Genomic DNA, 72,089 nt, shown 5'->3' with positions numbered 1-72,089 from the left:
AAGCTTGATGATGAGGTATGTTGTGGTTGAAATACTTACCTTTTGGAAGACTGCTCAAACCAGGTTTAAAAAAAATAAAACAAACAAAACAAATAAACAAAGCACATATCTTGCACTGCTTCAAAAACCTAAAAGAAACAGCAAAGCAAGTCAGTCAGCTTACTTCTATGATATCAGAATGTCCAGCTAGAAAGCAACACTCGTTGTGAAATCGGTTTTGCCAACTGTTGTGCAAATTTAACAGGCTAGGGGTAGAAATTGGAGGTAATGACAAAAAATGGCCCGCAGTTGTTCTGCTGTGGTGGCCACAGACCATTTCTCTTTCAGTCTTTCTGGAAGATGGTTTTTTTTGTTGGTCACATTTGCATTTTACGGTGAGGCGGTGTCAATCACCCACTGAATTTGTTCAGGTAGTGCTACTCATCCAAGATGGCACATCAATGTGTGCTTTTGAACATCAAAATTGGCACATTCACCATTGGCGCCCTGTGCTCTTCACAAATGATGTAGGCAGCATAACCTGTGATATACACAAATTGCTCATCATTGCACATCAGTGGCCTGCAAAGCTCATTTTGCTGGGCTCTGGCAGTGGTCTTCCTGTGCCACCTGGTGCAAGGAAGGAGATGGCGATCCCGCTGCTGGGTTGTAAACCGTTCTATGACCTCAACGTCCCCTGTTGTACTGCCATGTCCCCTGGCATCTCCTCCATACTAGGGACACAGCACACATTTATGAGCCATCTTGGATGAATACCACTAGCTGAGCAATAGACACTGCCTCACGGTACCTCCAGGGATATGAAACAGGATGCACATGACCAAAACAAATGTGGATGCCACAGAAGAATAACTATTTGGGCCGTTTTTTTGGTTATTACCTCTAATTTCTATCCATTGCTTGTTAAATTTGCACAACGGAAGGCAAAAGAAATTCACAATGAGTGTTGCATCCTAACTGGACAGGCTGATATCATAGATTGACATGATCATGATTCACCTGGAGTTGTATTGCTTTCTTTTAGCCATCCCATTTACGTGTATATTTCTGGAACAGAGTAGTTGCTGGGGAAAAATCTTTAATTTATGGGAGTAAAAAGAAAATAAATGGGTATAAAGATGTCTACTATAAGTGTATGACCTCAACTATTGTGACCTAACTAACCATGTTGTTTTTTTCTGCTTTTTTGGCATAGACCTCTGACATCCTCAGGCACCGCAAAGACGCTGCTCTTCGAGGACTTCCAGTATTTCTCCGTGAGGAACCTAAGGAACTCTTCAGAGAATGCCTTGTAAGTAGTCATTAACATCAAACAGGAACTACATTTTTTTCAAAGAAATCATATAACGGCTCACAATGCCTTTTATTTCTCATATACACATATACTGTGTCGTGCTGGTTATGGAGTAGGAGGGAGGAGGCTAGCTGGAAGCCAGGAAGAGGAGATGGGTAGTGACTTGGCCACCACTACCGACTCACCACCGGGAGGCTGTTGTGGTTCAGGGTTGAAACAGCCAGTGAACGGTGGATGCCACCTGATGACATCAAGTCCTCCTGGCCAAGGCTACATTCACTTAGGGTGAATGAAGGAGAAGCATCCTCGGATGTATGTTTAATCTGTACACTATACGCATGCACACTCAGACTTAAAGTATGCCGAGTCCGACGTATATGTAGGACAGTAATAGACTACAACAGAGAATAAAAATGGCGTATTAGTGTAAGAGGAGGTAATGAATAGAAGAGGGGGAGGGGCGAATTGCATGGGGGGGGTTCCCCTCTGTTCATCTTTATTGCACCTGTGGCGCCTCCCTCAGTGATGAGGGAGCTGTCATTGATAAGCTGTTTTGTCATGAGTAGATGGTACAGGAGAGGGCAGAACACATTACAAAGTCAATGTGAGTGTAAAATCCTTTTTTGCGCTCCTTTTTTCCTCAGGAGACCGATGCAGATGATGTGGCTCTCCAGGGCGTGGCTGTGGGCATTCTTTATGTTCGCGAAGACTGTGGTCCAGGGACATCTACGCGAGTGCAAAACATTGCAGTCATCCTCGAAGAGAGAGTGGTTTTACAAGATACTCCAACTGCTCTGGCATACCTTTTTGGCCTCCTTTATGCCCTGAATATCTCCTACCCGAAGGCTCTGAAGTATACTCTCGATACTTTGCCAAATGTCTTCATGGAAATTGGTCCGAAATGCACACATCGTGTACGATCTCTGAAAACAAACTTGCACTGTAAGACTTCATAAGAGTGAATATGAGGTTGTATTTTAAAATGCGTACTGGTTACATCAAGTTCCCCTTGATGGCCCATGTTCCTATGGTGTTGGAGTACGGCTATGTTTCAGAGAAAAATGCGGATGGCATTTTATTTTGGCGTATTTTTTTTTATTTCTAGCTCAGTTTTTACCCCCTTACTTGGCCTATACTGCCATACAAAAGCAAAGTGCAGTAACTACATATTTTGTCAATTGAGTTTAGACTGAAAATGGTCTTCATAACACCACCTTTATCTTGTAACAAAGCCATATGATCCAAATGTGTTCCGTTTTAGAGATATTGCCATGTCAAACTTGCTGTAACTGCAATATCCAAACTAATGCCATAGCATTTTTCTCAGTTTCAATGTAAGCGTAGTTACTGCACTTTGCCATTGTACGGCAGTATAGTTGCCCATCATTGTCTTTATTTTACATTGATATGTTTTACTTACCAGACATGTTAAACCTTATGGCATTTAGGTTGTGCAGGCCCATGTTCTGAATCAGCCAGTGTGCATTAAGGCGGTGTAGGGTCAATCAGCATCTTTACCATTAGAAGGGCCATGTCTAAACATTGACATGGATGTAGCTTGTTTCAAAGCAAGATAAGAGTGACAGGACGCCCCAATTACAAGTGCACTTGTTATTGTACTGCTTGGCCTGTGAAACCAAATTCAAGTACTGAAGGGCCATATTTTGATTGAAGACATTAAACCCCATGTAGCCTTTTCATGCTTAAAAGACAGAAAATGGGTATAACTCAGGGGGCATGCTCTTAAATTGTACAAATACTTGATTTTGTTAAAAAATACTTATTGAAATAAAGTTTTTACAAAGTGTGAAGTTTGTTGTACATTATTGAAGTTTTGTAATTGTGTAGAACAGTGACAAAAGGAATGTATACTTTATTGATAAATTGTGATGACCTCAATTGCCTTTTTGTAGTAATGTGAATTGTCACTGTTCTGCAAAAAGAAAAATCCTTGTTAGTAGAATAAGGAATTTAAAATTGACTTAATTAAGAATTCTTAATAAAGATTACAGTGTTATCATAGTTAAGATTATGATGGGAACATTGTTGGCAAAACATACAATTCTGAATGCAGACGGTTGCCTGTAAATTTCAAATATTCGCAACTATTCTTTTTTTACAGTGACTGAAAAAGAAAAGAATCAACGTGTTGCAGTGGTCCAGTCAGAGTCCAGACCTCACCCTGATCAGCCTGACTGAGATGCTGTGTTTAGGCGTTAAGAGTACTGTGCAAAAATAAAAGTCCACCAATCTCAATAAACTGTAGCATCATTGTAGAGTAAACTATTATGTCAAGTTATTGTTACTAATGGTGGTTCTACAAGCTGTTTCACATTGGGTGTACTTAGTTTTTCACACATTGCTTCTGCATCTTGCCTTGGGTTTTTGTTAAATTCAAAGAGATGACAGTGTCAGCTGTGATGCAGTAATGGCATGAGTTTAGTATTTAAACCCTTATCAATTAAAGAAACCTTCCCTAATTTCCTTTTCCAAAATCTTCCAATTTCAATCTTTCATTATTTTGAGAACATTTGCCTGCTTTAATAGAAGGAAAAATCTTTTGTCAGCAGAGAGCCTGACATGCATTGTGCTATGATTAACTTGTGGGGTCTCATCTGGCTTGTCTGTCTAGAGGCCAATCGGTGCTGCGAGCAATTTCCGTCCTAACCCTGTAGGTCTTGAACAGGTCTTTGGGTCCAGAATCCATTCAAAGTGTTGATAATCGGGAATTAAAAAACTATTTCAGTTTGACAGAATAATTCAACTGGTACATCTCCTCTGCTGATAAGATGCAGTACGGAAATTGCTTTACATAAACAAAGCTGGATGTAGTTTTTGGCCCTGTAATGGAATGAAAGCTAATGAGACAAGCATGGATGGATAAAATGGGAAAGTGAAAATGTTTTGTTGCTCTGTGTCAGTGTCACTCGACCAATCATGCTACTAAATTGATTCAATCCACGCAGTGCCACATCTAATGTGTCTTTCATAAAAGATACAATACAAGCCCATTAGTTCTGTCTCATTTTGACAAAAGTACTTAACATACACAAATTCATATTAACACTGATAATCTTCAGCTTTCTTATAAAAAGCCTCTCAGCACACAGATGTTACTGGCTATTATGAAATACCTGGGACATCCTGTAAGAAACTATTACGCAAATTCAATAAGCTTTGTGGTGATCCCAATTATATTTAAGGCAGCAGTATGCAGAAAATAAATATGTATGGAACTTCTGACTCTGCAGTGTTACTCGTGGCAGCTATGGCTTTAAAAAGACACAAAATTATCCACGAAACGGAGAGGGAAAACTTCTCATAGGGGGTTCCGTGTAATCTGTTTTACAGCATTAAAAAAGCCAGGTTGACTTATAGAATAGAATAGAAAAATACTTTATTCATTACCCCGTGGGGGAAATTCATATTAGTCAAGTAGATCAAAATATTTCAATATTAACAATGATTGTATGTTAGAACAACAACGATAATAATAATAAATTACTAAATAAATAAATGAATTCAAGAAAAACGTGTCAGCAATGGCTGTGGGGACAAAGGACCTGCTGAACCTCTCAGTCCTGCAGTGCAGAGAGATGAGCCTCTCACTGCAGCTGCTCCTCTGTCCTGCCAGGATGCTGTGGAGAGGATGTTTATTGTTCTTCAAAACAGAATATATAATTCTGTAATATATAATTATACTTGATAGAGGATTTTCCTTCACTTGCCAAATGGACCAAAAGACAGAAGTGCAGGCAGAAAGCTGCTCTCGAGCATTAAAATGTCTGGTAACCTTTTCATTCTGTACAGGAAGTCATAATAATATATGTGAGCATGTGGATTTATGGATATTTTACCCATTTGTCCCAATAACAAATGTGTTTACTTGATGTTATTTATACACTGCAAAAGACATGTCATAAATGTCTTTTACATTTAAAACAGCACCTCGCTGTAAATGATACAGTTAAATACACGTCGCCTACATGTAAATTAACAGTTAACAAATAACGATAGATTACTGTAATTTGTCCGCATAAAATTGTATTTTGTCAGAATCAGACTACAAACACTGTCGCAATGACACTTTGAGTGCAGTGGCTTGCTGCACAGAGATAAATCCTTGTTGTTACACAGATTGGTACACTGGAATTTGATTTATCTATCACCATACTAACTTGAAGAAGGGAAAGGATTACAACCGATGCAACTGCACAAGGGTCAATGAAATGAATGATGTTATTGAAATTGGAAATCTTTCCTTGCTCCTCACAGAAAGTGGCGGTGTTAAAATGAGTGATAGTTTTTGATGCCTTACTCCAAAAACAGTCATTTTTTTCTCCCCCTTTTTTTTTGAGGATTTATAAGACACATGATATAAAAGAAGCAGATCTAATAGATCGTTTAATGACGTGTCTGTAGATACCTAATACCTACTTTTATCCCACTGTCATATCCTACTTGTAATCCAATATGCATTTACACAGTATTGAAATACATTGCTGTACATACATTGTGCATTTTGTTGCAAATTTTATACATAGTGAGTTTTTATTCAGTAAAGAGCAAGACAAAAAATAAACAAACAAATAAAGAAATTAATAGAAAAGCATCACCCACCACTGGTTAACAGTCAATGCAAACCAATTGTCAGTCAGTATCATTTCCAAAGGTCTGTATAAACAACTTTTATTCCTTCTAATGACATACAATTATTTTAAGTAAGCTCCATTTTTCTTTAATCATGACATATCTGACTCAATGAGCTCCTGGACACAGGGAAGGCATCCCCTCCCCATTGCGCTCTGGGCTTTTGCAGCTGTTAGAGAACAACTGTGATGCTTTGTCTCGAAAACAGCTGTCATCTCTAGTCAGTGAAACTGTCGTCTTCATGCTGGGATCAAGTTGGGCAAAAATGAGACATTTTGTTGAGTTATTATTGTGTGTCAAGTGTGCCAGAGACATTAAACTGTGTTTTGCTCCTTGACTAAAACACAGAAATGTGAATGGATTTACAAGGCCATGTGTACGTATAGTTCTCTTTCATAAATTTCAATCATCATGAAACCATTTTTAGCCATGAAGGGATGCAGACACCCCCTAATTAAACATTTGCATATCCCAACATTGTTTGCACCACAACTAAACAGACTTGACAATGAAGCAACAGTGGAGGAAAAAAATGCTAATTATAAGTGAATATTAAATTGAAACACCCATCAGAAAAGAACAGAAATAAAAAACTGCTCATGTTAAACTAATAAATAAAGTGATCAGCTCTCTAAGTTCAGAGATAACTTATCTCACCAGGGACATGGGATGTACAAATGAACACATAGACTGAACAGGAAACAGATAATCAGTAGGGAGCATCAGAGTATATCATAAAAGAGAATTGAAAAAAATAACTGACAAAAAAGAATCACTTCCATACTGATCATGCTCAGTGAAATTCTTGTTTTATTCTGTCACTGCTTTTTCTGTTTCCAACTCAGATCACGGTAAAATTTCTCAAAGAAAATATGTGAGGTATGCACATTCTATTTATTTCTCTTTAATGGAGAAAAATGTGTCAGAATGCTTTTTCTAAGTATGCATTGTGTATGTATTTGATCTCTGGTCGTATGAAATGGAGTAGTATGCATCTTTTCTTGTTACATGTCATCGGACAGTGCCCTGTTCTTTTACCCTCAACCTAAACGCTTTGAGTGTTATTTTAATTAAGTAAAATTGCAAAAGCTTGAAATCTAGAGAACTATTGAAGCAAATTGAAGCGTAATGTCATGAGATTATTTTCAAAATAAAACACCAGCCAAAACATTAAAATGACTCACACGTGAAGTTTAAAACATCAAACAAGTCATTGTAATGCAATGCTCTGCTGAGAAACCATTGGTCTTGGTTTTCATTTGGCAGCCCTATCACTGTCATATTCTGCCATTGTACCAATAAATAAAAAGAAACTGTGTGTTCTCAGTTAAATTAACATTGCAAAGCGATTGATGCAATTTTGCACACTCATGTAGTGTAGGAGAAAAAGGCAAAGATATCTTTCATATTTCAGTGAGGATTTTGATTAACAAAGTCAATAAAGTTAGTTCCAAACATTTAAAAATCAGAAGTAATAAATCCCTGTTTCAGGTTACATAAACATTTCCTTTGGCTGACACATCTCTTGTAACGATGCTTCTGAGAGAAAGTCAAAAGGGAGTATATACAGCCAATGAAATATAACAATATTTTAAGAAATACTTTTCCGGTCGATGCGTTTTCTGGATGTAGGAGTTCATTTTATTCCTGCATCACCTCATTATGACAGCTGATATCCGTTGCATTAACTTTTATGATGATGCAACCTGTTGACGGCACTGCCTCTAATCATGACGGCTGGAGTTTAAGCGTGCACATTTATCACAGTTTCAGATGATGTAGAGCTCTGGTGTGAGTTCCCACCAAAAACCGGGAGCACAGCTGCTCTGACAGCCATGATTGATGGTGAAAGCGGCGCAGGGGTTTGCAAAGGGAGCCTACACTTTGTTTTTGCCTGTGCCTTGGCCCAAGCCAGCATGAGTTAGGTCATTTAAAAATGTTGAATCGGTAACATGCAAACTTAACCAGAAGCCATAATGAAATGAGCTGCTGACAATGCGATAAGTGCATCCTCGCTGTATCTGAGAGTGAATCGGATTGACTTATTAGCTCCCCTCACAGGGGAACAAAAGCAGTGAACCATAACCAAGTCAAGTCCATTCATTTGACTGTAGTCAGCAAGCATGAAGGCTTTTAAGGTGATGGTGCACTTCAGGGTTTGATGCACTGGCAATAAACTATCCCTTTGTGAGTTTAACTAACTAATCTGTCTGTTAATCATTCTGTCACAAAATCAGTCATTAGCATGCTAAATCCGTGTCACTGGTTTTAAGATGCCTGGCTCATTATTCACTTCACTCTCAATGGATGGATACAAGGATCAGCATAAGGGCCTGGATTTACACTCCAGCAAATACACTACAAACTCCAAACCAGTGATTGCACAGTGTTGTTCTGCCAGCAGGGGAAAACGCTTGTAACCAGGTCATTTGTGAGTTCTTCAAATTACAAATGAGGCAGAAGGAAAAATAACACAGCCACCATCAGTAATGTTAGGACAGGCATGAAATATGAATCACAACAAAGTAAAGATCGTGGGTAGTGCAGTGAGAATGTTCTCTATAAGGTTAAAGTAGAAACTTTATCAAACTTTTTCAGAATTGGATTTCATGTCTGCAAAGCTGGGGGAAAACAGTTTCCATCTTTCAAAAGTCCCAAAAATCCTTGCCCCTGTGTAAATTGATACAGGTATACATTTTTCTTTCGTTCATTAACTGATAACAAATTCTGCAAAGGTTTTGCACACCAAAAAGTTTACAAGACATGTAAAATGGATCAAAAACAAAGAAATTCTGTGTGCTATCACAGCACATTCTTTACCTTTTATGTTTCATTTCATGCCATTTCACCTAACCCCAACTATTCTGGGGTTCACTAGACCATAGCAAACTTTATTAGTTTAATGGAGAGTTAGTCATATATAGTACATAGGAGAACTTGAAGTGAGGGTACAAGAATGTGAAGCTTCTCATGTTGGGCTCAACCAGAACATCTTTTGGCCTGAGCTGATTGAGAAACACCTGGATGATGCCTGAAAAAAATGGGAGAAGAAGTTGGGAAGAGTGGATGAATGGATATTAGGAGGGATGAGTAGGGTAGTGACGAGGAAGGATGGATGAGGAGACAGTGCTCATTGGGTGAACCAAACCAAGTACTGGGATGCTTGTCCAATGATTAGAAGGGTGGCTGAGGCCCTGTCTGGCCTTGACACAAAAAACCTTTTATTTATGCATGATGACATGGCATCATGTTGGTGGTTTCAGCTTTTACCTGCTCCAGGAGGAACAAGAAGTCTAAAGGCAGCCACACACTGTACGATTGACAAGCATCGAAAGAAACTGGCTATAACGTCATGATTAATGTGTGCAGATTGCACAAGGATGACAACTGCTGAAACATGGTAGGCTGCAACTTTGAAAAGACGGATAAAGCGGCACATTAAAGCAGTGTTTATGAACGGATGGATTGAAAAAAGACAGCCTTATTTACAACGCTGTGCACAGGTACTGTATGTACGATAGTATGTAGACTTGCTTATTTGACTGAATTCCACAAGATATGACTTGCTTGTTTAGCTTCCATCTACACTGTTCAGGTTTGATTGAGTTATTACACAGTGACAACAACATGTTATCCCGTGTTGCTGTTGATCGGTTGGGAGACGTAGGTCCCTGTAGCAGTCAGTCCTAACATATAATCCTAAATATCTGACGCTGTCATAAAGATGCTGAGCTGCCATAAATGTGTCCCTATCATCTTTGGTCACAGGACTGTGACAACAGCAGTGGTTGGAAATCTCTGTCCAATGTAGGACAGCCATTGTCAATTCTTCACATTACTCATCTTTTATCTGGGACAGCCAAATATCACTCGGCACATACTGAGCTTGAAATAAGAGGTGATAAACTGGATAGAATGCATGTGAGCTTTAGAGATTTTTAATAGCATGGAAGGGCTACCGATGTTATTGTTAAGCTCTAAACTATAGAGCAAATTAACCAAGATATGTATGTATATAAACAATCTTTTTAACCTCGAAAAGATCTCTGTGAGGTTAAATGTATTCAAGATTACTTGAATTGGATCAACATCAAAAGTCAAACACTACGTTGGGCCATGCTAAACCTTCGATAAAAAACATCCTAATCTCTCTCTAACTTTTTGCCTCACAAAAGGCAAACAAACATTAACAATCTTCACAAGCTCTTTGGCAGACATAAAAATCTCCCACATGCTCACCGTACAGGTAAATAAAACAAACGGAAAGAGTGGCATCGTGATTTATTAATCCTCTCCCAACCATAAAAATGCTTTTAACTAACCTGCCAGAAAAGCAACACACAATCAAAAGGGTAATAACTCAACGAGATACTCTCAATCAAGTCGCAAGAATAATGTGCTACTTTTGGTTTTTACACATTGCTTCGAAGAGCTTCCACAAAAATCTAAAATGAGCATTACTAGCTGGAAGCCCTTCAGGGAGGAAAACAACAACAGGTGAAAGAAGCTGATGAAACATCACATCTTCAAAGCTCTATTTTTATACCCAGTCATGTTTCCTTCACACACTCTTCATTTTCAGTTGGATATACTCAAAAATTATGTTAATGACTTCTACGTGCAGATGTTTTAGGTCTGTTCTAAAATTTATTTTATGTAAAAACGAGAGCATAAAATTCGGAATTCAAAGTCTCATCCTGATTTTTCGGGTTCATAGTTCATTTATATCACATTGTTGGCTGTGCAATCTATGCAGCTGACTGCACTTTCTTCCAGTTCATATTAAAACCAATGCTGAATTTTAATCTTTGAGTCTACGAGCACAAGAAAATGAGGGCGAGGCTTGTGAAGTCAATTAGGCAGACAATAATGGATCTTCAAGTCACAAGGGGAACGCATTTCCCTCTATTTAAGTGATCAAAATAATTACGGCAAATTCACAACATACGAATGAGAAGATCAGCATGTAAAAATCCATTCAGCTTTTTAATGTCTTCAATCAGTCACCTGAGGTAGCAGTGACACGTTTTGGTTGCTCTCCAACTCATAAAGGAAACTGCTCCTGCTCAAAAGTAATATTTCAGACCAATTACTGAGATTTCAAAGCAATGTTTATTGTAACAGCCTGACTTCACCAACAAAAGTTTTTCCTTGTGCTTTGAAAATAATTGTCTCTGTCACTCATGGTACCTCAGATATGTCTCACAACCATAAAGGTTTCATGTGCATGATCTCTCCTCCTTCCCCTCTTTGTGTATTCACCCTTGCACTGGCTTTACAGACACAGTGTGAAGTACTGGAGGCTTCACAGCAGCTAGTGAGGGCTGAGAGATTGCATGGCTGGGCAGGGCCTTAGAGTCTGGGCACTGGATCAGTCAGTGGATTTGGGGGCCGGTGGCTGGTGGCTAAAGCTGTCCCCCTGGGTGCCCTGAGAGAGCAACTTGCTTCATACTGGAACCAAGCTTTGTGTGTGTGTGTGGGTGGGTGAGTGTGAGTGTGTGTGTCAGTCTGTCTGGAATCAGAATTTGTCTAGCCCCTGGTGGACTCCCCAATGGCTTAGATGGAAAGCATGAAAAACTGTTGACTACGATGGCCCACAAATCTTTCATAGTCAATACAGCATTGACTGTGTATAAGTTTAATTCACTTACAATATATAGTTTTTGGGTAGTTAAAAGAGTAATGACTACTCTCCTCCACAGTGCATGTGGTTTTTAGATATTTCTCTATGCCCTCATTTCACATGAGTTCTGATAGTGCAAGCAGAAAAACAAGTTTATCTTTGACTGCAATGTCAGAATTTTTACTAACAAAACCCACAATCTCTCTTGCCATCTAGACAGTGAATCTGTTTCTGCTTGTGACTGACATTTCTTCTCAGTTAGACAGGTGTTTGCCATCTTCCCTGTCAAAATTCTAATCATTTTCCATCTATCCATCCATCCATTTTATCTATACCCAGTTAATCCACTTTAGGGTGGTGGAAGGGCTGGAGTCTATTCCAGCTGCCATTGGGTGAGAGGCAGGGTACACCTTGGACAGGCCACCAGTTTATTACAGGGCTAACACACACACATTTCTATGCGTATTATTATACTGAACAGTACAACAGTTAAAGATGAAAAATGCTTTTGTTATACAATATAAGTTCTTCTTGCTGTAAGGTGACAGTGCTAACCACAACACCACCATGCAGTCCCAATACCAGTACAAATGTTAAAGATAATGATTTGGCCAATATCAGATATCAATAGGTTTTTTCATTTATTTTCCCTTGAATGCCAATGAAGCATGCTTTATAAAACAAAATTAAATGCAAATAAATCTTGTCAGTTTCACACCAGATACTTTACACATAGTGCCGTTACTTGATTGTTACTATTTGCTGGAAGGCCGATTGCACTCCATGACCTGTATATCAGCCGATACCAATGTCAGGTCAAACTAGAAGTGCAACTTTAACTATACCACATTGTAGTCTAAATGTGTTCATTATTTTTTGCTTTTAGTAATTGTGGTGTTGGCAAAAAGGAAAAAAAACAAAACATAACCAGCTTATTGGGGCCATGGCTTATTCACAATGATCATGAGGAAAGGCCAATGGTGTATCTATAAAGCTTAATAAATACTACTCAAACTTTGTTTCAGCAGCCATGGGCTCCTATGATATCTGAAATTAAAGTAGTTTTTTTGGGGGGAAATGAGAAAATAATAGGAGAAAAAAAAGAATGTATAATTTCATGAAGGAACACCTCTCCAAGTGCCAAGCTCAAGGGCGGATGAATTGTGCCCTGGGTTTGTAATGTAACCAATGACCTTGGGAACATTTATTCTACTGGTGAATTGTAAATTCTGAAAGTTTACACAGAAAATGTGATCGTCAAGTCAAAAGATCAAGTCATCCTGTATATTGCTCAATGCGGATGTTTTCTGTAGGTCACCTTTCAACCCAGGGTTTTACAACCAATGACTTTTAAAAACTTTATGCCATAAAGATGAATGTTTTTTGTCATTCTAATCTTGTAACGTCTAAACCATAACATGTGTTTTTGACCACCCTACCCTAATGCTATGAAATCAGATGACAATTTTACCGTCAACAGTTTGAGAAATTCTTATTTAGGTAATTTAGGTTAAGTTTTAGATACTGTACAGTCAGCATTCTCTGCGTGTAGCCTTGCCAGTATCAGAGGACTCTTTTAGTCGTGGATTCTAAACTGATCTGATTAATAAAACCGTGCATTTCACCTTGGTTACACTTCAGCATCTTTACATCCACACAACAGAAAACTTTCCCAAATGAACATCAGATTCAGATTGTCAGCTAGGTATTCAGTGCTTGTCACAGACAGTAAGTGCTTTGTTTAACCATTTTATATGAGTAATCACATCCTGGAGAGTTATTATCTCTGTGAGGTTGCCAGGTAACCAATGTAGACTCAAGTGATGCCATTGGCTCGACCAAGAAATGGTCACACCACATACTCTAACTGTAGAGCTGTCCCAAACGATTATTTTTTCGATTAGTCGACTAATCTAATGACTAATTTTACGATTAATCTAACGATTGAGGCTCAACTTAAAAAATGATTTATGTAATTTAAATTGTCAACTTGTAATGCGTGTTTACTACTTGGAACTGGTTGCTACTAGATCGTGGAATTTCGACAGTCAACAGGTAGACTAGAACTACATAATGGCAGAGTATAAAATCCACCGTCCGGTGTTAGCAAATAGATAACACAGAAGAAACATGTCGGGACTGGTAGCGCTAACAGCTTTAAACTAGGCAAACACGGGACCTGTTCTAGTCGTAATTAAAAGACGTAAATTTTACGCCGGGAATATAACTAGACAACAACTCAACAGTCTAACGTAGCGTTCATTCAGAGAGGATCTTTGGTTTAGCCAACTGCAACTACTGCTACTGCTTGATAAATTAACATCTGACGGAGGTGTTTGGTGGTCGGTAGCTACGCCCCTTGTCATGCTATCACGGCTGAAATGTTTACTCATACCACACGGACACAACCGGCGGGTGTTTAATAAGTTAAACTTACACGTTATCTCCTTTGTCTGCAGCGCTCTGCTCTCCTTCCTTCCTTCAAGAAATGAAAAAGTATCGTAAATATCATTTTTCTTCTCTCCTTACTTTTACCAGGTTTTGTTTTGTTTTTTTGTTGAATGTGGCGCTAAACGGCAAACGTAACACGTCACTGAAGCAGACGGCTGCGCGCGGCGCATCAGTCCTGACCTGGTCCCGACTCATGAGAGTTCATCCAGTAGGTCGTTTTGGAACGGGGACTTCAACCAAAAAAAATAAAAAATTTGCGACGCATCGACGCGAATTATTCATGTCGACGAATTTATGACGTCGAATAAGTCGACTATTTGACCCAGCTCTATCTAACTGCCTATCAAACAACATGTCCTATTTATAGAGTTTTCATGCTGATTGTAGCAAAGTGTCATCAATCCTCTCATTTTATTAATTATATTTCTATCAGCTTCTGTGTAGTTTCATTCTATATGTTTATGGTTCTGTTTGATATTTACAAATAGATGACAATTCAACAGTGTACAGCATAATGGGGTTGGCTAATTATCTATTCCCAGACATAGCTTAGCAGCAAATCTACATTCTGCCAGCTTGAATTGGATCCTTTGTAGGATATATAAATATAGCATATCTTCAGTCTTTAGCCCTGATAATCTTCATATATGAGAATGTTCTGCTTTTCAGCAGAAGAGAGATTATTTGACAAATATGATGATTAATTGATGAAGCTTTGTCAAAATATAGATATATAGCACTGATTCCCCAAATACACTGCAGGAAGCAAGGACTTATATTTCTGCTTGTGTTCTTATATGTAACACAGATGACAGGATTTGTTGAAGTAACAACAATGTGTTTTTAAGTGAGTGAGTGAGTCGTGCTCACGCAGAATGCGAGGTTACCATCTACTCTCCTTTCCCCCAAGAGAGTCCATTAACATGAAATTACTCTTTCATTCCTTTTCATGCCTCCACAGTCTAGTCATAAAAAAAAAAGAGTAATGTACCTCGTAAGTCAGAGCCAGCCTCAGTCATTCAGGAGAAGATCTAAAGTGGTTCATGAAGATCGTTTGAATATCATGTTATTTGACATGTGGCGTGGAAACAGAGTAAGAGAATTTTTTTCAACTGCAAGCGGGGGGAATTTGGGGAAACCATCTAATGCTCCAAACAATGTTGATGGGAAAGAAAAAAAACAACATTGTGGATGTGATACTGCAGAATCCCTGTTTGATGGAAATGTGTCGGTGTACAACTTTTTCATCAAAATACTATGTTGGAAAATATAATATGAATGAATATTTCCAGAAACTAACCAAAAGTTGTTTTCAAAAAGTTCCCAAAAGCCTGTAAATAAATTAGTCTTACTGCAGCAGGATGAGTTTGTAAAGAAAAAAACAAAAACAAATGTAGGTTCAGTAATGTCAACTTTTGTCCTTACTCACTGTTTGATTAAGTAACTTGGACCACTGGGTTGGGTTCAGGAATCGGGACTACTTGATTAGGTTAGTTTGAGGCATTAAAACTAATTAGTGAGGTTTAGGAATCAATACTGTCACAATCCATTCCTCTGCTACTCTGTCAGTAATTTTGTGCACTCTGGTGCTCCTCATCTGTAATCAAACCTGTATTTAAGCCTCTCTGGTTCACAGACTCATTGCCAGATTGTTCTTAGCCTCCATGCAAGACTCTCCCGCATTTTCCATTGGACTGATCTCCCGTTGTCGACCCTGTGATGAAGCCTGTTTTGGGACTGCTTACCTATTGCTAGTTTGCTGTAAGGACCATTCAAGAAGAGATTAATAAAGACCCTTTATTAAACGATCCTGTGGTTTGGGTTACTGCAATTGGGTCCTCACACTCCCGTTACAAATACTCCCTTTTAACCCTTGTTTCATGAGTGGAAGATTTCTTAATTTTTCCCTACAATTTACGGTTTTCTAGGCTGGTCTGAAAGATTTATATGAAATAAACACGAGTTCTTAACTCTACACAGTCAGTAGAGAATGAACTTATTCCCAGAACCCATTTGTCACGGTGGGTGAGATGCGTGGCGTGGAAAAGGACATGGATGCAGATATTTCCAAACAAAAACTTAATTTATTTCCAAGAAGAACAAAAAGTGCAGCTGAGCCGGATTACAAAACCTAAACTGTTAAAAAACAAAACTGGACAAGGACTATGAAAATGAATCAAAGGGACAAACCTGACATGGGGAAAAACTTGGCTTGGACAACCGTGGCTGGGAAGCATGAGGTACTGTGACGGGTAAAACCTAGCCTGGGCGAAAGCCGACTGTTGACTCCGTCAAACAGTCTGGAAAAACCCAAGAGGAATCCGTTCCCATGGAGGGTGGGACCTTACTCAGCAACTTAAATTCATTGGAGTTCCCTTAACCAATCGGTAATGTTTAGAAATGACGTAGGTTATGCGCCGAAGGAGAGCTACGACATCCTTGCCACTAACAAAATTGACGAGGCATTCCTCTTGCTCTTGTTTTAATTGTGTAACGATCTCCAGAGTTGAGTCAACTTCATGGATAGCTTCTAGCGTCTCTTCTTCCGTCGCCATGTTTATTTCTGCTGCGGTTCCAATTACATGGACTACAATGGACTCCGCGGGTGAGTTCTGCGTCACCACTCTCAACTGTTTGCTGATTGGCGAAACACTGAGCGAACCGAGGTAGGGGGGTTGGGCCAGACTATGTGCAGAGCCAAAATCTTTGGGCGGAAGTACATAGGATGGCGTCGCCAGGCTAGGTAAAACCATGGGTGACGGTGAGGATCTGGCACTGGTGCCTTGGAAACCTGGGAACTACATACTGTGGGAGTGATTGGTGAGTGCAGCTGAGGGGAAAAACACAGGTGCTGTGAGTGAAGGTGATGGCAGGGCAACAGAAACTGCAAAAGATGGCAAAACTAAATATTAGACCTGAACTTGAAGGCTAAGAGAACTAAAAACATGACAAAAACCCATAGACATGACAACATTGCATATAACGGGATGCGGTGTAAAAACGTTGTGCTCATGACAGCATTATTTATGCGATGCGATTGTCTCATTCAGTAAGCGAATCATCAGTTAAGGCACTCCATTCCAGGCCAGCCAAAATAATTTATGGAAAGTAAAATGGTACTCCATTACCTTTCCTTTCTCTTGGTCACTAGAAAACATATATTCTACTTATACAATTACAACATTAAATTATAAATGATCATGTTGGCTTCCTGCAGTTATTTTTGGTGGTTGGAGCTGCTTGGGTTGGAGTTGTGCCAGCAGATGCCACGATTAATTTGAAATGACTGACAGCAAATATGACAAATTTGTAATTTGTCCTACAACACTGGAATGACAGAAATGTCAGTCAAGTGCAATTTTTGCATATTCACACAGTTCAATGAGGGCTAAATGACCACAGTAGAAAGGGTAGCATGTGTGAAGACAAGTGAATTCTTAAATTATCAAAGTTATTTATAGATACAACACCTATGCTTGCCAAATCAAGAATAGCATCATGATGTAATGTTGTATGTTTGTTAAACCAATTTGTGTCTTAAGGATTAAGATGGTGTGTGAAATAATTTGACCAAATAGCTAAAGAATTTATTACGTTTAATATGAGTGCATGTATGTTAGAAAATATAAGCAGGATTTAAACGGTAAGTTCTAAGAAAAGGTTCTATTTCAATGTTCTTTCTTCCAAACCCTCATTGATAAAGCTTGTTCAGGAGTCCATGTTTTGCTGCCAAAAATACTTGGCTTGGCTGAGGAAAACGTATATAAGGGTATAAGTGCACCCCTTGATTACATGCAAAGAAACATTTTGTCTTTGCTTTTTTCTTTGTACGAACATCAAAGGCTTACACGTATTTCTTAATTAATCCTGTAATGATCTTAACTTAATAAAAATAAGAAGGCTATAATCAAAGAAGGTCTTGAAGCAAACGAAGCGAACCTTAAAAATCTGATTTTGGAAACAACCTTATGTTCTTATGGGTATAGTGATGGATTCTATACTGATACTGCTAATTTTTTTTTACCAAAGTGGGGTCTGGGGAATATGAAAGTCTGGTTATCGCTTTTGGGCTCTTTGTTGTGTTCTTCAAGCTGTGTTCTCCAATATTTATTTTGTTCTCTAAGCTTTGTTGTGTTCTGCAAGGGAAGATTATTCTCGCTCTAGGCTCATCTCATGTTGGTCATGATATCATACTGAGCCTCACATTTTAACACACCTGGTACCCCTCTAGCATGTGCATTCAGAGATGAGAAGGTTGGTAGAAGATCAAATTACAGGATTTCAAATGACTGGACCCATGTTGGACTCGGAAGATTGGAATAAAACTGTTTTGCTGTGATAATTGTATGTTTCGAACAAGAAATAATTTCCATTTGGCTCAAAGAGCTCAAGGTTGAAGAAAACATAATGGTGAGGGGTAAAATACATCACTTTATAACATAAACATATTGCGAAAAGAGTACATAATGGATGATGTTTTTCTCTATTCAGGAATTAAGTGAAAATATATGTTCCCATATGCCTACGCTTGCATAAGGTTTAGTGTTAAACTAACAAGTGGATTTGGAATTGTGTTGTTGTGGTGTCATGTCATGTCACTTTTTGACTTTAGAGAAAATCTCCTGAGTGTTGAGAACAGCAACCCTCAGTTTAAACGATTATAATCTTTGAATAATCAATTGTTATTTCCTTTATGTAAATATATTTGTCTTTGTTTTAACTCATTGATGGTCTAGTACAGGGGTCAGCAACCCGCAGCTCCGGAGCCGCATTTTCATCCTTATGCTGCGGCTCCGCGTGGCTTTGGAAAATAAGTGAAGAAGTATCCAATTGAAGTGTATTTTATTTGGTTTAATTAGTTTTTTTTATTTTAGTTATAAATTGTAAGATTATTCTGATCTTGAAATATCAAAATAAAATGATATTTTATTATTTTTCTTTGCTCAAAATATGCATCACATTCGCTGAAAGCCGGTATGCCCTCCAAAACGCTGTGCATTTATCAAGACTTTCAACCCCAGGATGGCCAAGTATGGAGAAATGTAAGAGAAGCATCTGAAGAAAATAGAACATTTAATGATGCCTGGGCAGATTAATTTGCATTTACCTCTGACGAGAATGGCTTACCAGTATGCCTAATTTGTGGTGAGAAAGAAACCTTTAACTCGGCATGTGTTGTTTGTTTTTTTAAAGAATTCAAAATGTGTTCATTACATTATTAAGATTAAATTTTCTCTTAAAGGTTACCGACTCCTGATCTAGCTGGCAGCTCACAACTAAATTAGGCTTATGTTTTGATAAAACATGTTTTAATAAAAAAAAAGTAGTCATTCTTCTACTTATCATTTCCTGATCTACCCCTTATATAAAATCTTGATTTATTTTAAGTTTTCATAACGCCCTTAACCTAACTGATCTGGATTGATATAAGCTGATTACATTAGCCAAGAAGTCAAGTGGTGTAAAAATACAGGAAATTGTTTGAATTACTTTTTTTTTTATTATTCTAGTGGAGGACCCACAAATCTCCTGCCAACTGAGTATCTATCTATATTGTAATAAATATAGTACTCTTTAATAGGTAGGAAGATGGTTAAAGAAGGAAAATGGGGTAGAGGGGGGTAAAGGTGAGGGAACAAGAGTACATTTAGATGAGTGATGGATGAGGGCATGGAGATAATCAAGGGGGTGATGGAGAGGTGAAGACAGAAGAAGGTTCCTCAAAGGTAGCTGGATTTTCAGTGCAGTCAGAAGAACATTCACCAAAGGATAGAGAGGCACAGATGTATAAAAGGTCGAAGAAAACAGGGTAGGAGGAATGGGGATCAATAACAGGGAAGTTTGAGGAGTATTCAATGGAGGATGGAAGTGTGTATACAAAAAATTAAGTGTCTTCAAAAGGGGGAAGTGAGTGTTCTGTATCATGCAAAGAAATGTCAGTGGAATATCCAAGAGAAGGTATAGGTGTCAAAAGAAGAAGGGTCCTCAGAGGTAGATGGACAGATCTGTACTATTTCCAATACAGTCAGAGGAACACTCAACGAGGGATGGAGAGGCACAGACGTACGAAGGGTCGTAGGAGTCAGGGAAGGAGGAATAGGGATCAACAACAGGGAAGTCAGAGGAATGGTCAAAGGAAGGTTGAGTGGTAAAGATGACACATGAAGGTCAATCAGAGTGGTGAAGGGATGGATCTGTAATATCATCGCATTAGAGGGAGGGTTGAGAGGCACAGATGTATGAAGTGGCATAGGGTGAGTGGGGATCATCAGGGGATCCGAGTGAGGCTTTAGAGATGTCAAATGAGACATGGGAAGAATCGTAGGAGAGTTGGAGGGATGTTGGTTGTTCAAAAACAGGACAGTCAGATGATTCTCAAGGGAAGGTGGAGATGGGAGGATGAACTAACATCCTCCATTTCTTTTTTCTTGTCCTGCAGATCCCTTCTCACTTCTTCCATCTGTTTTACTCTTGCTCTGGGTATTTCTGTGGGATTTTCTTCTCTCTCTGGATTTCTGCATTTTCCTCTTCTTTTTTTTCCATCAATTCTTGGGTCTGCTCCTCCACTGCGTCTTCTTCACTTATTTGGTAAAGTTTTGCAGTCTCAGCCAGGCCTGAACGTGATGTGTCTTATCCTCCCTAATTTTTTCTTAACATTTTTTTACCATTATTCCTTTCCTCCTCCAAACTCTTATTCCCTATTGCCAGTTCTCTTTTTTGAGTTCTTTCCTCCTGCATTTGTTCTTTTGCCTTCTCCAAATCACATTTCAGTTTGATCCTCTCCCCATCCATCCTTCCTTTTCGAGTCGAACATTTTGCTCTTTAGCTCTTTCACCTTTGTGTTCTTTCTCATTTTGTACGTTTCTTTTCCTCCAAGTTTTTGTATGCGTTCCCTGAACTCGTTGTGTGATGTGAGATTTCTCTTTGAAGGAGTTTTTGTTTCTACAGTCTGACTATAGACAGTCTCAACAAAGAAACCTGCAGCCATCAGTAACTTTCAATCTATTGCACTACTTTGTAATGTTTTGTACTTTTTACACAGTTCTATTATTTCATTCACTCATCCATCCAACCAGTTATTCATGACAGTATTTCCTCAGACCCTCATTCCTCTTTGTATTGAAACCTTCTGAACATTATGAGTAGAGGTCCCTATGGGGGACTATACAGTCCATCCCATGAGAAGGAACTGGGGAGGGAGGCGAGGGAACAGGAGATTCACGGTAAAAACTGAGCTCGTATGCACAAATTTTACACAAGAATAGAGTCAATATCGGGTACATAACTGTCTAGAAAACATGATGAATTTTCTATAGATTGGAAATCCAATGTAATCCTGTTGTTTCTTTCTTGAATTTGGTTTAACTCTTTAATGTCTGCTTTACCATTTGGTAAAGCACATCTATTTTTTTTTTTACTATATTGTATTTTCTAAAAATAATTGTGGTAATAAACCTATCAAAACCATCTCTAACACTAAGTTTGGGTATGTAAGGATAAAAGAAAGTATGTGTTACACCATTAAAATTTAAATTTTGATACTCTTACATCAAAGCTTCAACACAACCATATGGGGGAGAAAAGAAACCTGATTCTGATCATTATTATAACCCCACATAAATAAAAAAAAATGAAAAGAAACATTTCCTCTCAGCTTTCTCAGTGCAAGCATGAAAGGGTTAAAGCATTCATTTTCCAACGACCAACTCCTCTGTTGAGTTACTATGGTGACAAGTCTTGTGACAATGAGCCTCATGTCGTCCATTTCAGACATTAAGAGACTTTAACTGAAGTCTGTTTGACTCTGTTGCACATTTAAAAAAACACAAAAAAAAAGCCTACCAAGTGCATTTAAATGTGACACAAGTGTCCGTATGTGACAAAGAACCAGTTGAATACTCTAAATTCTTGAAATCAAAAACATATCAGCTTCTCCTGGGTAATACACAGAGTAAATACCAATCCTATCCAGACTTTCAAAAAGTCTTACATTTCAAGAGACAACAAGATGGTTGATAATGTGTCTAGCTAATGGTTGATAAACTGCACAACTCATCAAATAACATTAACCCTCCAGTGACAAATTCAATCGATCTTTCTTATTAATTTGAGATCTCCCAAAATCTAATCTTACATTATTGAATTTTCGCTTGCTTGCAAGGTCTGCTTCCTCTCAGAAAACAATGAAAATAATTCCTAAAAGCACAGTGTAGTGTGTGTCCACCAGGGAGGACATTGTCTTGGACCCACTATAGACGAACTATGTAGCTTTCAGTCCCCATTGAGGGGACACAATCAGGCCAGAGCAGCTGTTTAATCTGGAAGCAAGGTGGAGGACAGAGCTGTTATGATGTTCCAAGACCAACAGCTGGTTTTACTATTTGATGTTGCACAGAATGTGTTTTCAGACAAAGAGATAGAGGAATACAATCATAGACTATTTGGCGACCAAAAGGATCAAACTAAATTAATCCCCAAGCAAAGAGTGTTGACAGAGTCACTGGGGATTTTGCTATGACTGCCAGTTGGACTCTTGTGAAGTTTCTGATCATCGGACAACAAACATGTCTTCAATAAAACGTGACTCCTGTATTTTTATTTTTATTATCTGAAAGTATTATTTCTAGGTAACTACAAATACAGGAGAAAAACAACAAATGGAATTGTTGTTTTCCATCAGTATCAGAATGGGTTAGAAAGCCATTTGTGGAGTCCATCACTCTACAGTGAGAAAGAAATCATTGACTGTATAGTTGCCAGACCTCCCAGGATTGTTCCATCAACTTCACCCCAAGGACAGCGTGTGCAATGCTCAGAGAAACTGCAAAAAACCCAAGAGTTACATCTCAGACTCTACAGGGCTCAGAAGGCATGTTGAATTGGAAGGTTCATGACAGCACATTTAGAAAAAGACTGAACAAGTGTAGCTTGTTTGGAAGGGTTGCAGGACAAGGCCTCCAAAAAGTAACATGGTAGCACAGCTTTTCTTTGTAAAGTTGCATCTGAGCAAACCACAAGGCTTCTGGAACAATGTCCTTTGGACAGACCAGACCAAAGTGGAGATGTTTGAATTCAACCATAAACTCCTCTGCGTACCAAAGTATTATAGTCAAATGTCAGTCCATCAAAGCGTTAGGCTAGGTGACACTCCTCATAACTGTAAGCTCTTTAACCCTAAAATCTGTGAACTCACTAAAGCCATTTACATTTTATCAGTGTTGGAAGCAAACATACTGTAGCTTACAATAAACTATTTCTAAATGGAAACACATCTACATGAAATAAATGGATATAAAGTTTCAATGACAACTAATTGCTCTATCCAAAAATTGTAAAGGCACTTTGTTTTATATCATAGCAACATGTTCTCAATTCCCTGAGGTGTTTTCTTCCCGAACCGTTGGTAGATCACACAGATGTGGACGGTTGATGTGTTTAAGCTGAACTTAAGATGTTTAGTTTTTAGGCACAGCTACGACTGCCATGCACACCTGTATAATTTATGATATTCATCCTTTTTTTGTCACACACCAAGGTGATTTGAGCTACTGTTAAAGCTCAGTTTCGCCAGTTTATTGCACCACTGTCCTTGTCTCAGTATAAACGCACAGGAGCAGAATTGCGTTATGAACAGCGTTGTGTGACATCCTGTCACTCCAAGTGACTATGAGCCGACATGTAGTCTTAATGGGATAACCCATTGTGGAGGGGGCGTGGCGCATCAGCTGCAGGAGAGAGGTGCGGAGAGAGCTCAGGGGAGCAGCACCAGGTGAGTGATTAGCACACCAGCATCCACTCGTCTAATCACTCTCCCAGTAGCGTGCTGGAGCCAGGAGGAGCAAGAGCAGGAGAGAAAGCCTGGACGAAGCCTGGGAAGGAGGCCGTGCAGGAGAAATACAGAAGAGTTGTATAGAACCAATAAAAGCATTGACAACCGTCAAAGAGTCTCAGTCCTAACTTACCGCTGAAAGAACCCGCAGTGGCACTGAAGACGCCACACCCATTAAGACAAGCTGGTTGCTATTTGCAATTTATGCCACTAAATGTCACTATACCCTGTACACTGCACCTTGTAATATGTTCCTCAGCCAAAGATAAAATAGCTGAATTGGTTGAAGCTGCAGCTGTGAAGGTAACTGTGGTCAGAACAGGATGTATTTTTATGTAAAGCTGGTTTCAAAAACCATGATAAGGTTTTATTCAGGGGCTTGTTGTTTGAATCTTGCTTAAAAAATTGAAGTGGCTAGAATACTTTGGTTGGCCTAAATCTGTGTGTAGTTTTTGTTTTTTTTAACCCAAGTGAGAATGCGACGTACTAATCCTGGGTTGATAGTAGTAGTAGTAGTAGTAGGTTGATAGTGGGTAGTTTAAATAATATACTGTGACTGCATTCCACAAAAGAAAATGCAGCTTTCGTGACAGCGTTAAACATCTACCCAGACCTTTGTTTTGCCACCTATCGCTGCATGATGATGTGCTTTACCTGCAAAGTCTTGCCACATGACTATGCACAAATTAAACACTGATGAATTCCTTGCTTATGAGAAGGAGGGGTGGTGGATTGTGTTAATCCACTGATGCTCAAGAGACCAAAATATCAGACCATAATATCTAGGACTCATCCAACATGTCTTTTTTCATAGTACCTCTATTCTAAATTGCTCTCACTTGCGATTGAATAGGATTAAGTTTGATAATCAGGGTTTGTGCTGACACAATTTAATATATTCATGGATTGCTGTTCGGGTCAAGTCATGTGGCACTCCCTGAGGCCTTTTGCTCTCTTGCTTTCTCGCCAATTCTGAATCTCGAAGAATAGCTCCGAGTTGTGTAAATGTAACCAGAGGAAAAACAAAACAAGCTGAAATGCAGTCAGAATGATGAATATTGTGTCTACTTGCTCGTGTTTTAAGGCAAATATTTACCCATTAAGTTAATGCGTTTGTTGTCCTGACATTGTTGTTGCCAATTAACAGTTGCATAAAATTTACAGGAGTCAGATAACAATGGCAAAATGAGCAGTCTTTAAGCCTGGAGAAACAACTTAAATCGGTGGCGGTGAAAGAAATATTCTTTGCTCTCCTAAATTCTTTGTTACAGCACAGATTCTACTCCTACAATAACTGTTATTTTCCTTGAATGGGATCCACGGGTCGCATCCTGATGATAAGTGATGTGCTGCAGGGTAACGGCTGGTGTTACTGAGGGGGAACAGAGTGTGCAGCCCTCCACCTTTATCTGCTCTAGGAGTTTGAACTGCAACCGGTGACCCCCCGAACCCAAATTCACAAGCTTCATTTTTCAGCCATCCCTTTGAGCCACACTGTTATCCATTGGAGCTATCACAGGGTAGAGAAAGTATCACCAATAAGAGCAGCTAAATGAATTGTTTCATAGCTGTTTGGTTTTGTTAATTGAAATGGAACAAAGCAGAAATCATCTGTCACATGGTTTGGACACACTGACACTCTCTATCGCTACAGTTTTGCTTCTCTCAATGGGAATAAAAAGGGGTAAATAGAGTGAAAAGATGGGGGGAAGAGTGCGTCTCTTCCTCCCAGTGGTAATTACATATTGATCCAAGTCACTGAAGATCTAAACTGTGACACTGCATTTGGTTTTATCTTAAAAGAAGCTGGTGTGTGTTTTTCTTTCACCGTCCCCTTAAATTCAACAGTGGCTGGAGTGAAGAGAAATGATATTCAGCTAATTACGTTTTCATGGAGCCGTCCTTCTTCCCTTGTCTCCCGCTTTCAGATCTCTGTTGCCACGGACTTAACAATTACTCGATAATTAAATGGTGGAGGTCTTTCTACTCTACTGTTTGCAAAGTCATTCATTCGTTCTATGAGGGAGACTTTTTAAATTACCAAGTCACTCCTTTTCTCCGCCTCTCGCACCTCACTTTCTCTCTCTGTCTTTCAGACTTCAGACGCTGTCTGTCCAATGATCCAGAACAGCCTTCAGCCTCCCCCCGCTGATGAATTAAAAGTGTTCCTTTGGCAGTTGAGGCCTTGGTGGAGGATTCAAAGGCAGCAGGCAAATAAAAAAATCTTTTTTCTCGGAGAAAGTGAGAAAGGAGCTACTTTTAGCGTGCAGTTTTCAGCATACACATAGTCCCTTTTTCAGGATTTTCAATTTTGGATTATTTCTAAAGTGTTGACAGAAATTTTATCTCGAAGCTGCCTGCATTTATAGGGAAAATGCGCCTTAAATTCGGATTATTAAGTATTCATTTCATGAGTGAGTGGCTTCAAGGTTTTGTTCCAAGAGCTGCTAGCAGATTTCATTCAGTCAGATCAGCTGAAGAGGAGATGGAGAAAATGAATGTTCTGTTTCAAATTCGAATTTCCTTTCATTTTGAGTTCTGGTGAGAAAAAAAGGGCTCTGCATGACCTTCACTTGTTGTAAAATTTCAATTCTGTGTTTTATCTTGCCCTCTTATTTCTCAACACTCTCCAGAGCGTGGTTCACAGCGTGCTCGCCTGTGTGACTCATTCTGAAATGTTGCATCACAAAGCTACGAGTTGACACGCATGCACTGCTGCAGTACAGGGGTCGCACTCACAAAACATCTTCACATACCTTACAGGTCGTACTGGCACTTACAGGAACCAGCTCACACTTTCTTCTTTAGAAGCTGTTCACAAAAAAAAAGGGCTGCCAGCAAGTTTCAGGCAGGAACAAAGACAACTCTGAAGTGAGAAGTGAGTGGTGACAGGTTGGTTATCGCAATAGGTGGAAAAATGAAAACACAGCGTAAAGAGTAGATAGGATCAGTTAAACCCAAAATGATTCATAGGTATGAATCATTTTGGCCAAAATTGATTCAAAATTGAGCCAATAGGTTTACTCAAGCTGGAAAAGACATGAACTGAGCACAGAGGGTAAGAAATTATGTTTGACGAAATGTTCATGGTTAATTTTTTTTATAGTTTTCTACCTTTTTTGGTTAAATATGCCACAATGGCAATATGCCATTATTTTTATTCTATCAGTGCTATCTATATTTCTTTGGTAAAATGAATGCACAAAAAAACACATATACTCTGGGCAGTATTGAACCACACAAGACATTGATCCAAGACACAGAGCAAAAGTGTTGAAGAAATGAACAGAACAGTTCCAAAACATTTAAATTTAGAGTTCTGAGTACTGAGCCCTTAGCCTGGGCGAAAGCCGACTGTTGACTCCGTCAAACAGTCTGGAAAAACCCAATAGGAATCTGTTTCCATGGAGGGTGGGACCTTAAGGCTCGTGTATACTTCGCAGCAGTGTGTCGCAGTGAGCTTGTCGCAGACACGACGCAGTTATTTTTGATTTATGCCTTGAAGCGCTGTCTGCGCTATGTTAATCCCACGCCACAACGCAAGAGGGACAATCACGAACAAGCTAGGATTGTGGGTGTTACGGTTACGGAGGTCATTCAACAACAATGGCGACTGGACGAATGCGCACTTTGATTGAGATGCAGCTGATCGATCTAGAAATAGAAGAAATATTGCTACTACTGGAGCTGGCAGAGAGGCGAAAGAATCGTCACGGTTAGCACGGTTAGCGTCAGCCGGTTAGCAAACCGGAAATACGCATAGTGTAGAGCGGATGTAGAGTTGACCAATCAGAGGCCTCCTTTCTCTCCTCCCTGCGGCGATGTCTGTGGCACTGTCTGCGGTGAGTTACAATTTTGGGAAGGTGCACCAGAGTGTCTGCGTTAACTGCGACACACACGCAGACGACCTGGTTTCCGAGTATAAATCAGGCTTTACTCAGCAACTTAAATTCATTGGAGTTCCCTTAACCAATCAGTAATGTTTAGAAAGGACGTAGGTTATGCACCGAGGTTCATGCTTACTCTCGCGAGGCTCCAGCTCGCGAATCACGCTTCCCACATCCGCTTTCATTATACCGGTACCATTTGATAAATCAAACTTTTCCCAAAGCCAGTTGGAAAGAGAGCTACGACATCCTTGCCACTAACAAAATTGACGAGGCATTCCTCTTGCTCTTGTTTTAATTGTACAATGCTCTCCAGAGTTGAGACAACTTCATGGATAGCTTCTAGCGTTCTTCCGTCGCCATGTTTATTTCCGCTGCGGTTGAACTACAATTATATGGACTACAATGGACTCCGCGCGTGAGTTCTGCGTCACCACTCGCAACTGTTTGCTGATTGGCAAAACACTGAGCGAACCGAGGTAGGGGGATTTGGCCAGACTATGTGCGGAGCCAAAATCTTTGGGCGGAAGTACGTAGGATGGCGTCGCCAGGCTACTGAGCCCTAGCCTAGCAAGCCAGACCCGTACAGCAAAAAGCCGGAGCAAATTCCATTTGCGGCCGCTAGGGGCGTCTAGATTTCTAGGCTAACTGAGCCCATCAAAGGTCGATGGAACTCAAGACCTGAGTGATGGCGAGGACGCCTCCTGACCTCAAACACCAAAATTGTTTTGCAGAAGAAGAATTTTATGGCAATTATAAGTGGCCATTTGGTGGCAAATGACATCAAGTAAAAAAGTTTAATGGCAACGACAAAGCTATATTTACATTTATCATTAACATCTGTGGCACAATTTCCAGCCATAAAAAAAACAATCGATTAAATCAAAATGTATTATCAATAGTTTGGGCTTAACTATATTTATAAAAATCTGGCCCTAAGATATTTATTTTTAGGCAAAATAAAATTCTAATAAATAAAAAAAACTCACTGGAGTCTCACTCTAGCACCTGCAGTAGTTCAAAACACTGTGGTTAAAATCCATGTTAACCGCATTAATCCTACACAAATATCACATGTAAGAAGGAGATAGCCAGACTGCCAAGGTCTGAGGCTTTTTGTTGAGTTTTAACTTCTGTTATAGTGTTAATGTGTCATCGGGATTTCTATTGAAGGCTTTTTGTTTTGTTTTGTTTTCCAACTCCTCAGTCTGTCGCTCTGCTTCCCCACCTGGCCTCAGGTACTAATTACCACACCTGACATTTGTTAATCATTAGCTCCCTCAGCATAAATGCATCCTGGTTTCCTTTGTTCACTGCCAGATTCTCTTCTATGTTTTATGTTGTGTTCCCAGCAGCTCAGCTTACTTTTTTTTTTTGGGGTAACCCAGCTGTTGCAGTGCCTTCAGTTTTAAGTGACGTTTATTGATTTTTCTCCTGCCTGCCTCTGGAGCCCTGGTTTGCATTTGTGTACTTAACCGTGAAAGCATACCTGCATGACATCTGTCAAGCAGCAGGCCCACATTTGCCATCCAACCCCACATTTAAAAAAAAAAAATTATTTCACCTTTTTACTTTGCTGTAAAATATGATTGCATAAGTTACACATGACAAAAGGTCGCTGTCGCTATCACAGCTAAAGATTTCATCTGGCCTGTGTTTGGGTCATTCATACCGTCATTCCCAGCACTGAAACCATCTCATACTTAACAAGTCCCATTATCCTTGACTTCACAACTCATTTTAGGGTTTGATAAAGTGTTTTTGTATGAATAACATTTTCAGAGCTTTGGAACCTCTTTAGGAGCTATCCTGTGATGCTGTTCTTCTGAACTCTCAGCTACTTAAGCTTCATTTCATTGAAAGATACATATCATACCATATCTTTTCATTTCCCCATAGGCATGCCCTATGCTGTCTTTGTGTCTGTCTTTTTTTTTTTTTTTTTTAATTCCATCTCAATCCTTTTTTTCTTCTTTGCTTGAACTCCATCACCCTCGTTCTAAAAAGGATAGGCATATTTTTGTGAGACTGGCTCATATCATTCTGCCTGTACTTTCCTTCTAGGAAAGTAGTCTATCATTCCTAGCACTTCAGGGCCAAAATGAGCAATATTTCACTTATATTAAAGTAAACGAAACTCTGCATATTTTCCCCAAAATTGGATTTTGTGTCACAGGTGCCTGAAATGGCCAGAAGAGCTAATCCTCGGATAGTGATTTATTTATTTCTTTAAAACTCCCATTTCTTCGCTTATGATTTTGTCTCTCGGGTTAAAGACAAATGTAATCATTTGTTGTTGGTTAGATTAGCTAATTGTTTGGCAAATCGATCTGAATCATAAGTACAGATAAATATTTTACAAATATGTGTCGTGTGATTGGTTCAAACAAAATTTGCGCTGAGATCCGAGAGGTTCATTGCATTGTATTGCATATATGGTCATGTCTGGGGATATGTCTTCAAAGTACAACAGCTCAAGTTTGATGGGGGTTTTTTTTCTGTTTCATCGGAAGCACTCACAACTTTTCAATCTACAGTCGTTTATTTGTCAACAGAAAAGTGAAGCATGGCAGCCTTTTATTAGTAAGGCCCTGAAATTCTTGGCAGTTCCAATAAGGAGTTTTAATGCAACTTTGGATCTTCACAGTCTAATTCTCTCACTGAGACCAGATGGAGCTTTTTTGGCCACAACCAATGGAAGAAGATAATTAAAAGCACTTTTCATTTGTATGAAATCGCAGACCAAATTAAAAAATAAGTGAAAATGATGATCAACCGTATGCCAAAAGTGGTTGTTTTGAGAGAAATGAGTGGCATAAATAGAGTGTATGTAGTCTAGATGCCTTATTGCATCATAAATAGCGATGGACTATAGACATGCTATGGCTTGTGTTTACTTTATTCAGCTTCAATAGTATAGCTTTTTTTTTGTTACACTTCCCCTCTCCAATAACCTTTCACCCCCTTTGCAACAGCCTTTTTTTTTTTTTAAACACTTCACTGACATACACACGAATAACGAACAATGCTAGATTTGGCACAAATGTCGTTTCAACTCCTGATGTGCCAGGAATCTGCAGAGGTAATTTGTACACAGGGGAAAAAGGGGAGAAAAAAAAAAGGAAATGTCCTCCTCAGTCTGACTGATGGCCCGATTGTGCAACTGCTTTGAAGTGTCATAATTTAGCTTGTGAAGACAAAAAAATGACACCAGGAGTATCAAAAGTGGCAACGTTCCCAGGTTTCGTTCATATATATGTGTGTGTGTGTGTGTGTGTGTGTCAAAAAAACATTGACAAATAGCAGCAATTATGTATGTGTTTTAAAAGGCAAGTCAAGAACATGTATTCTCTTGTAAAGGATATAAATCGATAGAGCCCCAGTCAAATAAAAAAGGGCTTACCATTCTCTATTGCTCTGATCCCTGAAAATAGAAATTGGCCTATCATTTTGCTGCATACTCAGCACCCCTCAGTGCAGATGCATGAGAAAAGAGTCAAGTAAGCCTTCTTTGAGCCAGAATGGGCCATTGGGCAGGAAGGGAACTTTCTATTGTTTTTGTACTATGAGGCAGTTTGGCATACTAGAAAGAGGTAGTAATGCTGCATGAGACTTCAGTGGGAGAGTGGAGAAAAAAAGTTTAGAACCAGTGGCAGATCCACAACATAATGGGCAGGTTGACTGTCTCATCAGAGCTCCCACAGCCATGAAAAGGCTAAGAGCATTTCAGAGATTATGTGCCATTTAGGAACGCTTAGGAGGGATCGTACCCTGAAATTTGCCCTCGCTAGTCGGATCAGTGTGGAGCCAGTGGATGGAGATCTATATTTGATGGCACTGAGCAGTGATCTGCACGGACTGGCTTGACCTACCTTCACATGGAAATGAGAAATGAGAACAAAAGCTCTCTGTGTTTGAAATTTGTTGTATTACAGCTGCAGTCTTCTATATATTAAATGTGGGATGTTAAACACGATATGCAGCAAACAAAATAACTGGCTGGGGCTCTGCTTTTAATGCAAAAAACTATTTGTATATATCTTTCTTTGTTTATTTTGTGGTGTACAGTAGCTAATATAAAAGGATTCACTAGAGCTGCTCATGGGTATCAGATTCATTCTGAAAGATTTCCAAACAAACTTTACAAATTGGTTTACGGTAGGTAGCCAAATATTAGCAATAGCTAATAAAATTCCTTTACAACAACAGAATATCGGCTGAAGTTACAGCAAGGGATGACAAACTGAATGTTGAAGTTTTCAAATTGTGGCATCTGCTCAAATGACTATCGTTTTCTATTGAATAGATATGAGGTCAGTACTTTAAAATCAACAGGAGGCTATGCACAGAGGCTGTAAGGTGTATGCATTGAATGGTGTGCTTCGGTCCTGCTGATCACTACAGTAGGTTTCTGGTCCAATGCAACTATGACAATTACTCAAGCAAATGAAAAACAATATCTAGAAATTTCAAAATGATTATAATGCGTCATAAAAAACTGATGTTGCTAGAAAAACCGTGGCACTTCCTTTCTCTTTTGGTTTCACACTTGTCTACATTTCACAACTGCTTGTTTAGGGTTAGGAAACGTGGTGTCCTGGTTATCTTTAGGAACCAACACTACTTAGTTAGAGATGGCAAATTATCACGATTGGGTTTAAACTTCACTCTTTTACAGCATTAACTGCATGACAGAACGCTTATTGTGATTCTTGGTTTTAAGGAGAAGGCTACGGTCATTTTTTTTGGCTGAAGGTCGCAGCAATACATTTCAGATGAATTTCCAAGAAATTTCCCTATTTCCCCAACAATGTTAATCCAATCTGCAGTAGCAAGAGTAAATGGGTAAAGCTGACAATTGAAACATCTGTGCGGGTTTTTTTTTTCCTTTAGCTATTGCATGTTTGAGAAACATTTATATATTTGGCATTTATTTCCATCTTTTTCTGTATAATTGGATGTAATATTTGCCTATTCACTATGGCTACATCCGTGTCTGAGCTTCCAAAATGGGCAGCATACTAAGCCAATGAGGATTTAGTCTGATTAGATTTCAGCCAGGCTTCCCATCCTTCTATGACCTCCAACCTCATCCCTCTTCCAAACTCTCTGTTAAGCTGCATCATAACAAATCTAAATGCAAGCCTCAATGTGTTAAATAGGACTGCATGCAGTCAGCCAGAGGGAAATACCCTCCCAGCCAGATGAGGCCTGTGTGCTTGCAAACCTTCAGGACAGACCACTCTGGCACATACTGATAAGCAAAATGAAAAAATGATATGAAGTAATGGGCATGAAAAGTATTAATCCTTCCCAAATGCTATGTGCATTGCTATAAAATCTCTTCCAATATCCTGTCAAGATCCTGCAATGCAGTTAATTATGTCTACTGTAAAACAGTGATTCACTTTAAATCCTTCATGTTTTCACAGCAGCTGACCAGAGAGAAAAAGATATTACTCTGCAAGTCTTGCATACAGCCTAAATCTGTCAAGGAAGGTTTGATAAGGACCTCTTTGTATTTTTTTTTTATTTCTTCTTCTTCCTCATGTCTTTTTAGCACTTGTCTGTGGAGGGCTCTAAAATAAGAAATCCCTTTCCACAGATATAATTAATCACTCTGGGAGAACAGGGCGTGTAATTATTTAGGTTACCACAGAACTCTACGCGCCTCCTCCGCCTCAACCCTTCTCCACTCTACATGGAAGCAAGGCTTTTAGGAGACATATACCCACACCAAACCTGACAGCTGACAACAAAAACATGTTTTATTTGAAGGACTGCTGCACGCTCATATGTATGTACAGAGTCAGTATCTGTTTTATATCTTTTTATACATATTTTAGCACGAGATGCCTTTTCGTTTCTGTACTACAGTGGCTTAGAAATGTTTCATTTGTGACCATTCTTGCTCATGAAGAATATTCTTTCATAGAAGCTGACAACTCTGGTACTGACGATAGTAATGATGATGATAGTTTGACGTCTGATCCTGAATAACACGCAGGTGTTCCAAACACATTTTCATTTAAAACCTTGAGAAAAAAAATGTTGGCAAACAGCAGCAGAATACTTGAGTATTGGTGATATTTATTTTTCTCCCAAGACTCTCGCAGGTGTGGCAACTACTCGAGTGACGTGGGTAAGAGTTAAAAGACCGACAACGCCACCCTGGGAATTTCACCCAGAGCTCATTCCTTAGTTAAATTACCACCCCCGAAAAGGCACTACAAGTTTGCTATAATTAATACAGGAGGCATGTTTCACCCATAAATATGCTTTCTTTATCAAAATACTCCTTTTAAACAAACTATAAAAACTGCTTAAAATACAGCTGAGGCTAATCAGTAGGAGTGCAGGTTAATAAAGGTAGGAGACGTCTCAGATCACCCCACGGCACACAGGCATCACACCCATAAGCACACAGTTGCAACCCAAACCTGGACCAAACCCAAACAACCCAAACCGGGACGACACAGCACACTGGAAGGAGACGTATGAAATGGAATGTAAAAAAAGAATACGAGGAGCACCTTAAAGCTGTTGATCATGACCAAACATTGTGGGGATTGACAGCTTAAAAAAGGTCTCCCGCTACCAGTGAAACAAAAAATAAATAAATGTAAACAAAAACAATTCTCACTAATTTAGGATGAGTCACATAAATGCAAAACAATCTGTTAAATATACAGTGCATTTTTTGAGGGCCAGTAAAGAATACACTGAAAAAAACAACTCGTAATATTTACTTAAAAAAACCTTTGTAAGTATTTGCACTCAGATGATTTAAGTAATATTTAATGCTGCAATATCAAGTAACACTCACTTGCCAGTATCAAGTAAATTTTTACCATAAAACATAACAATTTTTAAGTAAGAATAAGTAACATTTACTTAATTACATCTAAGTTTTAAGTTATATGTATTTAAACAAATTAAGTAAAGTTACTTGTTTTTCAAAGGCAGGAACATCATTTTACTAAAAATTTTAAGTAAATTTTATATATCTGTAGTATTTGCTGTTATGGAGTAACTTAGTAGATTTTAACGATACACTTTCAGAGTAAACTTTATGTAGTATTTCTAGGTTTATGTACATACAACTATTAAACATTTAAATTGAGGAAACCTAGGTAAAACTTACTCTTCCCCTATAATTCATGTATTACGTTAATAAAATGTTTAATTTTACTTAAGAAGCTCTAGTTCTTACTGAATCTTAAAAATACAAGGTAGAAATTATGACAGTTACTCTAATAGAGTTTACTTCACCAAAAAGTCCCTTTTTTCAGTGTACATTTCTGTCTCTCGCAGGATTTTAATCAGATCCTTCGCCATCACACCACGAAGCCCATCACCTGCTATGTAACAGTGCTCCACCAACCACATACAGGTCCGCCAAGAAATCAGGAGTGCACTGCTTACGAGCAGCAATGATGGCTTAAAGAGCAAAAACCTGCACAAATTGTAATTACAATGTGAACAGCAGCATTCAAGACAAAACTTAACCACTGGCTGCTGAACGCAGAACAGAACAACAAAAATAAAGCCGCACTGCTAACATGAAAGGCCAAATCGGACTGCAAAACACGAAGAATGAAGAAGAAACGGCAAAACAGCAGAGGGAGCTGTGGGCACGTCCTTCATAAACCAAGGACCTCAAAACAGGCCTAGGATCCCTGGCATGAATGAAATAGCATGTTAGAAAATGACCAATGTAATTTGGAAACATTTATTTTTAGCATAACGATTGGGCAGTGTCTCTCAACACCAAAACAGGAGGCTACGTGACGCTTATTCAACTATCTGTGGTATAAACCTGAGGTAAAGCACCCCCTTAATATCAAAGAGTGGTCAAAGATTGATGACGGGTCCAAAATAAAACCAAGGGGAATGATCCAGATGAGATCAACAGCAGGAAACCATACAACGAGCTGATCTAAGGGTAATAAAATGCTCACATTAAGCAAATATTACAGAACGGCCGCGAAAAAACTGAAACACAACTGAGACTCATACCTGCAAGGGCAGCGGAAGTAGGGTCATGGGGCATGCACTCGGCATCATAGGAGAGCTCAAAGCTTGACAGGGATGTTAATTGCCATCTAGCTTTCATACGTTGCAAGCAGAGACCCAATTGAGTAGTCTCAGCAATCAACAGGAAACCCATAACTGCCACACAAGCAATTATTATAACCCCCCACCCCTCCTGCTGATAAAGAGTTCGGCATCAGTTCACAAAAGGATTAGTACTAGCACAACAAAAACACCCTTTGGAATAGTCCTGGCTTATTCAAAATTAGACCGCTTAGGGGGGGACCTTAGCTAAAATCCCCCTGAAGACAAGTACAGCAGCCCATCAAAAGCTAATGTGCAGCGTCAGCCGGGATGCATAAAGCAGCCAGAGAAAACCGAGGTAGCCCAGTAATGTGAGCACTGCCAATTGGATAACATGGGTGTCCAAATGAGAAATGGCAGCACTTGTCAGGAGGGTGATTGAGCCATGCTTTCTAAAGGGAGGGGAAACTGATAGTGTACTTTGTGCATGGTAGGTTGCCCCAAAGAGGGAGCATTACAAAGCCTGAGAGTCTAAACCAGACGTCAACATACATCTCACTAATTCTCCTGATGAGATGTGCTATTAAGGGGGTGTTGTGTTGCAGTTCTGCTCTTAAGTTAGGACTTGTTTTTTTTCCATGCCAGCAGCTCCTTAAGCCTGGCCGTGTTAACACTGAGATGTTTATCTGGTGCAAAGTTTACTGTGACTGAGATTAAAAAGCCAAGGGATCACTTGGTTATAATCAGAGTTTATCCTCTGGGAACAATGCATGTTGAAAATGTCCTGACAGTTCACACAGTTGTGTCGGCTATTTCGATCACAACCAATCTGTCAGTGGCAACGGATAAAAAGTAAGTGTGTCAGTGCAGTCAGAGTTTATACTATTGACATTGCATAGAAGTAAATCGCAGTTGGCAATTCCTCCGACAGTTGTTGAGAGATTTCTGTCCAAATCAAAGTGGATACCTTTAATTTGGGAGACAATCTGACACCAACTTTCCTCAAGAGAATGCTGTTGGCATGGCTAAAGACACAAAGTTCTCCAGGCAAAAATAACATCTATTCAGTGTACATTTTCCACAACACTGTGGTATTATTGGTGTGAAGGTAAAAATGAAAGAAAATCAAAAAAATGAAAGTGACATTGACTCAAGGAGTGCAGGGATTTGTGAATTTGAATCAAAACAGTTGCGTTCACAGAGGATAGCTTTAAAATATAAAAGATAAAATGAATGTTTGTACACACAGGCCATCGGCCAGGGATTTTCAAATCTTATGAGTGTGTGGGAGGGTTAATAAATGCTTTGTACGTTTGGGTATGTTCGCCTGCATTTTATAGATGCATTTGCCCATGGAGTCCACTCTCCCCTAGCACATTTGGTCTTTCACATATCTCCCACATGTAGCACCTACTTTGAAGTGACTTATGCTTTAAAAGTTCAGGGGAAAACTGTCAAGTAGAATTATGTTGGAAAGATCTTTCATCATTGTGAATGTTGTCATTTCCCTTTCCTAAGCATATGACACAGCTGTGAAAATAGAAAGCATTAAGGGCAGAATAAAGTTGTTGTTCAAATGTAATTTGGATTATTTCCCTTTTTATTATTTTTGTCTTGACAATTGTGCATGCAACAATGAAAGGTGTTCATCAACAATGGCTTTCAGAGACGTTTCTGAGCTCCTGCAGGGATTTCCACTGAGGATTTTGTTCATTTGCCCAGACAGTTTTCAAGAGACATGAAGGTATTTATACCTTTTCTATTGAAAGACTCTCCAGGAGGAGTCTATCTGTGCTCAATCGTATGACTAAATTGTTGAAAATTATCTCAATCAAAAATGAGATGTTCCTCCAAATTCAATCTAAGTATATGCCTTTAGAATATAAATACACATCTCCGGTTTCATGTTTTCAACATCATTTCAGCTGGACGGTGGTAATGAAGCTGTGTACAAGATGAGAAAGACGTCCTTCCACATTGTTTGCAATATTTTCCATATCTACAAGTCTGTGGCTGAAAGTGAATTTTTATTAGCAACCACCTGTTGGGCCAGCAGCATCTGATCCACTGTCTCAAAGAAATTGAACAAAATGATAAAGATGGTTATTTTTAAAATAAAAGGGGGGGGGGGGGGCTTAAATTAATTGCTTCAATTGGTAGCAATCAAATGAATGAAGTATATCCTGAAGGGCAAAGTGTAATTTTCAAGTTGATTAAATCCACAAAAGTGCACTGCCATTATCAAACCAGAAAACTAAATGCGCTGCATGTGAAAAAGGTTTCAATGTATCTATATCGAGCTCAAAATGCTTTTCAGTGTGGCCCTGTGCTTGAGACAACCCAGGAGCCAATTGTGCAAAAAATGACATAAGTTGCAAAACATAATGAATGAACAATGCTAGACATTCATGCAGAGTGGCTCCCAACCGATACTCTGTGACCCTGAATTGGATAAAGGAGGTATAGAAAATAGAGTAATGAATGGACTTCTTCATGGGTCCTAAATAAGGACAGGAAGAATAGTCTTACACCATGACCCTTTATAATGACTGGACTTGAACAGAGGTGCTTTTCTTTATAAAGTGACATGTGACACACATTCACTTATAAATCGGTACTATATAACATTGATGAGAATTGAACTGAAGTGAATGTATGAACTTGTATGGGACATTCAAAACACTCACCCACAACAGGTAATCAAGTGTGAAATCTGATGGTGATGATGCTGGCCAAGTGACTCATACCGACCAATGTGTTATGTAGCAGCCTTTGTGTCAGTGACATTTAAAATAATCTCAAATTTGGCAAGAGTGAGGAATAGCGCGTAAGGCATAAAGTTTTTGTAAAAGGAAAAAGAATAACTGACTCTATTTTCTCTGTCTGAACAGTAATTTGCAGCCTGGTGATTGTATGTTGTAGTTTGAAAAATGCAACTATTGACTGTCATCGAGATGCTTTGATAGACCATGCTTACCTACACGATCAATACAATTTGATCAAGTTGGCGCCATGTATCTGCCTATCGGGTTGTGTAAGCCAAACATTACGTCAACACAGTGAGGTGTGGAGGAGCTGTCAAGGTGACAAAAGGAGAAAAGGATCAGGGGGAAAGAAAAGAGCCTCCTCAGAAAGATGTACAAAGACAAGGCTGGAAGTTAGTCTTAGAAAAAAAGTGGGCTTAATCAGAATACATTCAAATCAAAGAGGTGTTGTCTTACAAAGGATCTGAAGATGAGGACAAAGACAAAAATGATATGTTTAATTTTACAGGATCTTGACTGGGGGGTGGGGGTAGCCAAGTGCAGTGCCATACAAAGAGGAGACTGTGTGATCTAATACCAGATCAATGTTATTTTGAAGGTCTTAGCCTCTTTATCTACGGATTATTTTACAGGTGAACAAGTAGCGTTTGGAAGATGAGATTGAAGGTCATTAGAAAGTGAGCACACTCATTCTTGTAACAAAGTCTCTTGGCTGTTTAGAGATCCCATGGGGAGAACGGCAGTGCGAATATAACATTACAATCACAGATATGGAACAAGGAAAGGCAAGAGGAACGAATCTATAAAGATCAGTATTGCCGTTTCATTTCATTGACTTTTCTTGTTGCATCGACTTTGACTCAACTCGAACAAAAAACGTCCATAACCTGCAGTCTTAAAAATAGGGACGGGTTCAAACTGGGTCCAAGGAAATCAAAGCCTCCTCTAGAAAAGAATCTTCTGGAGCCTGACTCAACTGACTGCCAAGGAGACTTCAATGAAAGTTCCTGCCAGTTGGTATTATCAACTTTTGGCATGTCAGTATTTTAATTATAAATTAATTTCTAAAGGCCTTGAGACGTCTAGCCAAAACAGTTGGCGGATGCCTTTTTCGGTTTTATAATCTTAATGACGTTTCTTTCTTTAAAATTGTTCCCCAACTAACGATTGGATTAGAACTGTATAGTTCTCTTTTGTCAAGAATGTGAATCGCTGGCTGTATGTGGCGGTCTAATCGAGTGTTGGCCAGGATGTGTGTTTTTTTTTTTTTTGTTTTTGTTTGGACAGCCCCATCGACTGTAACTGACAGCCTACCAAAGATTCTTTGGCAGGTCCACTCACCCATTCATAGCAGTTCTTGGAAAAGGGAAACAAAATTGCTGTGTTGCTTTCTGATGATAAGAACCAAATCACATCAGAAGGCATGGGAGGCTGCATGGGCTTTTTTTTCAGTTCCTTGATATAATTCCCTTCCTATATGTTTTCTTTGATGTAACACATTCTGTGAATATTTGAGGAATAAAAGCAGTAGTGTAATAATAGAAGCTATTTTCTGCAAGGGAAGGAAGGTTCAGGAGGGGCACTTCATGTCCCTTCCTGATTTCATGCTTCAACTTTCCCTGCCACTCCGATTTATTAGAAAAAATGTCCACCTATGGACTGTAGCAAAATTGCCTCATCATCTTTTAATTATGAGGTCAATTCATCCTCATATAGACCTAGAAGCAGAACAAAATAAAGGTTAAAAACCAATAAAATCTTCTGACAGAAAAGAGAAAAGCAGTGTTGGATACAGTGAATGAAAATTGATTTATCCATACCTCAGTAGGATCCCACGGAATTGTTCTTTTTTGGAAACAAAGAGCAAGAAAGAGGGTGACCGTTATTGGAGAAAGGCTTCTGCTGAGAGCTATTCTTCGCCTCTGTCACACTGCATACACTGAGCATTTTTTTGCTTGTTCATAGAAGCTCTCATTCATTCTCCTCCTTAATTCTTCTGCTCTGTCTGATTATAGCATGTACATTCTAACAGAATACTAATCGAGCAAGTAAATGGTAACACGTTACTCAGAGTGAAGTTCAAGGCCTCGGCTAATTTGGTTTAGCATCCGAGTGGAACGGAGTTTAATAGATCTCCAGTACAACAGCTCATATGCAGAATTAAACCTGACTCAGTCGCGACATGCATTTTCTATGCCTCTGTCAGTATATGACATGAATAGTGCATAGAAGGAAGTCTACATGGCTTTGAGGTCATTGGGAAGGGTAGAAATAAAAATGTCTTATTGAGTTCATGTGCAAAATCAGTTTCTTGACCTGCATTGCTATAATAAATCCCAGAGATTAAACTTGATGCCCATATTCCCCCCCCCCCCCCCCCCCCAAGATAATCATGAATATGGTGACTTAATTACTTTAAGACATAATGAACAACACCATAATGGCGTTATACTTCAAAGCTTTGTACCTCACACTCAAACATCACACTTCAATTGTACATAGCCTAGAACCAATCTAGACAGAATTCTTCTGCTCCAGGTATCAAATATTTTTGTCAACCCTGCAAGAGAACCCTTTTGGTTTCATTTCTTCTAAAATGCTCAACAGTGATGCATTTATGGATTCATTTCCTGAAGAAATGCACTACCCAGCACGAAAAAGTCTATTTCATCTCACACTTTGCATCCCTTCTAAACCTTGAACATCTTATCACAGGGCAGAATCCACATTAGATTTAATATAACATCCTCCTCATAGTGCCATTAAGTGCACATCTAAAGGTCTCCAGCCATCTGCGAGGTAATCACTGGATGTTGATTTGCAACTTCGGGTTATTCTTGGTTACTTTTTGACATTTGATTCTTATATTCATCACCTAGCTATCATCCCAATATAATGAGAGTTCTTCTGTCATAAAGTAGTAGCGGAAATGACATTCCCTTTGCATTGGATCTTCTTATCCATTCATGTGAACCATAGTCCCCTCTGGGTGTAGTTGCCAAAGGTTAGCCCTGCAGATATAAAAATGCCATCCATGACACTTGCAGAACTGCCTTTTATTTTTTGGGAGGGGAAGATTTTTAATTATGAATTGATCTAAGGATCTGAGATGTAATACAGCCCTGGGGAAGAGCAACTAAAGGAAGCTGGATGGCAATTTGGCTGTGGGGCCTATGATGGAAACACATAAATTAGAAGAAACAGAAAAAGACACATTTAGAAGAGAAAGGCTTGAAAAGCTCTTTAAGTTTATGGTGCTCTCAGAAAGTTGCCAACTTTTTACTTTTACCTGAAGGACTTATTGTGCCACCACATTCACTGGAGAACAGGGTTCTTTAGCAATATAGTGACGAACCTTGTACCTTAAGAGAAAAACTGACGTACAATAAAGAGGTATTTTGAATTGAAACACATGAAACAGAAAAACAGCTCAGTCAGTAGCACTGGGTCATGCAGATATCAACTCTTAGTTTTACCGGCTTCAAGCTTCCAGCACTTCTTGCCAGAATCATAAACCTACTACTCTGGTGGCAACAGTGTTCTCACGAGGATGATAAAGACTAAGCTGCTGGCAGATAACTGTGGTACTCAACAGTAAGTTAGATTAACAGTGGACTACTTCTTGAGTAAGTTTATAATATAGTCCCGTATGTTTGATACAAATATATGTAGTGAGGTTTAAAAAAAAATAAAAATAAAAATAGTCTACATGCTGGCAGTAGCTAATTAGCTTGTTGGCATTCAGCTAAAGACTTGACCAGCAGCACAATTGTGTGGGAGTAGCCTATTCCCACACTTTTGGAATCAGACATCCACTTTCAGCCTCTCCTGCTATTATGCCTTTGTGACTAACTAATGTTATGCCATATAAGAGGAGCCTAAAAGCCACTACCTTTGAGAATAAGATAGAAATATACATCATGGTTAACAGCTTTGTTTGGGCAGAAGACACAGGCTAAACATCATAGACAACATAGAATAAACCATTATCAGGTCAGCCTTATTTAGGTCTTTTACAAGTTACACCGAACATGTCAGAGAGAGAAAGTAGGTGTAGGTGAGATTAAACCCAGAACTAAACAGTGTCTACAGGATAATTCTTTCCGTCACCCTATTCTATTGTCCCTTGAGCACTTCTTAAGTTTGCTCAGAAGTAAATACCCCGTTTGTAGGAGTTTGTCCTCAAAACTCGGTGAAGTATGGACCACTGTACCACTGGATGTTGGAGCAGTTTGTTTGCTGAAGTTGTGAGGTCTCAAAATCCATCCATCCATTGTCTATACCTGCTTACTCCAACACGGGGTCATGGGGGGGCCGTGTTAGAGCCTATCCCAGCCGTCATTGGGCGAGAGGTAGGGTACACCCTGGACAGCTCGCCAATCTGTCACAGGGCCACACAGAGACAAACCAGACAGTCACGAACACTCACTTTTAGGGTCAATTTAACCAAAGTTATTTGCAGTTTTGCAGGTTTATACCCAATCCTGACATCCTCACCTGTCACCAATTAATCTGCTGATTGTTGAATATAATTCAAATTTTTTATTTTTTTTTTTATTTTGCCTCTCTCAAAACCTTAGAGTGTGTTGCCTGGTTTAAATGTGAAACTTTTTTGACGATGAAGTTGGTCACTGAAGACACGGAAAGTGCATTCTTTGGACTTATGTCTGTTAAATAATAGTTCAAATGATTTAACCAATAACAGGCATAACTTTTTATTGCATTTTGGAACATTTTACAACTCATCTGGAAATTAATTTCAAATGAAATATATCTAGTGTCAAAGCTTACAAACACAGAAGAGCTAGCTGTGGAGTAAAGTGAGAGGACTTGCGCTAAAATCTCACATACCTGAGTCAAAGTTAGATGTAGTTTGTAAAGAGTGCACGTATAAGGTAGAACAAGGTAAAAGAATAAATGTAAATTTTTATCTGTGAGAGTTTCAACTGCACTGGTGTAAGTGTGAAGATAGTTGTCTACAACATTGTAAAATTCTCCCTTAAAATAAGGTCTATACACTCCCTAGTTCAAGAATAAAGATGTACCTTCCAAGAAGGCGCCTATCAGCTGTTGCCAGAGATGACTTGTGTTTACCAGAACGAATCCAGGCTGTTTCGACTCTGATTTCTAAAGAGGCATTTGGCTGCCCGAGATCTGAAAGGCTCACAGGTGTGATTGTGACATGTTTAACGCTCTCTCTTCACTTGAGCAAAGGGGACAAAGTGAGTGGCTCTTGGCACACACCTTCCACTTAGAGTGCCCTCCAAGGTTATACCTTTTAGCACATTCAGGCCTCATGTTCCCCACCTGTACTGGCCTCTCTGAGGGAGTGAGGGAGCTCAATAGGGAGGCAGAGAGGGAGCTGTCTGGAACAGTGTCCCCCTGTTGCTTAATGTTCTTGGCTTCAAGCTGTGACAGCAATAGAAACAATGTCATCTTTGCATGGCTGCACATTGCAGGTAGCAGTGTTTAGAGCCTGGTTGGAGCAACTGGTCCCCCACTGGTTGATAGGATACATTATCCACAGTTGTTTTTTACACTGATAACACGAGTGTGAATCGTTGGAGACCACTTAAAAATGTTGCAATTGCTTTTTATTTCCCTTGTTTTAGGGTTGGTGTCTCAGGGTATAAATGTCAGACAGGTAGTGTTTATCACACTTTCATGGACTGTGGCTGCAGATACTCTCAGCTGAAAGTCTATCTTCATAGTCATAAAACAATGTGCTTGATTTTGCTTTCCTCTGCACAGCTCTTATGTTGATAAATCTGTCAAGAAATTGGGGACAGTTTTCCGTGAGTGTAAAAATCAGCAGAGACAACACGTAGTCATTAAAGCAAAATTTAAAGAGGTTTCAAATCGGTGCAGTCGGTAGGATTTAGAACCTCTCTGCTTTGTGCATAAAATGAAAGTAGAATAAAATCTGGCATGTCTTAAATTACAATGAGCTGTTGAATAAGCAAGGCAGAGCAATAATGGACTAAAGTTCTCCTTGGGATACAAATGCATTTTCAGGTAAAGTGCTACATTAATATAGGCAGTAGCATGGCTGGAATGTATTGTATAATTCTCTTGGTGTATTCTCCTGCCTTTTCCCACAAAGCTTGCATCAAATTTTTTTTTTTTTGATGTCCAAAGTCGTAAAAAATTGAACCTGATTGCTTGGAAAAGTGCTATTTGACACAATAACATCTTTAAAGGCAGTGCACATTATTCCGTAATGGCAGTCTGCCCTGGCAAAGTCATTGTAAATGTGCAAAGGACTATTATTATACAGGTTGTCGTGACTCCCAGAATTTGCTCTCACATAAAATGTGATTAGATTATGAATTCCACAGTGTAAAGATTCAACAATCAAGGTTGCCTAGACTTTGAAATGGTGCGTAATGACTCAGAGGCATCACTATTAATGCAACAAAAAAAAAATGAATGCCATACAAAGTTACAATGCCTATGTATCCCTGTATCCTTTCAGGAAAAAAAGAACAAGAAAAAAATAACCTGTTGCTGAAAGGACACTGTCAGTGACTTTCAAAAACAGTTGCCATGACAACTCCACAATGGTGACAAGGTGATTCAAAAGAGCCAGTCGAGGTGAACATTACAGTTTAGGGCGATGTGGACCCTAACACAAAAAGGTGACCTGAAAGCTGCATTACTCCTCTTTGTATCATCTCTGTTCAGGTTTTACACCAAGGTAAAATTACACAATCTGTTTCCTAAGGCACCTATCTTCTGAAGCTACTTTTTACTTTTTTTTTCCGTGGCAAAATGCCTCAGTGCTTTTTTGTTCCCCTAAGTTTAGCCGTGAGCAAAGTGGCTTTGCTTGATGCTCAGTGTTCTCCTCCTGGATATGTACCAAAGTGTTGGCAAGCAAAGGGTAATTTTAGATGCTTTTAAAATGTGAAAGGACTAAATGCAATATCACAAGGCTCTCACAAGTCTAATCAAGTGTTTCCAGATGCTTCTCTATCCTGTATAGGTGGTTACATTGCAACTCTTCTTTTGCACTTTTAGGAGTCTTCTATAGCTTGTTTGACTAATCACAATATCCTTGAGTCTATGCCCTTTTATATTTCATCATTATCCCAATATACTCCCGTGCAATCAGAGCTATGAAGTGTTCTTTGAATTTAATTTCTGAGCATTTACACTCAAATCTAATCTTTCCACCCTTCCCCAGATTAAAAACATTTGTAATCTTGGTTGTCATACAGCAACTGTTTCTTTTTTTTCACCTAGAGGGGTAATTTTAATAGTGCCTGCCACTTTGCACAAAGTGAGATAAGAATGTTTTTTGCTGCCTTTTTCACAGCCTGTAAAGATATCAGGAACATCTGTTTGAGCAAACTACCAATTAGCATCACAGGGTGACAACTAAAGCTCATGACTGAGTTGAACAGGGTGCGTGTTTGTTTACGGCAGAGCTTTCAAGATGTGATAATATGACATCAAGGAAAACAAACTGCCCAAAAGACTTCCACTGAGATTATTGCTCGAAGTTTATGAAAGCCTAAAATGCTCACAGGCAGTACAATCTAACTTTGATCAAACTGGGACTGTCATTGCATTGGAATATTCGGAAAGCAGATGTGTTAGACATGATATTGTTTCTAAAGATGCAGAATATATTATGTTGCATGTCAAATGAAATCCTGCACTCGTACTGCAAGTGTTTTATTCACTCTTGTTTTAACCTGTGCTTTTGCTGAGCATTACACTTGAGACTATTTGACTTTGGAAACTGAAATATCTTATGTCAACACCATTCCAACGTGAGTTGTCTTAACAGCAGAGGATGGACAGGTTCACCTTGAAATATTGAATCGTAAAAGTGTCAAAACTTTGGACACTTAGTGCATGGAGGCCAGCTAATTTAGTTGTTATCGTTGTTATTAGTGCAGATTCCTGCCATACAGACATGTGAAAAATTGCAATTGAAACTTTGTAATTAAAAAAACAACATCAGAAAATACAATAAATACAAGTTCATACGAATATCATATTTTACATTTAGTCAGTTAACAAAAACAAAGCCAAAATGCAGAATTGCTGCATTTTGCTTCTACATTTGGCATGATTACACCCCAGTTCACCTCTTGATTCAGTAAACGTTTAACACGTTTAGCAGCAATAACTAGAAGCAGTTGTTTTCTGTATAAAGATCAGTCTCTCAGATCATTGTGGGAGAATTTAGGCGTAATGTTCATTAGAACCTTGCTTCAGTTTAATTTCATGCATGCATTTATTCCTGCAAAGATCTCTGGAAATGCCACCACAGAATTGAGGATTGAGGTCTGTCAAGTCTTTGGTGCACAGAAGAGTTCACGGTCGATTCAGTGACTGCAATGTGCCCATCTCCTATGGCTGCCAAACAAGCCCAAATCACCAGCCCCTCCAAACATGGTGATCTGCATTATGACCAAACATCTGTACATTGTTCAAAGGGCATTGTTCCAGAGGTCTGAAATTTGATAAACCGAAGCTGTGCTGCCTGCTACTGAAGTAGACAACCCAAAGACAGAGGACAACTCAGCAGCAGCCAAGATGTTAAGAACCATGCAAGAAAGATGGGTTCAGCTATAATCAGTTTCCGCAGATCTTAAAGAGGTCTGAAAGGTCTCTGAGGTGTTGGTCCATAATTGGGACTTGGTCGCTTGTCTTATATGCCAGCAGATCTCAGCTTATTCTCCTGTAGAACAATGAGAGAACATGACTCAAACACAGAGAAACAATCACGAATGAATGCCTGCCGATAATGTGAGCATATCCTGATTATTTTAGTGTTAGGATTAGAAGCTAAATCCTGTGTGCAATGCAAATTAGAGACACTATGCGTGCATTATGAAGATCCTTACTGTTTATGCATAGTCGGGATTGCACATGGAGTTGTGTTTGTGTTTTTTTTGTTGTGTATCTCGATGTGTGTGTGGACAGAATTATCCCAGGAATTCCTGAGTTGAAATTTATCATCACATGGCAGAACTGCCGTTTCTCCTCAACACAATGCATTTTCACTACTTGTCTTACAGCTTGTTTTTCCTTTTGTCAGTGTACGAATTAAATCCCAAAATAAGTAGAATCAGTCATGCATGCGCCCCTTACTGCTTGAGAAAATATCATCTCAGTGAGTTTGAGATTAGTCCCATCATTTCAAATGTGTATTAAAGGCTTCCTATTATGATTTCTTTAATATCCTCCAGAATGTTAGGTTACCAAAACAGCTCATTTGTTCAGTTTAGAATAATGACAGTTTAGTCTCCCACTGCGTTATGTATTTGGCAAGGATGTGGACAATTCCTGCATACTAATAAGCAATGCCCTTTAAGCTGTTGTCCACACACTCATTAACTGGGCCTGAAATGTGAAATCCATGTGACACGGTTATATGAAAGCATTAGGTCTTGTCTGCTGCCTTTTGTTTCACCCAGGTCACGAGATCTCATGAAAATTATAGCATTACAAGCTTGATTAACTATTTGTCCTAAGAACAAATTAAGCACTTTCTGATCTAATTAAATTGAGTCATCTTACACAAAGGTGTTTTTATTTTAGTCATGAAATTTGTTCATTTCTCATACCTAATTGATTCCATAACTAATTGAGGGGGGTAATCTGAAAACTTTGTAGTAATTTTTGTTATTACAACACAACAAATTATGGAATTTGTTTTCATTTATCAAACAGCGCACACACACCGTTGGCCAGCAATATACTGCAGCTGTGCGATGTTATGTAAAAACTAGCAATTTAAGCAATGTTTATCATACCGTTCTGCAGTGGTTTACTGAATGTCAGCTGGTGCAAACACATTTATTTATGTGAGTGCATGTAATCGTGTGGGTATAAATCCATCAGTGTGTTCCCCATAAAAGTGGTCGTGAAGACAGACTGGCGAGCTAAATGCGTCACTCTAGTAAGATGTCTTTTAAATTTAGATCTTAGCTCCCATGCTGAGCAATTCAAACAGGTCACAATGGAATGTGCATACCTTCCTGCCAGGTATCATACAGATGGCAAATGCTGTTTCGGTGTAACTGCAGGTGTCTTAAAAGGGTTCTTCAAATGGACCTATTGTGTCTGGAAATGTCATTTTAGTTGATCATTACGTCTCTCTGGGAAGCAGATAGGAAAATGAAAGGGCTAACTCCTTGTTACAGAGGGATGGCAAATTGAGGCAGTACTGTATTTTTAACATGCCAATTGTACGAGTGCTGTTTGAGAAATACACAGTAAAAACCTATGATGTGGCTCAGGACTCATAGTGGTTGTCCACTAGATACCCAGTTTACACAGTCCATATGTCAAAGTGTCCTTGGATAGAATACTTCATCCCAAATTCCTCTTGTTTTATCATTCTGGATAAGAATGAGGTCTAAATTAACAGGTAGCCAGCATGTCCATGTGGGGCCCATAAGGTTTAAACTTGGGCTGCAGATAAGGGTCCCAAGTGGGTTTGTCCACAGTTTCCACGGTGGCCCCACCTGTGTTTGCCCGTATGGGTTTCAAGTCTCTGTGTGGCTTTAGTTAGACTTTGCATTTAGCCAATTTGAATGTGAACATCCTTTTACTTTGTGTGATGTGTTTATCTGTATTGCCTTTGGAATAATGTAAGGCTTAGGGTAACCCTAACCCCTAACCCTTCAAGTTGCACTTTGAAACCCATATGGGCAAACACAGGTGAGGCCACTGTGGAAACTGCGGACAAACCCACATGGGACCCTTATCTGCAGCCCAAATTTAAACCTTATGGGCCCCACATGGACATGCTGGCTGGGATTAAATGATGAAATGATACACCATAATATGTTAATTTGCATCTAGAATAACGTGTTAAACAATACATTGACAAAGTAAGGGAGGCAGTAGTAGACCAGCAACTTCTTATCTGACAGGTAAAATGAATGTTTTTGTCTTTGGTTTATTTATAGAAAGCATCAATTGATCAGCTCTGCTCCCTGTCAGGAAAGAAAAGGCTGTTTGGCAGCAACGTATAGCAGCAAACAAAATATTTTCAGTATGGAGTACATATTTAGTTACAGACCCAAATCACAACAGAACATAATATTTCCAATGCTGGGATGTTCATTTGGGTGGTGGTTAGCAGGGTCGCCTCACAGCAAGGAGGTTTGAGTTTGCATGTTCTCACCGATTACTGTGGTTTCCTCTCGCTGTCAAAAAAAACATGAATGTTAAGTTAATTGGGGATTTCTAAATTGAAGGTAGGATTGAGTGTGAACGTGCATGGTCATTTATCTTGGTGTTGGACCTGTGATGGACAGTCAAGCCAACCAGGGTGTCCCCCGCCTACAGCCGTGTGGCAGCTGGGATTGGCTCCAGCTCCTGAATTGGATTAAATGGGTATGGAAAATGAACGAATGGATCTTCGATGCTCAGGCCATACTGACTGCTATGCACTGTGGGTAATTGTAATTGCATCCAATCATAACAATGGTGCATTCCTTCTTTACGTTAACCAATGATTTATTGTCGCAGACCCACTCAAACCTTTCTCAGACTGCTCCTTAGAGTTTTGCTCTTTAATTTTATTTATTTTTTGGTGTGTTTTATAACTTTGTAAAAATGTCATAGGAAATGACACGCAATCCAGGTTATCACCTCATAATGCCACCAGTGCATGGTGTTCATCATCCCACTGAAGACGGTACTGTTTGCTCATTCCAATAAACGTCCTTTGCCATGGAAACATTTATAACATGAATGACACACACACACATAAATACACTCATACACCCACCCCCCATCCACATCGGTAGGTCAAGCATAAGGTGACCCAGCTAAGCAATAGGATGAAATTACAGTTCTTACACAGCCCTTGGCCGTGTGCCTGGTGAAAGCAATTGTCCCTGACATTGTGAAGTTTTGTGTACTGGTGTATGTGTGTTTGCATGCGTGTGTGTGTTGTTTGTAAGAAAGAGTTTGAGAAAAGCAGGAGAGATTCACTTGCACTGAATATCAAGTAAATGACTTACTTTTTTTTTTTTTTTTTTTTTTTGCAACCCAGAAGAGAGAAAAAGGAGATGGTGAAATTCATCCGAGGAACCGGCTGTCTTTGTACCTTGTGCACTTTGCTGATGATGAATTCTCCTGTTGGATAAAGGATGAGTAAGTGAAACCCTCGTTCTTAATGTTACCTTCAACAACATAATCTGCAGCGAGGGCACTTATTTGAAAGGGCAGAAGGTCAGATTGTTTCAGTTAGCTCAGATAACTGTTAGAATGAAGGTCAAATTAGAAGAATTTGTATCAGTGTGACAAGAAAAAACAGACTTTTCTTAATGTTTCAGGAAGGAAGTAATGATCATCTATGTCGTTTATTTTAGGAGGAAGAAACCAACGCACACCAGAAGATTCGAGGTGCAGGTAGCGGGTACTAGTTCACTTCAAAGGGGAAGATACCGCACACTCTTGTCCATCATGCTGAATTTATTGTACAAACAACGTTTCGGCCAGTGTGGCCTTTCTCAAAAACTTGAGAAAGGCCACACTGGCCGAAACATTGTTTGTACAATAAATTCAGCATGATGGACAAGAGTGTGCGGTATCTTCCCCTTTGAAGTCATCTATGTCGTTTCAACATTGACTTCAGAAATGCAGCATTTCCATTGGAAAATTGTTTTCATAGAGGTATACACATAGGGAAATGTTGTCCAAAGAGCAGCAAAAATTTCAAGACGTAGATATAATAGTTAATGAAACACGTTCTTTATGCTATATTTCAAATATTCTAAGTGTACTTGCAGTTCAAAGACAGAATTTTGCCTCAGTGAGCAGCATTTCCAGTTGTCAGCTAAAAAAAAAAAAGCTTTGGTCTTACTCTAACTGTACTTCACACGAGCATGCACCCACAGAGATACTCTCTTAATAAGCATAATTCAAACTCAGAGAGGTTTGGTATTCCTCAAGACTCAAGAGGCAAAAAATGCCAACATGGGTATTGTTAAATATCTTGATGGAAAGAACTTATCTCAAAAGTGTTTATATATTAAGCAAGGAAATATGACTCGGATGATCCTTTCACGCATGGTGGTATTTTAGCTTGCTTCTCTGAATTTTGAGCTGCATAAAAAGTACTGGCGGTAATTTGGCTCTCAGGCAAACTAACTGGCAGGGGGTTTGGTAAAGAGGAGTTTTTCTGCTTGATGTCCTCCTGAATACATATTTATGGAGACCTGGAGTTTCTCTTAAGCACAAAGAGACGCCCCTGAACAGCGGTCTCTGTGAATACCAACAAGTTCCACTTTAATTTTTCTCAGGGAGAAAGTTCTTCTGACTTTGAAAGTGCATCCCTAACTATATTTACTGTATAATCGCCAAAACCAATGTGGACAGATCCCAAACTACCCAGTCTTAGAACCTGTTATGTCACCTTCAAACGCATCAGTCCCCACATGTCAAGCACTTGTTCTATACAATCCAGTCTCACATCAGACTGCATTAAAACTTTGTTAGTCCAAGATTAGGCTTACGTAAGACTATGACTTCTTGGGAGAAATGCTCCAGCTATCATTTGGTATCAGAGCCAATTGTAGTTGTGTGAAAGGGTGCCTGTTTAATTACTGAATATGTATCCAGGAATGATGACGCCTTAGTGTGATCCTAGTTTGGGACTTTATTGTTCTCAGTTTCTTTTTCACCCAGTGTTTACTTTGGTTTCACTTGCTAATTGGTTAGATTTAGGCAAAATGATTTTTTAGCCTTGTTTAGGTATTTGATCAGATTTGCCATTTTATCTTTAGCTGATGGCCTAGTCAGGAATTTTTCTTGTAGACTGCTGTATTTTCTTACTCTCAGAGCGTCACATAGTGATGTTTTGCAGGGGCTGAGGCCTATCGAAGCCGTGTACTACACTCTGCACAGGTCACTGGTCCATTACAGGGATAACTAAGGTAAACCTCAAGAGAAAATTCAAGAAAACGGCTTCTAAAAAAGTTTGGAATGCACAGGGTTCCCCCAAAGTGTCCCTTTTGATGTGCCAGGTTTCCTGACCTGGCAAGGCAATTTTATTTGTATAGCACAATTTGTACACAAGGCAATTCAAAGTGCTTTACAGCTACATAAAATCGCAAGAAGGCAATTAAATTATTCCAAAAAGAAAATCATTGCTTAATTAATTTAAAAGTGAAGAGTGCAGATAAAATACTTTAAGGTGTCATATGCACAGCTATATAGAACTGTTTTCAGCCTGGATTTAAACATAGTCAGACTTGAGGCCTGTCTCACAATTTCTGGAAGACTGTTCCAGATTTTAGGGGCATAAAACTGAAACGCAGGCTCACCTTGTTTAGTCCTGACTCTGGGCACCAGCAGGAGACCCCTCCCTGAGGTTCTCAGAGCCCGAGTTTGTTCATATGGCTCTAACATGTCAGAGATGTACTTTGGCGCTTGACCATGAAGAGACTTGTACACAAGCAGAGCTGTTTTAAAGTCTATTCCTCAGAGAAACAGGAAGCCAGTCATCTGGTCGTATTTCCTGGTTCTAGTCAGGACTCGAGCAGCAGCATTCTGGATGTACTGCAGCTGTCTTACAGCCCGTTTAGAGAGCCCAGTGAGCAGGCACTGATAGTGCCTGGTAGTGTAACAGTGTTTGTTGTCTTGCCATGGCAGAAGTCGGCAAAGCTCCCATGTAGAGGTCTTCAAAGTAACAAACAGATCAGTGTACATAAGGTTTCAATCGTGTCACAGAGCACAAAATCTCCAGTCAGTCCTCCCAAGTGTGTGTTTGTATTACAACATCAGCTCCTCATCCCCAACCACTGTTTCTCATGACAACCATTCCGAAACAAATGATATCCATCACTACTTAATGACTCTGTTTACTGTCATTCTTTTTCTCCATTTCTGGTAAAATCTCACTCTCCTGCCAAGTTCTCTCTTTAGCCTGTTTTCAGACCAAAAGTTCCCTCCCAGGACTTGGATTAGACGTGAAACATCCCACTAATAGAATTGACTCATTTGCATATTAAAACATAGATATGCATTCAATGTACCACAAAGATGAAAAGTAAATCATCTATCCATCCTCTTGTTCCTTCTTTCTGTTCAGGGTCACTTAGAAGCCATAAGTCTGTGCCATTTATCACAGGAAGTGTGCATCCTGTACTGATTCCCAGTTAAGTTAAGTTAAGTGACTTTATTTATACCCGAAGGTAGATTTGTCCTTTGCTTTTAACCCATCCAGGTTGGCACACACTCAGAGACAGATGCCAACCTGGAGCGGTGGGCAGCCATGAAAGCGCCCAGGGAGCATGGGGGTACGGTGCCTTGCTCACCTCAGCCGTGACAAGGAGGTGGACTGACACCCCTCCAGCTATCAATTCCACCAAGCTAGAGTGGGAATCAAACCGCCAACCTTCCGGTTATTGGACGACCGACTCTAACCACTGAGCCACAGCCGCCCACACAGGCCCACACAGTTCATCACAGGGCGTATGAAAGCAAACCACACTACGAAGCAAGTATTGGTTCCAATGATATTTGCCACGTATGCCTTAACCCTAAACAGATGGATTTTACTGACCCTGCCTTTGCCTGGACATCAAAGTTTATAATTATCCAGTAAATGTTTCCAAATTGTCCTAAATGGAGTGTCAGAGATTCTCATGGACATGGGATTGTTTGAATGATATTTCTCAACATTTGTTTGATTGCCATTCACTTACATGGCTGGGAACAGGCATACGTACCTCTGACTGAATGACAAACACTTCAGTCATCCTCTGGCTTTTTTTTTATTGTTTTGCTTCGTTATTAAATACTTTAAAAATAACCAAAACCAGTCCCATCTTTCATCAACAAGTATGAACATGCTATCACACTTAAGTCATCCATCCATGCATTTTCTATACCCACTTAATCCAGCTCAGGCAGGGGCCTATCCCAGCTGTCATTGGGCGAGAGGCAGGGTACACCCTGGACAGCTTGTCTGTCCATCAAAGGGCCACATAGACAAACAATCACCCATGCTCACACTCACTCCTTGGAGGAACCATTTACAGTCATCAATTAACCTGACGTGCATGTTTTTGGTCAGTGGGAGGAAGCCGGAGTACCCGGCGAGAACCAATGAATACATGGGGAGCCCCAGCCTTTCTGGAACCCTCTTGCTGTGAGGCGTCAGTGCTAACCACCACACCACCATGCAGCCCACACTACAGTCAGATGGTGGATATTTTAACAACTTTTAACTCAAAGTACAGCTTAGTACAGGCCTCATCGGGTGTGTTTCACTTTACTAACCTCCATGTGTACTGTCTCCTTCTCTGAAATGGAAATCATTGCCCCTCTTCAATCATAGCTTAAAGTGAGGAAACAGCCATTTGCTGATGTCACAGAGGCCAGTAAGAAATATTCTGCTAACTTTTATCCAGTTTTATTGATCCAGAGGACATATTAGTCTGTGGTGCAACAAACGCATGAAAATCACAGCAGTGGTGCCCACTTATTTCATCTGGTTGTCATTCTGAAAAGAATTGGGAGTGGCTCACTCCCTCTGCTGGTTTTGTTAACTCGCATCGAGCAGCATTTCTCTATCTCATCCGAACTCTTTCATTTGAATTAAATTCCCAGAAATCTATAATAAACCTGAATGTGTGCTTGTTTGTGGGTATAGGATGTGCTCAGTTAGTTTGATGAAGACATCTCCCTGGTGTCATACAGTTAAAGTATGTGTGAAGCTGAGCATTAGTGGCAGTATGTATCCGCGAATGTTAAGTGCTTCAAACCACATGCTCAATACTTTATACTGTTTTGAAAAAATGGTCTGCCTTTATTGCAACAGGATGACTTTTAATCTTGGAGCTCAATACACTTGAATGTCAAGTTGAACAGCGAAACTGTTGTACTTGTCTATTGTACCCCTTGAAAATTTCAGTTGTGTAAAATGAAGGAAATGACAAGGGGTGTGTAGTGTCCTCATTTTTTAAAACTCCATTTTTAACAGTTTATTTTTTTTCACCTTGTACAGTATGTTATTCAGTAAAGAATGCCTGTCACAGGGCAAACTTCTCTACTAAATACATTTGATTTAGTGCCAAATGTCCCTTTTTAAAGGTCTGCATCTCATTTGCATTGACCTGTTTCTCTGTGAGCGCGCTCAGTGGGGAGTAGGCAGGAAGCACAGATCAGCCAAAGGAGGCAGTCGTTTGAATGGCTGCAAGAAATTAGTCAGGTGTTGGCTCTGCATGGGGCATATCAATAGCAGCTCCCCCTCCGCCACCACCAGCCCTCCCCGCGATGCCACCACCCCCACTTTCCTCTCTCCAGTAATGTGAAGGAAACAAATGCATCTCACTAAAGACTCATCATTCCACCCAGATGATGTTTGCTGAAAGCATAATGACTGTCTGTTAGCACATGCGCAGTGGCGTGTGCGTGTGTCAAATGCAACCTGTCTAAATTTAGTTTGCTCTTTTGAAAACCTTCTGTGCACTGCAGCAAACCGTGCAGGCTCTTTTCCACATCGTCGAAAGAACATTTCAAGCTACTGGCTACACTGTAAGGAAAGAAAAAAGTAATATAGGCACCTTTATGAGTTCTCCATTTTCTGGTTGTGTGTGTACCCACAAGTGTTTTATCTGTTAAGTGGAAAGCTTTCATCCTGATTTTCAGTCGCATGAATATGCTTCAATCATGAACCCTTGTGGCGTGTGAAAAAAGCAAAATCAGTTTTGACCTGTAATAAGTGAGTCTTTGTGCCTCCATTGGTTTAAGGAGTGACCTTTCTTTAGCGCTGGTTTTCTGTACAGCATTATTTTTTTTTAAGTTTGGTCAGAGTCATTTATGTGAGTTAAAATAATCTTCAACTATCGTGGTTTATATCTGATGCAAAGCCTTTCTCCTGGGAAATTCCTGCTGGATTCCTGAGACGAGGACAGCATAGACTCCAAAAGTACAGAACAAAGCAACATCGGTGACAAATATGACACAGATTAAGTCGGATACAGCATGAACAGAGGAGATAGGGGAAGTGGCTGGCAGAGGAAGCAGCAAAGCAACACTTGATCCATCAGCTGATGGAGGCTGGTATTGGAAAAAACAATGTACTTAGATGTAGCTGAGCTCGGGATGCCTGATATATGTTATACTTAATATGTTTACCCAATGGAAGGGTAGGATGTTTGACTGTCTATTTGCATGATTGCACAAAAAAAATCCTGATTTTTCATGAAACTTGGTAGAAAGGTAGAAGTAAGAAGCAGTAAAAATTTGGAATCTGTGCACAGTAGTGTCGGCAATGCATCATAGTTTGAAACATCTTTATGGATGCAACTTTTTCTGTAGATAAGTTTGAGGCACTCTATGATAAGGGCCTAACCCCTGTCTTTGTCCTAACGGCTTATCACTACACTCTTCCAGTTGGATTTTCAAAAGACAGAGTGCAGGAGATAGAGGGTCTTGTTCACAGCAACCCACAACAGTGCAAAGTCTTCATCTCAAGGCTGATGAATGATAGTGAGAGATGGACGGTGTCAATAGTGGTGAGGATGGGAAGGGAGGACACGGATTCGGACTCTTTTCAAAAAATAAAGGATGATTCATTACCAAAAAACAAAGTGCAAACAAAAGGCGCGGCTGAGCCGGATTCAAAAAACGTAACTATGAAGAACAAACAAAAAGACTTGGCATGGCAAGAAATAAATAAATACTTAGCTTAGTGAAAATGACATGGAACATGGGAATAACGGGAATCAGGTCAGGCAGGTCAGGTATGAATGGCATGAATGACAAACAAAGATCCGGCGACAAGATAGGGGAGACACGAGACTAAATAGAGGGCTGGGAGTGATTGGAGACAATGACAGACAGGTGAGGGGAATTAACTAATTAACAGAGTGAAGGGGAAAACCAATGGCAAGACTGAAAACCAAGACATGACTAAAAAACTAAACATGAACTGAAAATCAAAACCTGGACCTAAAACATGAAAACTAAAAACAATAGTCCCATGGCGTGACAGACGGGATCTATTACGCAACAGTGAGTACACTCAGTTTGCAGATTCGTCTGTTAGACGACATGTATTTCTGCTGCATTTCAATGTTTAAAAGAAGTAATTGACTTGTGTCAAAATGTCTGGAACAAAATAGCGTGTATGTTTTATAGCTTTATCGAGGGCAATATCATCAGGAACCTACTGAGACTCCTAATTGAAAGCATTACACGTCTGTAATAGATACCAGTTCAATCATAGAAACCATCAATAAACCCACTACAACCCAAAACTGAGACCAGGCACACCAACTCGAGCCATGACAATTCTACCCAATCTATTATGGAAACAACAGAAAACGTGTGGCTGAATAAATAAAACTCATTTTCTCAAATTGGTGGCTTTAAAAACTGAGAGACAATAGAAATATGAAACGATGGACAGTCAGACATTCTTACAGCTACCGGACAATGTATTCCCAAATCATACTTTTTACATTTTAATGATAAACAATAGTCACTTGTTGGATTTGGCACAATCGAGAGCCTGATGGGTTTTTTTATGTGCCCAAAGTCAAAAGTGTCCTGCATTGATAGATTACTGGTGAGTGGGTAAGATTAACACAATGAAGCAACCATCATCTGTAATAATCATTGTTTGGAATACTGAGTGAGCTGTCTAAAAATATTGGTGAACTGTTTGAGTGACCCGTGGACTCTTTCTGACGTCTAAATGCGTTTTCATCTTAATAGATGTGGAGGATATCTCAGTGAATTCTCTCCCTTCACTGAAAAGATGGTTATATCCTCAATTTCTACATTCTTGCTGCTGTTTGATAATCTTTTTTGCATGCTTTCTCTGAGCCAAAGTCCATATTACTTAAATATTTTTGTATTGCTCTGCCTTTTACGCAGACTTTGTTGCAACCCTCCTTGTAGGTAGTGCATTTTAGGTACAATAAAGCTTTTCTTGACTCTTGATCTGACTAGTTAACCTGGTTGTTACATAGTTGTTCTGTGAAATAACTATACAGTTTGACATAAAAGGTTGGATTCGATACAATAAATTTTCATCCTTCTTGCAGTGAGAAATATCTGATCTGAGACGTTTCCTTTATGTTCCAAAGACTAAATACAACATATTTCCAGACTATATTCAGTAGTGAAATCATATTCATTTGCGGCCCTGGTCAGCGTTGCATTAAGAGGGGAATCTTTTAGCGTGACGATAGCTGGATGTCTGTGTGGAAGGAGTTTTGAATATACCTCTTATTCGCATTATTAGCATAAAAGTACAATCCTATTTAATGGAAATGGAAAATAAGTATGTATGTTTCGCCAAGAACTTTAAACAGAGGAGAATCTGATGCACATGAAATGGCCCATTTCGGTGGTTTCTCCTTTGCTGTGCATTACCTCTTCACCAAGTTTCCAAAATTGTTTCTGTGGTTTTTAGCAAGATCTTGCTAACACACAGACAAACAACACGAAAATAAAGACATACCAAATTACAAGACAGCCCAGTCTCTGAAGAAAGCATGTAGCAGGTATGTTTGTTCATGGGTTCTAACTGTAAACGCAGTTTGGGACAGGAAGCATTCAGGCTAGTTGATCTCTACGCATTTATTTATTTAAGACTGTTTTTCTTCCTAATCATATTCTTATACATACCTAAACCTGACCGGCTGACAGCAAAGTTGCAAAGAGAAAAGTTGTTGGCTGATATTGGATCAGATCAGAGTCTAACTTGGGTAATGCAATTGTATTACAATTTGCAAAGGAACATAATGCCATGAATCAACTTTGTAGTTTTGCCATTTTTATGTGATAATTTCATATTTTGCCAAATTAAGACATTTTATGATCCTTATTAGGCAGATGCCGGCATACTACTGTGATTTTTTTATTTATTTATTTTTTTTTTTTCATAGGCCAAAAATAGTTGCGATTTCACCATTTTTAACCCTTTTATGAAGAAACGGCTTCATTTTATGCTATAGACCAACATATTACACAGTCTAGTGTGATTCAGCTGGTGTCACCAAAACCTACAAAGACATTTCAGTCTGTTACATATTATCAGAGTTCTTCTGTAATATGATGGTGTTTAAAAAATTAAGTTTAGACCAATGGTCTCTGTCAGCTTGCCAAGCCCATTAAAATATATAAATATATGTTGTCATATAAATATATATAAATATAATATGACAACCAGCTTGCTGCCTACTGGGTTAAAATGCTTCACATATCAGCTTTGCAGCTAACACATGAGTATGTCGTGTTGTACATTTCTCTACAAAGCTCGAGGTATGAAACCTCTGAATCCCAAACCTATGCATTTTAATTAGTTTCAATTTGTGGGCGGTGCAACAAAACATTTAAGGCCTAAATGGTAAAAGAAATCAGCGTGGCGCACTTAGAAGGGTGAGTGGTATATACAATGGCTCCTGACCTCGGAAAGGAGTGTGAAAAGGCTGTTCAGAGGAGGCAGTGGGAAAGAGGCAGGGAGCCCGAGGGAATCAATAATCACAGTGGACAGTGGCAGACTGCGCAGTTGGTCTGTTTCTGTCAGTTATGCTGGCATGGCTGCAGGGCAGCAGAAGTGCTATGCTGCTTAAAAAAACAAAACAGTTCCTCCTTTTCTGCTACATTCTGTCTCAAATTAAGAATGACCTTGGTCAAAAAATAAATGTCTCACTGAACTCAGTACCATTGACTTATCTTTTATATGTGCAAAGTAATTTCCTCTCCTTGTGCAGCATATTTTAGAAAAGTGGACTTTTGTAGTAGGGGATGTCCAGTGGTGAACCAATTGTATTGTTACGTTAGTCCAAGTAGAGCTCTATTGTCTCATTGTAGCTAATGGCTAACAGCATGCTTGGCTCACTCTGGTTTTAACCATTTTTAAATATCTTTTTTTTCCCTCTTCATCTCTATGTTTAAAACTCTTGCTGCTGCATTAGTTGGCTTTTTAAAATTGCCTTCACAGACTTTTTTATTCATGTGATAGATATGTTGGGGAGGCTTCAACTGTACAGCGATGGATGTGGAAGTTGTTTTTTGTTCTTTTACATCTAATGTTTTTCCTTAATTCTAATTAACTTCAGCTTTTGCTTTGTGGATGTTGTTTTTTTTCCTCTAGCAATGCTAACTGCATCTTATACTATGATTGTATGTCATTATTTATTTTGTTGTGTGTATTTTAACCATGCAACAAGGTATTAATATGAATATTCACAAATGTTTACCTGCCATGTTTTCTTTTGTTCAATGTAAAGCCTTTAGACGCTCAAGGAGAATCTGAAGCATCTAATTTGGGCCGCATGCAAGATTAGCACATTCATGTTAGACTGTGACTGGCTGTGCAATTTGTTTACTTCCATACCAGCACTTGCTATTTTGAGCACATACTGTGAGTTTTTTCCCAGTGTATGTCCACTGTTCTTGCATGATGTACTTAGAAAACACTGCCCTTCTCCCAAAAGAAACTCCCATGGCTCTTTTATTCATGCATGGGCTGATGACCCATAATTACGTCTGAAGAATATGCGGCATTTAGTGGTGAGTGCAAGTGCATGTGGAGTTTCAAAATGCCATTCATTAAGGTAATGGTGGTGTATTAGAAAGAATGTATTTAAGCTCAATCCCTAATGTTAATGTAACCTAAGCAAGTGTTTTGACGTGCTAACGCTGGGTATCTGTTTTTTTGCAAATAGATTGGGACTATGCTGCAGATGCACATACCACAGGTGTAAGAAAGGCATGCATGAAATGTTATACATACCACCATTTAGGACAGCTTTGCTAAAAATGGCCCAGGCATGGTAATGTAATTTGTCTACAGTGCATTGTAGCGGAGTAGAAAATGGCCTTTCTCCTGTTAGGGACTTTCCTCTAAATAAGGATCTATCTTGCTCCTGGTCTTCACCATCTAATATGTTGTTTAGCTGAATGGAGACTGATTCAGGCACTTGTGGGATCAGTCTGCTCTGTCCACCACACAGTAACAAATCTTTGGCCAGCAAGCGGTCGATCTGTTAGACCCCTCAGGACTGGTGAGGATGATGAAATTTTGGTTCCAGGGACCTTGCTGCCAAGTGAACACAGCAGGTGTGAATTGCCTTAACCAAGTAATGTTATTACCCAAATTCAACAAGAATGCAACAAAAGTGTTTAAGTAAAGTGTTCTCTTTTTATTTATTCATGAGGATGGTATGCTTGTGAGGACTTGTTGGAATGTTGCACAATTGCTTTTTGACCAATGGAAGGGAGAATGCAGGACAGATAATAATGCTACTGCGGCAGTCTTTTAGGGGACGGTGAAGGTCAAAAACTGCAACACAGTGGCTAACTCAACTTCGTATACAGTCAAATGGATATATCTAAATATTAGCCCACTAATGATAATAATGTTCATTATATAATAATGTTCATTATTATAGCTGTGCCATATTATCTTAGCTTAGCATATTTGCATAATAAGTAGGGCAGTATAATATTTAGCAGGGTTGTAACACTACAAAATTAATTCTGATTAGTACACTACTTAGTGCTGGGTCCAAGTTTGAGAATGCCTTCTTTGATGTTGGATTAAATAAATGTAAAGATATGCCTCACTTTTATCACTGTCAGATGTGGTGGGTTGGCAGGACACGGATGCGGACTCAAGAGATGTAAAAAGCAAACTGGGTTTATTTTCAACTTTAAGACAAAACAAAAAGCCGGCTGAGCCGCATAACAAGACTAAACTGTGGGATAAATACATGAATATAACTGTGACAAAACAAAAGACTTGACATGACTTGGAAAAATACTTATCTTTAGCGAGGCTTACATCGAGGCGTGGCAAGGGAATGGTGAGATCGGGGAACTGAAAGGGGAGCCTGGAAACTAAATAGGGAACTGGGAGTGAGTGCAGCTGGGGACAATGACAAACAGGTGACGTGATTTAAACTAATAACCTGGCATGGGAAGTGAGGGGGAAAAACAATGGCAAGACCTGACTAAAACATGAACTCAAAAACCAAAACATAAACCACCTAAAACATGATAAACCCCATGGACGTGACAATCACGTGGTTATGTCACAAATTATTTAACCCAACACATTTGATAAAGACCCCACCTCCTCTGTTTGTGGTCTTGATCCATTCAAACAAAGAAGGTTTTAACTCTTTTCACCGGCTCTCCATCAGTCCTGTCTGCAGGCCTGGAAAAGTGACAGTCTGCTGTTGTTCTATGTTTGTCCTCCTCTCTCCTCTCTCCTCTTCTGTGCTTGTAATTACCTCTTCACCGTGATCCCTTTATACTTCCAAGTGGGCAAAGACACCCCCAGGGTGTCTCTGAATGTGTGTATGTATACGCACAAATGCACGTGCATCAGGCTGCCCATTCCCATGCGAGTAGAGGGATGTGTTTGTGTGTGTCTGTAAATCTGTGTGCTTATGCCTGAGTCCTGTGGGGCTTTTTGTTCACTGGATAAATAATGATGAATTACAGATTGATTACCCAGGAGTGAAAACTCTGGTATTAAACTTATTATGAAAGGCTGCAACCTATGAGCTGAGTGTGCTTGCACAGGAGAATGTGCTCAGCTTCCTTCTTCCTCATAATTAAAGCAGTAATATTTCTGGGTCATAAACGTAAGGATTGGCGGCATGGGTTTTTAAAATATATTGATTGCATTTAGCTTGTGTGCTTGGGGCGAGGCAGCAGCTTTACAGAACATCTATATTTTACCTGCATAGACATACAGAGTGGGTGGTCGAGCAAATTCAGCTTTTACGGCCAATGCAGGGTAACAACCTATGTGGACCTGCGTTTTGCAAAATGAGAAATATGTTAGTTTTATGTTCAGACACATCGGTGAATTACGTAATGGAGCCCTTGAGAGTCTTTTTCAAGTAGCATGGTGATAAGTTTAAATACGAGAGGCAAGCTGCATGCCTCCTCTGACTGAAAATGTGTTTGTTACAGCTGCCACCGTTCCCTCCTGAAGAGTGACGACTCGTCACTCGTTTTTCCACCAATACAGACCTTAAATCATTATGGTACAGAAATGAGTCATTTGTGTTCATATTTTTCAAGTCATGCCTGGTTCATACTGTAGCGGATGGATCATAAAACTGGGGAAATTCCAACAGAAGCAATTTGGGCAACAAGAGCTCATCCTCTGTCAAGGTCTGAGCTGAATTTCCAACCTGTTCTCACTCCCAACAGCACAATCCCACATGGTAAGAAACCCTTCTTGTCATTTTTAAACATGCAGGGTATTTCTTAACTGATGACCAGACTGTCAGGGCAATGAGTTCCCCAAAGTTAAAAAATGTCAGCAGTCACCCAGCACTAAAATAGTCTACTAAAATGAGTAATTATGAAGCTTTCCTAACCATTACTAGGTACTTTTAACTTTTAAACCCTAACCAAGAAGGCTAATTTAAATGTCAAGCCTGAGCAAATGTTTTACTGGCCAACATAGTAGTACCAGAGTGTAAAAAACAGAACTGCAGAGGATAAAATTATCTAACAGTGTCAGACAAATGCCTAGCCACTGTAGAGCAGTGCACTGAACAAAATTACAGAAAATTGTCAGAATTGATACTGAGACCACTATCTGACCTGAGTCAGCAGATCTCAGAGCTCTGCTGGGTTTATACTCTGCTAGCATGTCATTCATGTATTCTGGACTTAAACCATTCTGTGATTTGTAGACGAGCAGCAGAGCTTTAAAATCTATTCTGTATCTGACCGGGAGCTAATGTAAAGACTTGAGAACTGGGGTGATGTGATGTGATCTCTTTGTTCTGGTTAAAACTCGGGCTGCAGCATTCTGAATGAGCTGCAGCTGTTTGAGACTCTTTTGGGGGAGTCCAGTCAGAAGACCATTACAGTAGTCAAGTCTGTTAGAGATGAAAGCATGAATCAGCTTCTCCTGATCTGTTTGGGACATGAAACCCTTAATTCTGGATATGTTCTTAAGTTGATAAAAGGCTGATTTGGTGACTGATATGATATGATTGTTGAAGGTCAGGTCTGAGTCTATCAGCACGCCGAGGTTCTGGACTTGGTCTTTAGTTTCTAGAGACAGTGACTCAAGATGTTTACTGACAACAAACCTCTTCTCTTTGTTGCCAAACACAATGACCTCAGTTTTTTCTTGATTTAACTGAAGGAAATTTTGGTTCATCCACTTTTTGACTTGCTCTAAGCAGTCGCACAATGACTCTATAGGACTGCAGTCATCTGGAGACAGTGCCAGATATATCTGTGTGTCATCTGCATAGCTGTGGTAGTTGACTTTAGAGTTCTTCAGAATTTGACCGAGAGGCAGCATGTATAGAGTGAACAGAAGGGGTCCAAGAACTGACCCCTGAGGAACTCCACATGTCATAGCCACTCGATCAGATTGATTACTTCCAATAGTCACAAAATAACTCCGCTCCTCCAAGTAGGACCTGAACCATTCTAGGACTGTCCCGCTGAGTCCTCCCCAGGTTTCCAACCTGTTCAGCAGTATACTGTGATCCACAGTGTCAAATGCAGCACTGAGATCCAACAATACCAGAACTGACACCTTGCCTGAGTCAGTGTTCAACCTTATGTCATTTAACACTTTAATAAGAGCCGTTTCTATACTGTGGTGAGGTCGGAAGCCTGACTGAAATTTATCAAGGAGTCCACTGGAGTTCAAGAAGTTACTGAGTTGATTAAAAACCACTTTCTCAACAATCTTGGCTATAAAAGGAAGATTTGAGATGGGTCTGTAGTTGGTTAAAATGGAAGCATCCAATGTTCTCTTTTTTAGGAGTGGCTTGATGGCAGCTAATTTTAAGGGTTTAGGAAACGTGCCTGATTGAAGTGAGCAGTTTATTATTTGCTGCAAATCTGTTTGGACAGAGCTTACAATAGTTTTAAAGAAGTCAGATGGCATTGTGTCAAGACAGGATGTCGATGGTTTAAGATGCTGGACTGTTTCTTCTATGGTTTTTTGGTCAACTGTATTGAATTCTGACATCATAGTTGATTGATTCCTAGGTGGTTTTAAGGTTTGCGTCATTTTATTATTTTGCTGATTTATGTTGATATTTAGCCTTATAGATTTGATTTTTTCATTGAAAAAACAAGCAAATTCATTGCATTTTTCTGTGGAACAGAGTTCTGAAACTATCTGTTTTGGGGGGGTTATCAGCTTATTAACCATAGCAAACAGAGCACGAGTGTTGTTGATGTTCTTATTAATCATTTCAGATAAGTGTTGCTGTCTAGCGCGGAGTAACCCGTGGTTAAATTTACAAAGACTTTGTTTGTAGAGGTCATGGTGAATTTGAAGTTTAGTTTTTCTCCATTTACGCTCTGCTTTCCTGCATTCTGTTTTCAAGGCCTTTATCATCATAGTGTTCCTCCATGGTGTTCGCTTTCTGCTCAAGATCATCTTATTTTTAACAGGTGCAACAGTATCCATGACATTTGAGATTTTCAAGTTAAAGTTATCTAAGAGTTCATCAACTGTTTCTGCACTCGCAGTTGATGACGTAGCTATAACTTCCATAAACTTAGCACTGGTATTCTCATTTATGTACCTTTTTCTAACAGACACACGGGTTAACTGAATGTTTGGAGTTAACTGTAAGTCAGAGAACACACAGAAATGATCAGAGAGCGCCAAGTCCTTGATATCAACAGAAGAAATGTCAACACCTTTAGAGATAACCAGATCCAGTGTGTGGCCTCGAGTATGTGTGGGTCCATTCACATGTTGAAGGAGGCCAAAAGTGTCAAGTAGAGAGCAGAGTTCTTTGGCATTAGTGTCCATGTTATTGTCCATGTGAATGTTAAAATCCCCAGTTATGATAAAAAAGTTATAGTCAGTGCAGATAACTGACAGCAGTTCAGCAAACTCATCAAAGAAAGTTCCTGGGTATCTTGGTGGTCTATAAATGATTAGGAAGATAACTTTTGGATCCCCCTTTACTAAAAAACAGAGATATTCAAACGAGCTAAAATCACCAAGTAAAATTTCTTTGCACTGAAAGACTGATTTAAAAATGGCGGCAACTCCCCCGCCCTTCTTACCACTTCGACACTTATTGATAAAACTGAAATTTGTTGGTGCTGCCTCATTGAGAATGGTATCACAGCTACATTCAGTCAGCCATGTTTCACTAAGAAATAAAAAGTCTAGATTATAGGTCATGATCATGTCATTTACTAAGAGGGATTTGTTGGCTAGTGATCTGATATTGAGTAGGGCTAATCTCGTGGAGACAACAGGTGATACTGGTGTGTTTCGGGGTTGACACATTATATTCAATAGATTGGTAGATTTAACTGAACCTTTTTTATTTCTCACCAGTTTGACCACTTTTCTGTTTCCTGTCATCACAGGGATTGAAAAGGCTGTCTGAACTCCATAGGGCCCTGACTTTATTTGGGGAAAAGCATTTTTGATATCAGTATTACAGCCTGGACCCGGCACATATCAGTCAGACTCACAGATATGATGATTCAGAGGAGGTGGGGGGGCTTGGTGACTTTGGTTTGAGGGTTGTTTCCAACGTGATGGACATGGTGGAATGGGAGGGGCTGGATGAGGTGGGATGTTAGGGGGGAAGAATATGGGATTTTGGCGTGGAGTCAATTGTATTCCAATATTGAGAAAGCTCTTCATCCTGTCCGGGAAATCCAGAAGTGAGGAGTCCAGACTGAGTGGAGACTGCTGGGGGCTGGGTGGGGTCCGGGGGGGCGAAGGCTGGGGGTTTCCCACTGGGGCTGGGGGAGACTCCGCCTGTTGGACTGCCGGGGCTGGTGAAGACTCCACTTGTTGGGCTGTTGGGGCTGGTGAAGACTCCTTATCTTGGGGTGAGGATGATGACGTTGCAGGTTCTTTCTGGATCCGCTGTCCTCCATGGTCAGTCCTTGTCTCAGCGCCCTCACCAGAGCATTGTCCTGTCTGTCGTTTTGGATCGTTTTGTCCTGTCTCGTCCTTGATAGGGGCTGCTGGTGTGTGACGCAGAGAGTAAAAAATGTTGGAGCTTAGCAACTGTACTCCTGACTTGTTAAGGTGAAATCCATCTGCCTTGAAGAGGTGTCTGCGTCCCCAAAAGATGTTGAAATTGTCAATAAAGTTCATTGAATGAGCAGCACACATGTCTTTGAGCCATCTGTTTAGGATCATCAGTCTGCTGAATCTCTCATCTCCTTTCCAAACTGTTGGTAGAGGTCCACTGAAAAACACCTCTGTACTTGTGCATCGAACTTTGTTTACCAGGTCCATAAAGTCTTGCTTTAATACCTCCGATTGTTGCTTCACAACATCAAGGGCTCCTGTGTGTATGATGAGAGATTTCAGTGTCGGATGCTCAGCAACAATGTCCAGGATCTTCTTTGAGATATCAGACACCATGTCGTTACTAAAACAGAGTATTTTGGTGTTTTTCTTGCTGCAAAAACGTTTTATCTCATTCACAGCTCCGTCACCCACTATCAGAGTTTGAGGCCCAGTGGTTAGCTCTTTCTGTGTCCTTTTAGCATATAATTTAGCCTCATACCTTTCTCTGGTCTTGGGAGATGAGCGTTCTTTTGGAGAGTCAGGATTTTGAGAAAGTGGAGCAAATCTGTTCTCTAGCAGAATTCCTGTGTCTTGTGGCAATTTGCTCCTGGTTTTGGTGGTGGTCTCGGTCCATCGTTGCTTTTTCTTTGGTATCGGGGTAGAGACATTCCTGTGTGATAGTGCAGGCCACTCGGAGTCATTGTGGGTCTCCAGGTGTTGGGTTCTGCCTGATAACCGTCTTCCCACATCTGAGGAAGGCGATTTGTAGTGTTTTGGCTTAGCACCAAGGGAGTTCCAGGGAGGACTGGTTGAATATTTTCCATTTACACCAGGCTCCTGCCGTGTCTCGGTGGTGCCAGTTAGCTTCCTGTTAGCCTGCTCCCTTTCAGTGTTTTGGGATACTGGCAGAGTAGTTTCATTTCCATATTGTCCATTTATCTCCACGTTCACTTCAAGCCGATACATTTTTGTTTCCAGTATTGCTATCCTCTGGAGTAGCTTGTGGTAATCGTCAGTGGAAAAGGGAGGCATCTTGCTGCTAATTAGCTTCAGTTAGCTGAACTCCAAAAACAGGAAGCTGCAACGGAATTTCCACACGACAGTTTCCAGATGAATTTTTGATAAAAATGATTAAAAAAAGTCTTGGTTCACTTAAAAGAAAAAGAATAAAATTATATCCAAGACTTGTGGAAAGAAATGAAATGATTTAAAAGCAAATAAAGCAATAAGCAGCAGAAGGAAGCAGAGACACGTCTGCACTCTTCAGAAGCAGGAAGTTCATTCTCAAAAGACCCAAACGCAGGACTACAAGCTGAAACCATGAAGATGATGAGACTAGGATTTCACCTGATGCGAAACCGAAAGAGAAAAACCAAAACCCAACAACCCAGAGATCATGGCATAAATGGGCAATCAGTGCGTTGCAAGCTGACACAAAGAGCTCATGTATAAGCCTCAGTATGTAACAAGTGGGGGGTGGGAACCTGTTGCTATTAAAAAAAGTAACCTCAAATCCAAAATTGAATGGGTTCTTACTTTGCCCATTTTTCCATCACACAATTTCCATCATTAGATATGGTGCTCTTTTTCCCCAAAGGAGATTTAGCATTAATGTTTAAAGTGGCTACAAAACAATAAGCAATGAATGAATAGGCTGTATGTGACTTGTTCCCATTCGGTGAGTGAAGTGATAACTACTTTTGCCATCAAGGAAAATCAACGCAAAAAAGGGTTTGTTTTGTTTTCCTTAAGTAAAGTCTACTGATGCGGTTCCAAAGAGAGTTGTGAGACTAACCATGAGAATGACTGAACCCCTTCATCACTGTCACCTACCATACGAATGAGATTGTAAATAACATGTGTCTATAAGAGGATCCTTTTCTGGTCACCTTTAGTTTCAGGGTTAGCAACTCAGGAGACTGGTTGGAACTACTGTAGAGGCTGTTCATTAGAGCCAGTTGAGGTGGTGTGGACTTATTAGGATGACAGCCAGACACCTCCCTCTGGAAGTATTCTTTGAACTCTAAACTGGGAGAAGATCTTATGAGCCCATCCATAGCACATTGCAGGGATTACATATCCTGTTTGGCCTGGGAAAGCCTCAGGGTCCCCCAGAAGGAGCTAGAGCACGTGGCACAGGAGGAAGACTTTGCCTTGCCTGCTGCCTCTGCTGATAAAGATGGATGGAGGGATAAAGCCAGACTCCCTCTTTTAGCCAGTGCCTCTGAACTTTGTCCAGGGCAGGATTTTTGATCTGGTGGTCTGTAATAAGATTAAACTGGACTTTTTATTTGGCATTTCCAACTAATCTATTTTATGCATCCTATTAAGCAGTCTTTTGCTTAGTACTGAATGTCTCACCCATTTGATGTTATCCTTTTTTTCTTTGCGCTGTAGTTATTATACAGCACATCCAAGATATTAAATTATGCCAGGGGATAAAATGCCTTCACAAATGACAGGTCTCAGAGGGTAAATTAAATATTAACACTAGTTTCTAACAAACCTCTATTCTCAATGTTTATGTCTTTTCCAGCCAGATACTCAATCTAACAATACAGAAATGACATTGAATCGGACTTTGCATAAAGAGAAATTGATCTCATGGTTTAGTCTCTATAGGGCAATATACCCTCTTTAGTTATAGCAGTTAACGCAGCATAAAAATCATATTTAGGAGTGTTTTGTTTTTTTCAGACCGTTTTTTCAGAAGCCTTAAAATCGCATGTTGTATCCACTTAGGGGTAAACAAGAGATTTCCCACCCTTTTAGCACCAGAATGTGCTCAGAAAGAAGGCTTTGTAACACTCAAACTGAGTGCCAATAGTAAGAGTTGTTTTATTGGGTTTCACGTTTTATGAAGTAGATGTTAATAGCTACGTCAGTCCATGGTGAAAAATGTTTCAGTGTTGCACTAACGGCTTAAATTTTTGGGCAGCAAGTCTCTTTTCTATTTGTCGATACAGAGTAAATGTGTTGCAGCACATCCAACGTGTCACAAATTCTTGCAGTGTGATTATGGTTATGTGACACGTCTCGAGATGTCTAACCTCAATTCTAAACGTGCATTGTGACACTATTACATTTTGCCGATGTCGACTATACCTGCTACCTGTTTTCTTTTGAGAGCAAGTTAGAAATATTAGTTTGTACTCTAAAGGGTCCATTTTATGCTGATTTGCAATTTTGGCTTGTTTTAGGTCTACAAACATTGGTATAGATACCCCAATGTTCATAATTTCCTTTTATTAGTCATTTCCCCATTCCTGCAGCACCTCCTATCATCTTCAGTCTGGAGCTTTTCATTTTAGTTCCTGTCTCTTTTTTAGGGGACCCCTCCCAAAATGCCTTGTCTGGTCAAATACAGTGGCGCACAAGTGGAGGCAAGTGCTCACTTTTTGCATGAAGGTGTAACGAACTGGTCACTTGGCAGGTATTATACGTATATGTTTCATGATGAAAGAAGCCCAAGAAGAGAATCTTTCTACAATCAAGGTGCTTCAGGCAGTTCAGGAGTAATAATCTGTATGAGAGTAAATAACTCCCTCTATCTCTTTAGAAGAAATCTAGAGATTAGTGCCTGGGTCAAACCAGGAACTAGAAGTAAGAACTATACATACTTGTCAGACATTGTCCTCTTTACAGCATTTTTTTTTTTTATGAAAACCCTCCAAGAACTGGAGCGTGTTGAAATTATTGATGAAATCATTAAAAGCATTAAATACATATTATGATTAATTTATGACATATATCTGATATGTTAATCATATGAGTGATATCTGGTACTTATATGTTGGTTTAAGTTGAAGCATTCGTTTATTTTTTTTCTTTTCCTGCCCTTAAACTTGAGCACTCATTGAAATACTTTGTTCCTCGTGTTGCTTTGAAAAGTGACATAAAAGACATATCCAAACCCCTTTTAATCAAAGCCATGCTGCTGACTCGCACTCAGATGAATGACATTGTGATTTATTTGACTGAAATCCCTCTTGTCGTGGCATATTATGGCAGCTGTGTCCACTTCTTCTTTCAGAAACATCAATATGTGTTTGGGAAAATTCAGTATATGTTGGAGACATTTACATTTATTTCTCTCATGCCCAACAAGGCAAAAAGTCAACACTCTTCAGTTACTGCTGTTATTCACTGAAGCCTGCAAGGACAGTGGACATTTTAGCAACCCTCCAGCATTTCTCTTCATTGTAACAAATGGCACTTGGCAAACGGTTATGGGGGAAATAAAAAAAACAGAAGCGAGAGGCTATTTCTTCTGTGAGCTGAGTGATGCAAAGGCTTGTGAGGTTGAAACCTGATATAAGAACAAATACTGCTGAGAACCTAATAAACTCCCTGAGACTCCATGATCACCACAGACATTTTGGTTGGGATTATTTTTAAGAACTGATACCTGCACCTTAATACTATCAACAGAAACAGGGTATAATTTCTAAAGCTTTATCAGTTCTACCCAACTGACACCATGCCGCGAATGTTTGATGAAAGTACCACTATTTCATTTACAAAGGGGACAAG

Source organism: Odontesthes bonariensis, chromosome 11 (assembly GCF_027942865.1).
Source record: "Odontesthes bonariensis isolate fOdoBon6 chromosome 11, fOdoBon6.hap1, whole genome shotgun sequence".
NCBI classification, from domain to species: domain Eukaryota; kingdom Metazoa; phylum Chordata; class Actinopteri; order Atheriniformes; family Atherinopsidae; genus Odontesthes; species Odontesthes bonariensis.
The sequence above is the reverse complement of the archived record's forward strand: the minus strand, read 5'-3'. Positions refer to the sequence as shown.